Here is a 72089-nt window from a genome sequence, read left to right on the forward strand (position 1 = left end):
ATTAAAGAATAAAATTCTATACAATGACAGGGACTTGAAATCATAGGTTCAGAGATGTAGAGCTGACTTAACTTGTCTTCTAGACAAAACCCCTCATTTCATACAGGGAAACTGAGTAACAGAGATGAAGTTAATTGCCCACTAGCCCATAAGTGGTTAAATGACAGGTATGAGATTTAATCTCAAGTCTTCTGAAAGAAGTTAAGCACTCTTTGTATGACATCATATTACCTCTATTTATCACTGGGGTTTTTCCTGTCCTACATTAATAAGATCTATTTCTGGGTAACTTTATGAAAATTGAAGCATTAATTATCTGTTAATCCATCTTCCTTTACACAAAAAGCTAAGAGAGTAGAGAAGTCTTGTCCCTACAGTGTACAGCACAACACGAGTGTTCTATCTTCAAGATTTGTTGATGATTGTGAAATTTAAACTTTCAATGTACTTTTCTGAAAACAATAGGCTGGAAATCCACCCAAATAATTTTTTTCAAATTCTAGGAATGTTCTCAAACTAGAGATTTATTTACTGATAAAGTCTTCTAGAGATCATTTTGATTTGCAAAGATTATGTTCTCCAAAATGAAAGGGACCATGGTACAGCTGAAAGATTCCACCACTTCAATTTTGAAGACTCAGGCTTAAATGCCAACTCTACCATTTACTACCAATAATCATGGAACTACCAGGGGCTTCACTTGCCTTATCTGTAAAATGAAGGCAGTTAAACTTGACCATTATTAAGGTCCCTTTCCAGCTATAAATCTTTAATTTCCTGATTGTTCCACCCTCAAACCCATGATGCCATGTCTAATAGTAAAATAATTTCCTTACCTATATTTGAACATAACCTGAACAGTTAGTGTAAGCACATTTGCTATAAGATGATCCATTATGTGCTTGGATTCAGGAAAATGTGGATGCAAAACTTAACTTTCATGAGATATTTCTGGATATGGGACTATGAGCAAGTCATTTAGTGATTTATACTTTAGAGTTCTAATCTTTAAATTAAGGATGATGCATTTGATTGCCTGGAGTGTCCCTTCTAGCAGAAATCTATGATTTTATCATCTCAATATTGACTGTGCTGTTGTTTGGTTGTGAACAATTTTTCATGACACCATTTGGGGTTTCCTTGGCAAAGATATTGGAGTGGTTTGCCACTTCCTTCTCCAGCTCACTCTACAGATGAGGAAACTGAGGCAAATGGTGTTAAATTATTTGCTCAGGGTCAAGCAGCTAATAAGTATTTGGGAGTGGATTTGAACTCAGGAAGACAAATCTTCCTGACTCCAAGACTAGATTTCTATCCAGTGCACCAACTAGTTGCTGCCTCAATACTGATACCTTTAAACAATATTGCTACCCAACTGAACAGAAATTTCCCGACCAGATTTGCATCCACTAAAAAGGTGCAGCTTGCTACCTAATGCTGGCATTTTTCCTGCTGAGCAGGCAACTCTGTTTGCTACTGAACATCTTGATTGCTGTTCCTACTAATCTCCCTAATACCCTTTACATTTATTCATGACACAAATCAAATCAGGCTCTGATCTTCATTGTTGCTCTTTATTCACAAGATTTCTTCCCCCTTCTGCTGTGTGTATTTATGTTTTGTTGTGTTGTTCTCCTTGTTGGGAATTTATCTGGGGTTTGGCATTTACAGCTGATTCAGCAAACATTTCATATTCTGCAATGCACTGTAAACATTTTTTCCCCTTTTGACAGATCCATTATGACAAGTGTTATAAACTCTTCACTGAAGGCTGTATCTCATCTATTGAGCTACATTTTATATCACTTTTATTATGCACAGAAAATCCCTCCTGTAATGATGCACCTGCCTGGGTCCATGCCCTGACAATCTGTGATTTCTGCTTTTCCTAACAGTCATGGTCTTGATTTTATTGCATCAGTTTGTTCTTACTTATTCTCTGTATAAACTACATAGTGCTAAGGGTAGCCAAGTTGTGCTGAACCTGATTTTTGAGCTTCGATTGCTTTCAATCTAAGTCTTTACAAGAGTAGAATGAGCCAAGGTTCTTGAAAGTAGTAACTCCAGCATGGAATGGAGAGAAATTGCAATTTGATCTCGTCAGGCTTCATAGTGAATCTAAGCTATATTATTGCCTATTTGATCTTTGACAAAGCACGTAATATCTTTGGGATTTAGCACTTCATTTGTAAAGTGATAGAGTTTGGACTCAAGGGCCTTTAAGGTCACATTAAGAACTATAACAATAGTCTTTGGAGTCTATTTTCTCATCTCTAGGACTTAGTATTTGGAAGATCTCAGGGAAGTTATTTAACTTCTGTGATGGTATCTCCCATCTGTAAAATGGGACTGGGCTGAAGTAGATGAAGTTTAAAGTCATTTATAGCTTCAATTCTGTAATCTTGCTTACTCTTTGCTACTTGAGCAGAGATTCCATAAGACCAAACTGATAAGAAAAAAATAAGATTGGTAATAGTGTGGTAAAAAGTTAAAGAATCTGAGTTCATATCCTAAATTCTGCAATTTACCACTTGAATTACTTTAAGGAAGGCATTCACATTTGTGAATGTTTTTCTCTTTTTCTGGAAAAAATTAATGGAATTAAATTAAATGGTCTCAGAGGTCCCCAGAGCCAATAACTGAAACACTTATCAGTGTGTTTATTCTTTCCAATGTTATAGTTCACAACCTATCCATGGCTGCCCATATTACAACCTCTTATCCATATCTGAGTGAGAATTGATCTACATTTAACTTACTAGGGATCATAAAATTCCCAGAAACCAATGGGGCTGTACATCAATTACATATGCACTATATCACATTTTATATGCTTGCATTTTCCTAATGCCATCCTTTATATCATATCTACTTCAAAATTCCTTACTTCTAATATGCTATAGCCTGCTCATAGATCCTATCCTCATCCTCATTGCCTCTTGTTGATACTCAATACAAAAAGTCCAGCCTAACCAATAAATATTTATGTTAATGGGCTTAGACACCTTCTTAATATTCCCCTCCACATTATATAATATTATATATATACATACATACACACAAACATACACACACACACACACACACACACACACATATATATATATAGCAAATGAGGAATTGGATCTCCAGGAAGAAGAAATACCCTCAATACTACGTGGGGTAAAAATAGAAAAAGTTCTAGATTTTGGATCAAAAGAACTGGATTTGAATCCAGGTATGCCACTTACTTGCCATCTGATTGAATAAATTGTTTAACCTCTCCAGATATCAGTTTATTTTTATGTAAAATAAGGTACTTCAGCAAATGACATTTAGGTACCTTCTAATTCTAAATCTATGATCTATTTTCCTATTATTTTTATGCACTCATTTACAACTCTTTTTACTTTTTTAAAATATACATGTATGTTATATATACATATATCATTTATATGCCATAATATACACAATATATATATATATATAACAGCAATAGCATGATACATATGATTTGCTATAATAATGTAATAAATTATAATAAATACACATCCAAGAAAAATAAGCTTTCACTATGTCCAAAAATCTATACCTCATTCTTTTTTCCCCGTTCTATTCCGCTCCACCCCTTTCCCCAAGAAAGCAGTTGATATGATATGTAGATTGTTACATATATTATTATATAATACATAGTTTCTTGATCATCATGATGTGAAACATAGATATTGCTCACATTAGAAAAAAATTAAGGAGGAAATAAAATGAAGAATGGTATGTTTTAATCTGCATTCCTTCTATGGAGATGGTTATACTTTTTCATCATGAGTCCTTTGTAGTTGTTCAGGATCCTTTCCTTGTTGATAACAGCTGATCATCATACATTATTTTGTTAGTATGTTTAACATTCTCCTAGTTGTGATTGCTTTATATAAGTCTTTCCAGGTTTTTCTGTGATCATAAACATTTTCATTTCTAATGGCAAATTAATATTCTTCACAATCATATCCCACAATTTTTTCAGCCATTCCAAATCGATAGACATGTATTCAGTTTCTAGGTCTTTGCCACCAAAAAAAGAACAGTTAAAAATATTTTGGACCATATACTATTTTTTTCCTTTTTCCTTGATCACCTTAGGAAATAAAGCTAATAGTGATATTGCTGGATCAAAAGATATACACATTTTTATAACTCTTTGAGTATAATTACATATTATTCTCCAAAATAGTTGGATCAGTTCACAGTTCCACCAATAATGTGTTTAGTGTCCCTATTTATCCACATCAGCTCCATTATTTGTCATTTTGCCCTTTTATCATTTTAGCCAGATAGATGTGAGATATCCCAGAATTATTTTGATCTTACTTTCTCTAGTGAAAAATGGAGATTTTGAGAGGGTCACCTCCTGGGGAAGAGAGCTGGAATGGTGGAGGGATGTTCCATTTTTTTGTAGTTGTTGTTGTTGGAAATGATAATTATAAATGTATTGGCAGATAATATAGTGAAAATTATGTTAAAAAATAAAAGATTTCTTTCCTTCTCATCTAATGCCCAATCCTTTTTTTTTGTTTGTTTTTTTTATAAACATTTATTAATAATCATTTTTAACATGGTTACATGATTCATGCTCCTACTTTCCCCTTCACCCCCCGCTCTCCCCCCACCCATGGCCGACGCACATTTCCACTGGTTTTGTCATGTGTCCTTGATCAAGACCTTTTTCCAAATTGTTGGTGGTTGCATTAGTGTGGTAGTTTCGAGTCCACATCCCCAATCATGTCCACCCCGACCCATGCGTTCAAGCAGTTGCTTTTCTTATATGTTTCCTCTCCTGCAGTTCTTCCTCTGAATGTAGGTAGCGTTCTTTACCATAAATCCCTCAGAGCTGTCCTGGGTCATTACATTGTTGCTGGTACAGAAGCCCATTACATTCGATTTTACCACAGTATGTCAGTCTCTGTGTACAATGTTCTTCTGGCTCTGCTCCTTTCGCTCTGCATCAGTTCCGGGAGGTCTCTCCAGTTTGCCTGGAACTCCTCCAGTTTATTATTCCTTTTAGCACAATAGTATTCCATCACCAGCATATACCACAGTTTGTTCAGCCATTCCCCAATTGAAGGGCATCCCCTCCTTTTCCAGGTTTTTGCCACCACAAAAAGGCCAGCTATAAATATTTTCATACAAGTCTGTTTATCTATGATCTCTTTGGGGTACAGACCCAACAATGGTATGGCTGGATCAAAGGGCAGGCATTCTTTTATAGCCCGTTGAGCATGATTCCAAATTGCCAGCCAGAATGGTTGGATCAGTTCACAATTCCACCAGCAATACATTAATGTTCCAATTTGGCCACATCCCCTCCAACATCCATTACTCTCCCCTTCTTTCATTTTAGCCAATCTGCTAGGTGTGAGGTGATACCTCAGAGTTGTTTTGATTTGCATTTCTCTAATTATTAGAGATTTGGAACACTTTCTCATGTACTTATTGATACTTTTGATTTTTTTACCTGAAAATTGCCTATTCATGTCTCTTGCCCATTTATCAATTGGGGAATGGCTTGATTTTTTTATACAATTGCTTTAACTCCTTGTATATTTGAGTAATTAGACCCCTGTCAAAGTTTTTCGTTATAAAGATTTTTTCCCAATTTGTTGTTTCCCTCCTGATTTTGACTACATTGTTTTTGTTTGTACAAAAGCTTTTTAGTTTAATATAATCAAAACCATTTAATTTACATTTTGTAATTTTCTCTAACTCTTGCTTGGTTTTAAAATCTTTCCTTTCCCAGAGATCTGACAAGTATACTATTATGTGTTCACTTAACTTATTTATAGTTTTCCTTAATGTTCCATTTTTGGGGGGCCACAGAAATGGAAGAATGTATGAGCGTGTGATCACAGATGTTGAGGGAAGTTCCATATTGAGACCAAATCTTTGACATGGTTTTGTTGTCCAAAAAATAGGAAATACATTTACAAAGAGTATGAAGAGTGCCATGCCAGTGGGAGCTATGATCAATTTCACCTTCTACAGTGCACTGGTATAAACATAATCTGGGCATAGCAGAGGCAGATTGACACTTCATAAGCCAAGGTAGAATAAGAATGTCTGTGCAAGAGTCAGGGGAGCAAGCCAAAGAGGAGCAGCACTGTCATGGCAATGGGCAGAACCAGGTAGATGACTTCTTAATACTCAGAGAATATCTTTATTCATTTGAGGACAGATCAACCTATCTCAAAATATTTTGGTAATAGCTACACCCTGGGTCCATACTTCTCCTAAGAACTTTAAACATTATTAGAAGTTGGATATTTATTATTGATGTGTAGAATGCAAACTTTTCTTTATTTTTAACCTTTGTACTTTGGTGTATTGTCTCATAGGTGGAAGATTGGTAAGGGTGGGAAATGGGGGTCAAGTGACTTGCCCAGGGTCACACAGCTGGGAAGTGGCTGAGGCCGGGTTTGAACCTAGGACCTCCTGTCTCTAGGCCTGACTCTCACTCCACTGAGCTACCCAGCTGCCCCCAAATGCAAACTTTTTGAGGGCAGAGACTATTCCACTTTGTATTCCCAGAAATTATTGTCCCCCAATAGGCATTTTTCAAAATAAAAAATGTTTAATGACTGACTGCATTAAGACTAAAAAACAGAAGTCTTGGGAAGTGTGCTAGCTGGGGAGGGGGAAAAAAGGGCTATCTGTATTGGGTATCTTGGTATTATTTGAGATTCAATTTGTTCTAGATGGCAGTAAGGAGAACTTGGAGCAATGACTGAAAGTTACAGAAACATTTGGGCTCAACATATGGGAAAAAAATCTTCCTACCTACTAGAGTCATCAAAAAGTTGAATTGGCCTATCTTGTTAAGTAGTGAGTTCCACATCCCTGGAGGCTTCAAGGAAAGAATGGATAATCATTTGTTAAGGATGTTTTCAAAAGGATTCATATTCAAGTACAGGTTGAACTGGGTACCATTTGAGGTCCTTTATAAAATTCAGAGATTCTATGTAATAATACATGATGGAATGAGATCCTTGTGCTCTTTGCCCCTGCTGAAGGAAACCATGGAGGACAGCTGGCTAGCTCCCATTCAGCTCCCTTCAATATGTATCTGCAAAACCAAACAGCTTTTACCCTTGTCGATCTGCTTGGCAGACCTCTACAAATTCCCAAGCTGCAAATAAAATGCTGGAGGCTTCACAGCAATCAGATTAAAAAATTCACACTTCATGGAGACCAGCTCAGCAGGAGCAGACAGACTTGTGAAAGCTTCCTGAAGGAGGCTGCTGTTGTCGGGAAGCCCATGATGGAGGGGCTGGAGCATTGGTATTATGCTAGGAAACCCTTTTTCCTTCAGGCTGAGAGGTGCCTTGGACACAATAAATAATAATGATAATAATATTATACTGTCTTATCAAAACATGCTTTACCCACACATTAGTATGAGTTATACTTAAACAGCAGGGGAGGGTGGGCATAAACTCATTGACATCAACCAGGGCTTTATGAAACAGAATTAATATTGCAATGGGATCTTTTCCTAATGGGCTCTGATGCGGTAAAAGGTTGTTTATGCTACAGTGTAAGTTGTCTTCTGTTCCAATTATTCATAACATGCTTCCCAGCTGTTCTCATGATACATCTTGTTAGGAGATTCATCTCTCTGGGACAAAAAAAAATAGATTTGGCAATTGGCGATTCTTACTGATTTTTTTCTTTTTTTAAAATGAGAATGAAGTAAAAAAAAAAGAAAAGAAAAAGGTTACCCAGCAATGAACAGTTGGAAGCTCTGATACTGAAGAATCAAAGTTTCACCTCCTAAATATCAAACTCTGCTTTTTGGGTTCAAGGCCAGTGTGCCATCAGCAAATCATTTTTCCTATCTAAACCTCAGTTAGTCTTTGGTAAAATGGACTGGAAGTCAGCAGATACGTGAGATCATTCAATGTCCAAATCCCCACCCCCACATGAGGAAACACAGATCAAGAGAGGTAAAGCAACTGTGCTGAGACTACACAGGTGATAAGTCACAGAGGGAAGTAGCATTTGAATCTAAGTCTCTGAAGGATTTGAATCTAAGTCTTTGAACCCTGAACCTATAGCTGCCTCAGTCATATGTATACTCCTGATTCTTCAGGAAAGGCAAAAAGGATACTGGGAGACATTATAGGATAGAAAATGGCATAAGGAAAGGATGAAGAAGTTTAGTTGTGGAAGAATTCTTAGAGATCACATAGTCCAAATGCCTCATTTATAGATGAGGAAATTGGCCCAGAAAGGGAAAGTGATATGCCCAAGGTTAGAAGAGTCAGGATTCAAACTCAGTTCTATTACTTTAAATTCAAAACTCTTCCCATTACACCATGTGTATAGCACATTGTGGAGGTAGATTATTGACTACTTTGATTGGAGTGAAGAGTTGAGTGATGAGTAATGAGATGGTGATGTAATGAGATGAGATTGGAAAAGTTGAGTAATACTTGACTGTGTTGGGGTATGAGGCCCAGAGGAAGAAGCTCACACTTTTCATGCCCTGACAACTCCTTTAGCTCTTGCATTTAAAATTCCTACATAGGAGAGGAAGCATGGAACACTGGAGATACTAGATTTGGAATCAGAGGACCCAAGTTCAAATACCAGCACTCTCCCTCACAACCTGTGTGACTTAAGGTAAAACTCTTAACCTCACTTACTCTCATCTATAAAAAGGAGAACTCTGGCCTCTAATTAGAGTTCCTTCCAACATTTTATCTGTGATTCTCTAATCTTTTCTCTAAAAATTGTATACAGCCTAATGTTCTATGAAAAAACAATCAATATGAGCATAAAAGCAAGAGGAAGGAAGGCTTAGGCATGAAAGAAACACAAAGCCCATGGAAGTTCAGTAAGGTCATAACTTGCCCATGATAACACATGACTATGAGACCTTGGGCACATCAATTTTATCTCTCAAGGCCTCAGTTTCCACATCTGTAAAGGAGATATTTGGATTTTAAAATAAATATAATATTTATAATAAATGTAATAGTTTCCATGAACAACTGGGACATTCATTTTTGAGGGCAGTAGATTGTCAAGGAGAGTGGAATGATCTTGGAGTAAGGAGAGAATTGGATCCGAATTCTGCCTATGGCACATATTGTGTTGATTCTGGGCAGATGACCACCTCTCTGAACCTCATTTTACTCATCTCTAGTAAGTATTATAGACAGAATGCAAACTCAAGTCTTCCAGATTTCAAGTTCTACACTTTATTATTGTTGTTCAGTCATTTCATTGTGTCTTGTTCTTTGTGACTCCATTTGGTCACTATGTATATCTCCACACTATGTATAATGTGTCTATTTTTTCCTCAATCTTGTCATAAATATTTCTGTTCTTTAAAATGGCTTTCCTATTCTAGCCCCTAAATATCCAAGGTTATTTCTTGTTTGTCTGTTTTTGTTTATGCTTTTCCCATGAAAACCTTCCTTCTTCCTAATGCCCTTCCCATTTCTCCCCATCCTTTGAGGCCCAGTTCAAGTCTCACTATCTACAGGAAGGAATAATGCACTTTCCCTGACAATTCTATCCCTCTTCTACAGTTTAATTGTCTATGTCTGATCCCAGTGTCTAGTTTCTCATTGTGTGCAGGTGTGTTTTGTAGGTGTAGCTAAATGTCTTAATCCTAGTTGTAGAAAGCTAGCTAGTCTGCAAAACTTATGGAGGGACAGGCAGTGTTTTGATCCTTCATTCTGCACAAGGAAACAGGACAGCTTTGGAGTTTGTTATTTTGCCGCATAATTTGACCAGTATATGAAAATTTATGTCAAACATTCCCTTGAGAGCTTCCGATAATTCAGGAGTAAACATCTTTCATTGAGTTCTGCTTTTCCCCAGTGACTGTGGCTAATGGCTTAGTCAAGGTAGGGCAAAAAGATGGCAGGAGTGTCTGTCTGGATGGGACCTGCTCTGTTGACCTTAGCCTTACCATGTCTGAATCTTAAAGCCCTAGATTTGAAGGCAGAGGACATGAGCCTAAATCTCAGAACTTCTAATTACTGCCTGTATGACTTTAGGAAAGCAATCATTCCTCCACAGTGGTGGGGGGGGTAGGGGAGCAGTTTATTACTCTGTCAAATGAAGTATCTGGATTAATAATAGATAAAATTTCCATAGAGCACTAAGGTTTGTAAAATGATTTACATATATTATCTCATTTGACCCTCACACTCATGTTGTGAAGTGTGTTATTTTGCATCTCATTTTACAATTTCTAACCATAAGAAAAAATTAAATGACTTAGCCAGGGTGACATAATTAGTAAGTATTTGAGAGTGGATTCAAACTCCTATCTTCCTTACTCCCAACAAACTTTCTAGATGTGACAACTTTCTAGATGTGACTTTACTTATCTGTTCTTGGATCCTACTCTTAAAGACAGTGTGATAAGATTGCAAGAACATTGGTCCTAGATAAATTCTTAACCTATTTTTTTGTGTCACAGATGTCTTTGACAGAATAGGGAAGATTATGAGCCCACTTTCAGATGAATGTTTTTAAACACACAAAATAAAAACACTTAGGATTTCGGAGGAATCCAAATATGGGGGTGAAATTAAGATGTAATTTTCCCATTATCATCAAGCTAAAAGAACTTAAATCTCTTCCCAAGGGCAACTCAAGAAAGTAAATGTCTGAGGCCAGATTTGAAATTGTCTTCCTGACTCTAGGTACATTACTCTTTCATTGTGCCCATCTATTTGTGGACCTGACCTAAGAGTAAGAAAGCCTGGCATTAAACACCTCTTAGATGATCTCTAACATGCTTTCAGTTCTTAAATTCTGGGTTTCTATAATTCTGCTTCTCTGATATCTTCCTCTCCTCTCCCCCTCACCTCTATTAAGCTTAGTATTGTCATGAGTACAGAAAGAGTCATTGATTAAGTTTTAGATGTTTCTTCTTGGAAATCAACAAGTATAAAGTATGCAGAGCTCTAGTGCTATGGAGAATCGCCTCAGTATTCCCCAATCCTAAGAGACTAACAAGGAAGTTTGTAGTAAACAAGCTCCCTTCCATTTTTTGCCTTCTTTATGTGATCATGGCTTCCCCAACTTTCAAAGGAAGCACTCCCACTCACCCACTAAGGAAGAATCTTTTGATTCTTGAAATTGAAATATGTAAGGGTTTAAAAAGAAACCATCCATCCCATTTTGTCTTCCAAAAAGAAATGACACACACCTTTCATCCCTTTCATCATCACTTAATACAAATATCTTCCAAATATCATCCGAGAAGTTTTAAACTCATGAACAGCCAAGCTCATTTTTCACTGGGTTGGGGGTTGTAAAATTTTTCATTCCCCTTCAGCCCTCTGACAAGTCATATAAAGTAAAGACTGAGAGGAAAACAGCCCCAGTGTCAAAGTCTCTCTTTCTCTCTAGAGTACACCTTGTCATGTAGCCAGGTGACAAATTACCCCATTACACCTTCAAAGACTTCTGTGTGGCCAGGACTTGGGGGATGTGATATTTTATTTGCCTGCACAAATATACTGTGAGCAGAGAAAATGCTAGTCATTGGCAGGTCTTGACTATGTGGCTGGTGGGGATGCTGTATTGGTGCAAAGCAGGGATGAAATTAGCCCAGGGAAACCCAGGTTTGGGATAAAACCGATCAATCTTTTAAAGTGCTTATTTTGTGACAGAACGTATACTAAACACTAGAGATGCAAACAAAAAGCAAAGGCAAATCTTGCCCTCAAGAAGCTTATATTCTAAACAGGAAAATAATAAATGACATTTTAATCAAAGGAAGCCTTAATAGAAATATAGAAGTTTACTAAACATGTTATCCCATCTGATCTTGCAGCAATCTATGAAGTTTATGTTTTCCCCCACCCCATTTTATATATGAAGATATTGAAACTAAGTCATTAAACCTGGAATCATGCAACTCCTAAGTATCTGAGACATGATTTAAAAGAAAATATTCCAGATTCCAATGTCATAGCCCTTCCACTGTACCCCCAAGCTATAATAATTTATATCCATACATCAGTACACAAAAGATAATTTTCACACCTAAGACAGTACAGTTAGGTGGCTGACCAGTGATTCTTTCACCTAATTGCCTCTAGAAACCACAACTCTTACTTTTCCTCCCTCTTCCACCAGATTCTTTATCATATCTCTCCCCTAAGGTCTACTGCCCCTCTAATTCTGTAGTGTCCAGGGACTTTAACCATTTAAGGTGCCTGAGATCAATGGAAGATCTGTGTCACCCTTTCATAATAAATTCAGCCATGGACCAAGCACTGTCCTATGATGTTCACCTTTTTCTCTGTGTTCTCTTCAACTGTCCTCTTGAACTTAACATCTACCCTACCATATCTTCTGCTTTCTGCTCCTTGAATTTTTCTGAGTAAATACACTCTCTGAGACTGTTAGCAATGTCTTTCATGTGCTATATGCATAGAGCCCATAGGAGAAATTGACAGAAAGGCACAATGAAAAGTGGAATTGAATGGGATTAAAAGGGCCTGGATTAGAATCCTTTCTCTATCACTATGTCTGTGTGACTTTTGGCAAGTCATTTAATCTCTTAAGGTCTCAGATTCCCCCCATTAAAAAGTAAGGATTTGAACTAACTGACCTTAGAGGTCCCTTCCTTCTCTAAATCTGTGATCTTGAGATGCTTACTCCTCCCTACCACATTTAGCCCCTCTTTCTGCCCCTATCATTTGGCAACTACCTCTTCTCCCCCAAGGGTAACTCCCTCCTTTATGCTCACTTTATTGTTGCTGCCATTTGTCCATTTATCTTAAGGCTCATGGATCATGATACATTTTAAAATGGAAATGAATTAAAATGACTTCAATTCAACTCAGTTATATTCATAAAAAATCCATTTCTTTGTGGCCCAAAATACACTTATAATTGCCTTTAAAGCAAGGGAGTTTTCCCAATTTCTCACAGATTCTATGATGCAGAACCCCCATGCTATTTAAAACCATCTGGTAAGATCAAGGATAACTGGATACAGAAATGTAATGGGTGTTAATTGGTCCCTTTAGCCCTGGTTACAGACAGAGTGGAAAACCATTACCAGTAGGGTTCATCACAAGTGCTTTGCTTGGGATTTCCTAAGAAGCATGAAAAACACCTTCCTTCTGCTCTGGATTAGCCCAGTTTTCAAAGACCAATGACAAAAAAAGAAGATATGAAGATGGAAAGTCATAAGACAGATGGGATGAAGCATAGAAAACTATGGAACTGAAGACAAAGAACCCTTTATCATACGAACAGCTTTATCACAAACCAGCCATTAGCTGAGGCAACAGTGTTTAGCCCAGAGAAAAGTAGAGATGTATTCAGATATTTAAAGAGCTTTCATGTGGAAGAAAGATTAGGCTTATAATATTTGGCCCCAGAGGACAAAACAAAGAGTGATAAGTAGATATCTGAAAAAGGCTAATTTAGACAAGGTTTAAGAAAACGTGTCCTAACAATTGGACATATCTGAAGTTGACATAGTTTTACATAGACCGGCCATGTGTTCCCCTTCACTGGACATCAGTAAGTAATTCTAGATGATCATTTTTTAGTTATATTGTATAGGAGACCCTATTTCAGGAATAGTTTAAGATAGATGACTGCTGCAGTTTATTTCAACTCAGAAATTCAGTATCCTCAGGCAACTTACTATATTCCTCTGCTTTGTTAGTTTTCTCATCTCTAAATTGAGTTTTTTTTTTTAAAGCAGATTACTGTAGGACATTCCCCCAGCAGTGAGTGTGTACATGAATTTGTCAATGAGAAGGACATCTGTGACTGGTCCATTTATTTTTTTTTTAGGCCACAGAGGTACCTTTGCACCATTTGGTCATCTCATGACCTCAACATTTGTAATATGAAACACATAAAAACATATGTGTGTGTGCATGTTTGTATGGATTCCCCACACAATTTGTTAATCAAGAGTTCTTCCACTTTTTAGGTCTGTCCTACTATGTTAAGGGCAGCTATATACTGTAGTAAATAGAATATTAGCCCTTAATTAAGGAAGACTCATTTTCCAAAGTTGAAATCCAGCCTCAGACATTTACCAACTCTGTGACACTGGGCAAATCATTTAACCCATTTGGTCTCATTTATCTCTTCTTTAAAATGAGCTACAGAAGGAAATGGTCAAGGATTATTCATGGTGATCAGGTGGGCTTTATATCAGGAATGAAAGGCTGGTTTAATATTAGGAAAATATCAGCATAATTTACCATATCAACAATCACATTAACACAAATCACATGATTATCTCAATAGATGCAGAAAAAGCCTTTGACAAAATACAACACTTATTCCTATAAAAATACCAGAAAACAAAGAAATGAAAAAGACATTTCCTTAAAATAATAAGCAGTATTTATTTTATTTTATTTTATTTTTTAATAATTTTATTTTTTAGAAAAGTTATCATGGTTACATGATTCATATTCTTACTTCCCCTTCACCCGCCGACTCCCCCCCCCAAGTTTTTTTGGTACTTTGATAGGTATGGCCACACATTTCCACTGGTTTTAACATGTGTCATCAATCAAGATCTATTTCCAAATTGTTGATAGTTGCATTGGTGTGGTCGTTTCGAGTCTCCATCCCCAATCATGTCCACCTCAACCCATGTGTTCAAGCAGTTGTTTTACTTCTGTGTTTTCACTCCTGTAGTTCTTCCTCTGAATGTAGGTAGCATTCTTTTTCATAAATATCTCAGATATGTCCTGGGATATGTCCTCAGATATATCAGTCTCTGTGTATAATGTTCTTCTGGCTCTGCTCCTTTCACTCTGCATCAATTCCTGGAGGTCTCTGCAGTTCACATGGAATTCCTCCAGTTTATTATTCCTTTGAGCACAGTAGTATTCCATCACCAGCATAGAGCACAATTTGTTCAGCCATTCCTCAATTGAAGGACATACTCTCGTTTTCCAGTTTTTTGCCACCACAAAAAGTTCAGGTATAAATATTTTCATACAAGTCTGTTTATCTATGATCTCTTTGGGGTACAAACCCAGCAATGGTATGGCTGGATCAAAGGGCAGGCAATTTTTTATAGCCCTTTGAGCATAGTTCCAAATTGCCATCCAGAATGGTTGGATCAGTTCACAACTCCACCAGCAATGCATAAATGTCCCAATTTTGCTACATCCCCTCTGATATTCATTACTCCCCTGCTATCATCTCTCCCCTGCCATCAATCTGCTAGATGTGAGGTGATACCTCAGAGTTATTTTGATTTGCATTTCTCTGATTATTAGAGATTTAGAACACTTTCTCATGTGCTTATTGATGCTTTTGAATTCTTTATCTGAAAATTGCCTTTTCATGTCTCTTGCCCATTTATCAATTGGGGAATGGCTTGATTTTTTATACACTTGATTTAACTTGTATATTTGAGTAATTAGACCCCTATCAGAATTTTTCGTTATAAAGATTTTTTCTCAGTTTGTCGTTTCCCTTCTGATTTTGGTTGCATTGTTTTTCTTTGTACAAAAGCTTTTTAATTTAATATAACCAAAATCATTCATTTTGCATTTTGTAATTTTCTCTAACTCTTGCTTGGTTTTAAAATCGTTCCTTTCCCAAAGATCTGAGAAGTATACTATTCTGTGTTCACTGAGATTATTTATAGTTTCCCTCTTTATATTCAAGTCACTCACCCATTCTGAATTTATCTTGGTGTAGGGTGTGAGATGTTGATTTAAACCTAATTTCTCCCATATTGTTTTCCAATTTTCCTGACAGTTTTTGTAAAATAGTGGATTTTTATCCTAAAAGTTGGGGTTGTTGGGTTTATCATACACTGTCTTGCTGACATCAGTTACCCCAAGTCTATTCCACTGATCCTTCCTTCTGTCTCTTAGCCAGTATCATATCATTTTGATGACCACGGCTTTATAGTATAGTTTAATATCTGGTACTGCTAGGCCCCCTTCCTTCACATTTTTTTTTCATTATTTCCCTTGATATTCTTGATCTTTTGTTCTTCCAAATGAACTTTGATATAGTTTTTTCTAATTCAGTAAAGAAGTTTTTTTGTACTTTGATAGGTATGGCACTAAATAAGTAAATTAATTTGGGTAGAATGGTCATTTTTATTATGTTAGCTCCTCCTACCCATAAGCAATCAATGTTTTTCCAATTGTTTAGATCTAGTTTTAATTGTTTAGAAAGTGTTTTGTAGTTGTTTTCATATAATTCCTGTATTTGTTTTGGAAAGAGCCCCATGAACTCATGCAGAATGAAAGAAAAACATTGTACACAGTAACAGCAATATTGTAGAACAAGTCAATATGATAGACTTTCCTTCTAACAGCAATAGAATGATCCAGAAAAATTCTGAGGGACTTATGAAAAAGAATGCTGTCCTTCTCTAGAGAAAGAACTGTTGGAGTAAGAATGCAGATGGAACCACATGATTTATAATTTGTTTATTTGGGTATATGTTTTGGGGTTGGGGTTTTATAAGATTATTCACTTACAGAAATGTGTAATATGGAAACATGTTTTGTGTGAAGATTCATGCATAACACAGATTGGATACTTGCCAGCTCCAGGAAGGTAGAGGAAAGAAGGAAGAAAGACACTTTGAATTATATAACTTTGGACTTAACAAAGACTCAACCTTCTTGTGACAAAATAATGAGAGAGGAGTTGAGGTCTCTTAAGTCCAACTTCTCTGAAAATATCCACCAGTGGAGCCTGGAAGGGGAGGTCCTAAGTTTGAGCTGCAGGCAAATCAGAAAGAGGACACAACTCCTTTTATAACTCAAGAGACAGGACTTGCTCATTTCCTTTTTCACTTAGGAAGCTAGTGAGAGTCATTCTATGTTAGCAGAAGTGTGTATCTGATAGAAAACAATGTCATTCCTGGAGAAATGGTTTCATACTCTTATTGGCTAAAAATCCAAATGATACTCTAAGTTGCATTATGATGCAGTATAAAGAATATTCACATTTGGCAAATCTATAAATATTTCACCCGTCAACACATGTATATTCACATATGTGTGGATAATACCAAACCACATAACAATATTCCTGTATAATATGCTTATTTGTGTGTACATAAAGTAACATACATGTTTATGTTCAAATGCATGTAGACCTCATATGTATATTTTGAGATAATCTGTAAATATATGTATGACTGTATTGCTGCTTTAGATGTATATTTGTGTATATCTATATTTTTCATATATATATATATATATATATGTGTGTGTGTGTGTGTGTCTGTGTCTGTGTCTGTGTACTATGATTCATTAAGAAATGGTAATTTTGCCAGTAAGGGAACATCCTGTTGTGACTCCCATTTAATCCATTTACAATTTAGAAGATTGTCTTTAAAGGTTGTCATGAGTAAAAAATTCATCCGTACAGTCATGAGCCTCTTTGAACATAGCTAAGCAGGTCCTAAGACAGTAGATTTAGAGATCAACAGCAGTATATTGCTATCCAAAGCCTTTCTTAATTGGGTAGGACCTTGCAGAGAATAGAGATCCACTAACATAATCAAGGTGTTCTTCATACTAGAATTAAGGTATGAGGGTGGAATTTAAAAACAATACAAGTGTAGGTATATGTGTGCATACATGTTATCATGAGCTTATGCCAGGGCTTTAAAGGACACTAGAAGAAGAAAGTGAGAGGGATAGTTTTGAGAAGACAGAAGAAAAGATACAGAGAGACCAAGAGGAAGAGGAGGGAGAGGAAGAAGAAGATGATGGAGAGGAGGAAGACAAGGAGAAATACACAGCACTTTGATGACATGGGAACTCAGAGGATGTGCCAAAGGAAAGGATTATGAATCTCAGTAGAAAACTATTTAAGAGGCTCAGTTTCCTATGCCCCCCCCAAAGCCTTATCACCACTGTTGATTAAATGGAGACCTATAAATATGGATTAGTGGCTTTGGCAAGGGTTCATTATCATTTCCATGCCATGACAAGAATTTGACAGAGTGTGTTTTATGTCAATTTGGGGCTAGGAAATACTGTGATGCATTTTGCACCAATGACTATACTATAGGAGTGACTTGAAGTGGAAAGACTAGGGATTGGACTTGGGAGAATTAAAAAGTATACTTTGTAAGAGAAGGGAAAGGGGGTGTGTATTCTCTGAGTTGGAAAACTGGGTGGCTAAGTTTTAAAAAATATTGAAACAGAACTCAAGAATATTTCAGTTTGAATCTCAGCATCTCAGCTTCAACCCACATTTGAGAAAGTCCCTGTCCCAAGGCTCATTTTCATCATTTGTACAAAGAGATAATAACAGTAGTCTATAAAAATGTATAAAATTCAACTACTATGAAAATGTGAAATGTCATTAGTTCATGTGACCTATAGATATTGACGTCTTCTCTACACATTTCACAATGCTTAAAGGATGGATGCTTTTGAAAACAAGTCATTGGTCCTTACATGTTCATTGGTCTTTACATATAAAGGATGCATTCTAAGGAACATGATGTAGTGGGTAAAAAGCTAGGTTTGGAGCCAAGAAATTCTAAGCTTCAAATCCCATCACTGACAACAAGAATAATAATAATATAGCACTTTAAAGTTTGTAAAGAACTTTTCCCTATATCTGTTCATTTGATCCAACTTCTGTTTGAGGAACAGCTGTCCTTGGATTCAGTAAGGATGGATTCAAATCTTACTCCTGATATATCCAGGCTGTATGAGTCTAAGAAATGCACATAATCTCTCTATATCCCAGGCAACACTCTAATATAGATTCTTAAGATATATTAATATTATTTTATAATAATAAGCTGAAAAGGAATAAGAATTATTCAGTGTTAGATACCGTGCCAAACATTTTTAAAATGTTATCTCATTTGATCCTTGTGACATATCTATCTTTAAATCTAATATTATTAACCTATTTTACAGATAAAGAAACTGAGGCTCTGGAAAGTGAGCTAAGCTTGAGGTTACATAGCTAGGAAAAAGACAAACTTAGGATTTGAGTCAATGTCCTTAATAAGATGATTAGTTAGAATATCACAATATGTCTATCCTGGGCAACAGGTCCTATAAGTCACAGTTGAGAAAATTAAGAGTATGGGGTCGGTCTTGGCCAGAAGTATTTGATCCACTGGATTGTCTTTTATAGGACAAGAAGATGAAAGTAATGTTTTCCTCTTAAAGAGTAAGTGAGAAAATAACAACCTCTTCCCTTCCCAAATCCCTTATCAAAGCTTCTTTCTATGTTAATAAACACAGGTAACAAGAAAAATAGGTCTGCAATGCCACCTCAATTGGCCATAAATGAGTAAAGATAATTCCCTGAAGGCACATTAACTTTCTATAGACTGAGGCAAGATAGGCCATACTTGTTTACTATACCAGGAGTGTTTCTCAACCTATGTTGCTACTGGAAAGAACTATATGTTTTCAGAATTATTCATCTCCATGTTGAATATTTCCATGTTTATTGCCAAGAAGGAAACAAGTGATTTAATTCAACAATATCAGAAACACTTATTGTGAGTTATAGATTCTAGATACTGTTTTAGATGTCAAGCTACAGATACAATAAGAAAACAGCCCTTAACCTCAAGAACCTTATACTCTATTGGGAGAGAAAGGCATATCGACTCACCAGATAATTCAATACAAAATAAATTCAAAACAAATACCAAATATTTAGGCTTTGAGTAGAAGAGAGAACACAACACAGGCAGGAAAGACTATAGCGAAAGGCCTTATATAGACAATAACAAGTGTGCTGAATCTTTTTTTTAACCCTTACCTTCCATCTTGGAGTCAATACTATGTATTGGCTCCAAGGCAGAAGAGTGGTAAGAGTAGGCAATGGGGGTCAAGTGACTTGCCCAGGGTCACACAGCTGGGAAGTGTCTGAGGTCAGATTTGAACCTAGGACCTCCCGTCTCTAGGCCTGGTTCTCAATCCCCTGAGCTACCCAGTTGCCCCCCACGAGTGTGCTGAGTCTTGAAGGGAACTAGATATTCAAAAAGTTTTTCAAAAAAGGGGAAATGGTAGAGTCAAGCTAGGTTTCTTAATGGATAGAGAGCCAGGCCTGGAGATAGGACCTCCTGGGTTCAAATCTGACATCAGACACTTTTTGCTGAATGATCTTGGGCAAATCATTTAAAGCAAATTATCTGGCCCTTACTACTCATCTTCTTTGGAACCAATACTAGTATGGATTATAAGATAGAAAGTAAGGTTTTAAAAAAAAGACCAAAGTGTAGCTTCCTAATAAATGAGTTACCTATGTCAAGGAATTCCCAAGGCTACAACAAAATATACTGAGTGATAATTGTCTCCATCCTCTGCCAGGATATGAGTTCAAATTCCATCTCAGAAACTTCCTGCCTATGGGAGCCCTGTTCAAATGTCTTACCTTCCTTGAACCTCAGTTATCTCATCTTTAAAATTAGGCAGCTGAACTCCAACTGCTATCAAAGATCTTCTGGGTTTCAAATCTATAATTCTATTAACAACAAAACAGACCAAAAAGATTTGCCTCAAAGTGGTTGTAATAATAAATTTAGGACTTCAAGATACATTATAGCTTGTCTAAACCAAATCTTTCATTTTGCAGAGGAGGAAACTGAGATTCAGGTGAAATGGCTTACCTATAGTCACATAATCAGAGAACCTCAGAGTTAGGATATGGAAGATTTCCTTCCTAGGTCCAAGGTTCTGTCCTCTCCTGGATTGTTTCTTGACTGGCAGATACACCTCACTGGCTTCACTTCTCCATCTTTGTCTTCTACTAAAAGCACTAGCTCTAAACATGAGAGAGGAAGGCCATTTATTTTGCTGTCTGATCAATCCTTGATCACATGATGAAAAATCAATGTGCAGTAGCAACTGGATATTATACATTTAGGAGAGTGAACGTGAAAAATAATAGTGAGAAAAGGTTAATAAATCAAAGTTTGATTGTGGACTAGCGTCCCAAGGTGGTTCGCTTGACTCAGGGACAATAATCTTGAGAATTGGCCTTCCAAGGCAGAATCCATGAAGAAAGTCAACACTTCATCTTAACCTAAGTCATCAGGAATGGGTCAATAGTCAGAACCTTTGTGACCCAGGATGATTAAACGACCAAGGCTGATCAATAGGGCCACTGACTCTTGGCCCTGACCTAGACTGTGTTGGCACACTATGTTGCTTGAAGGCACTGCACAATTTGGATTCCTGTCTACAACTAAATAACAAGCTCCGAATTAGAGCTCTCTTGTGACATTTAGAGGGTGTAGAGGGGATGTTCAATCATCAAAGACAATAACAATTTAGACCCTTAATCTTTCTCACAATTATACGGATTCATAAGGGGAGCATGACAAGCAGTCCAGTTTTTACAATGGGATCTGAGATTCTTGGTCTTAAGCAGGGGTCTTCAATGTATGGCTCTCGAGCCATATCTGGCTCTTTTGAGGGCCAGATATGGCTCTTTCTGCAGGAGCCATAAAGTCCATTTTTTTTCAGGCGGTGTTACAGGAGCACACACTGTGAGCACTGTATGGCTCTCACAAAATTACATTTTAAAAAATGTGGTGTTTATGGCTCTCACGGCCAAAATGGTTGCTGACCCCTGGTCTTAAGTATAAAATCACACTCTATTAAAATGGTCTGTCAAGTCTTTCCCACCTACTAAAGCATTAGAATATGAGGTAATTCAGAGCTGAAAGGGACCCTAGAACTTAACTAATGCAAATGCTTCCTCATCCCCTGCCATCTTCTATTGCAACGACTACTTTAACTCAAGAGCTCATAGCCTTTCCTGTGGAAAACATTCTCCTAATTATGATTTCTGACAAAACTATTCTTTTGCTTCTGCTATATATACATTAAATAGCAGTATACCACAATGGAAAAGAATGGTATTTTTAAGCCTCAGAGGGACTGTGTTCAAATCTTCTCTCTTTCATTTGTTATTGGTATAACATTCAGCAGAGATTTGGGTGAAAAGTGGACATTGTCTTGGGCCTAACTTTTTCCCAACTCTTACTTGCAGCCCCAAGAAACTGTAGCATTGGCAATAGCCACATCCTGATAAAATTGTCTTTGAAGATCAGCTAAGCCAAACTGAGGGTAATCAACAGGCTTAAGTCAGTTGGTCACTTACCCCAAGCATGTGAAGACTTCCATGGTGGAATAGATGGATGAGAACAATTTGTTTCAAAGTCCATAAAGCAGGCACTATGGAGTGCATAGAGTTTGGTCAGTCATCAAAGATACCAAGATTACCCCTTTCCTCTGAGGTGGTCATTCTGAAATTTTTTTTCCGTATTGGACTTAGATGATTCTGGAAGAGAGAGTGAGGCAGACAACTTTGCACAACTCTCCCACTTAAATCCAAGTCATGCACAAGTCACACCTTGTGATGTCATTGGTCTTCAAAAATGGATCATGAGCAAGAACCTTGGGCAAGTCACTAGCCCTCTCTTGATATCAGTTTTTTAATCTGTAAAAGTGCAATTTAGATAATCTTGATGTTATTTTTCAGATGTAAATTTATAAATCTCATGATCCAATTTGATTCTGAAAATATCTATGTCAAGTAGGAAATTCAAGTATTATTAATCCTATTTTAAAAGATGAGTAATATGAGACTTGGAGACATTAAATGCTTTGCTAAAGGTAAGGGACAATTAGAAATTGAATCTCAATCTCCTGACCCCCAATACACAGCACCATGCTAACCCAATGAATTATACTCAAGTTACTTAGCATTGGTTGAGATTGAGAGATTTAGTCCTGAGAAAGGAATTTATCTTGTTAAAGTTTGGTATCCTCATAGGGAAAAAATAAGTACTATGCAAATGATTCCCCTGTCATTCTCCCCATTGCAATTCATAGCTGTTAGGAACCTCAGAGGGTATAACTAGGTGGCCTAATAACATGTAGCAATAAGAAATGGGATGGGGTTGCTCACCTGAGGTATTGCCCCTAAGGAGAAAGAGTATTCCTTTCATTATCATTGTTTGCCCTTTGCTTTCAAAGAAGATCAATGATTTCATGGGGTGATGTTTTGACCTATGGACAAATTGAATTTAAGTGGGGCCAGAGTTGCACAAAGTCATCAGCCTCATTCTCTCTTCCAGAGTCATCCAAGTTCATGGCAAGACAAAAGTCAAGATGAGTAGTAATGGCCCAGGACCCAATGGAAAACCTTGGGGATTTTTGATGTCTTATCATCTTCTATATTACTGCTGGGTAATAGCACCAGCAAAGGTTGGAAAATCACTTGTTGTGTCGGTGTTGACAATTTCCATTCAACTTGAGCATCCTATGGTCCCAAGTACATTGACTTATTTATGGCTCTGAATAACATGACTAAAAAATATCTTAATAAAAGGAGTTGATAATGAAGCAAAGGCATGTCTAAGTCACTTTGGTTTGATACAATTATAATATTTAGTTATAGGCTATGAATTTCATTGAGCATATGAGAGACAGTTCTAAAATAACTCAAGTTCAAAAAAAGAATGGTAACATCTGAGATGATCGACAAGTCTCAGGAGTGTCCCAGAACAGTATTAAGATTTATAAGTGAGGTTTGAGAGCATTTAAATGTTCTCTTCCTTTACAGGTAAGAAATCTGAGGCTAAAAACATAATAATGGTAAGGATGATGATAATATTTATAATAATGTTTTAAAGATGACCATGCCTTTTACAAAATTTTCTTTTAATAATACAACAACCCTAAGAGGTATTTGTTATGATGATCCCCTCTTTACTGAGGAGAAAACACACAGAGAGAGGTTGTAGCAACTTGTTGAGGGTCAGACAGCTGGTAATTACCTGAATTGGTATTTTAAATTAATTCTCCCTAATTCCAAGTTCAGAACTCTATCCAATGTGTCATTTACCTGCCTGGCTGCCTAACACCATATATCTACTAATATGGAAAAAATCAGGATTTGAACCCGGGTCATCTAACTCTGATTTCAATGCTCTTTTTTTGTTTCGCCAGCAGAAAGTACACAATATGTTCAATAAATTGACTATGTGATATAGAAGTCCAGAAAATAATAGGATAACATTTTTGATGAAGAAAGGCAAAACATTCAGTAATGAGAATTATAATTCAAATCTTCTTGGTCCTGGAAAGATTATATCTCAAATGTTTTCAACAAAGGATCTCACATTTGAGAAAAGATACATACCAGAAATTCCAAGGGAAGGCAATCAGGTTGATGATGCATGATCAACAGCACATGATTAATGGTGGAAAATGGAGATATCAAGTTTGAAGAGAGATTTAGGGATAGCTAGGTAGAACAGTGTTTAGAACACCAGACCTAGAGTCAGGAGGACCTCAGACACTTCCTAGCTATGTGACCCTGGGCAAGTCATTAATCCCAATTACCTAGCCTTTACCACTCTTCTGTCATAAAACTGATACTGAAACAGAAAATAATGATTTTAAAAAGAAGAGATTTAGGGGAGTCCCTAAAACTAGGATTCTAAAGGGAAAACTTTAGTAAGTAACTGGGAAATAGAAAATCTCCCATTTCTTAAAGATAAATAGATTTATGGCAAACAATCTCTAAAGCCTTGTTACTGAATAAATGGAATGTGACCTCTTGGCTCAGTTTCCCAGTTACATCTGGAAATACCAACCAAATGTGGTCCTAAAGGCAAGTGATTCTAAGTCTTCTGAGCATTTTGACCCCAACCAGGCTGCAGGTGACTCTTAATAGTTCAATTTCCCCATTAGATTTCCCAAGTGAGTGTATACTTAATTAACAAAGGAGAAAAAAAAATCAATGCCTATATATTATCCCTGGACATGGAAGTGTTAAGTATTTATCAGCCTCTAGAAACTCAATAACACTCCAGTCTACAGCTGCTTTATCTAATTAACACTTTGTTTACTGGCATTTTGAGACTTTGAAATAACCAACAAAGAGAGAGCATTTCTATTTCATAGCAACAAAACAAAAAGTCCAGTCAAACGGATGAGAAGGATTTTCTAAATAATAATGCTTTATATTAGCCCCCTAGAAGCATCATCAGTTCATTGCAAATCATTTTAGGAACAAAAGGAACAAAGTCATTTTATTAATGCATAGGAACATAGGAGCGAAGAAAACAGTGACTAGCTCTGGTTTTGGATGGTTGTATCTCACAGCTAAGACATAGGTATCAATTGATTGTCAGCTCTAGGATTCTAATAGGAGAACTTCAGACTCATCTAGTTCAAGACTTCCATTTTACAGGTGAGAAAAGTGAGACCCAAAGATATAATTTGTCCTAACATACCACCATACAAAAGGAGAATTTCAACCCACATCCTCAGATTGAACTGAGTTCTTTCCAGTTTACAACCTCAACACAGCCTCAGTTGCTGCTCCCCTTTGATTAGAGGGTTAGAAGACAGAACATGAATTCATTATCTTCCAGGTAACTCCATTTTCCATTGAATGACTTCATCTCTCTGGAATATCATGCCCCAATGCCAGTTAGCCCCAGTGCCTAGCTCTTTAAGTTTTCTTTTAAAGGTTGTCTTGTCCCATTAGATTATACATTTTTTGAGGGAAGGGACTTTTTTTTAATTATATACTCATTGTTTAGCAAAAGACTTGGCACATAATAAGTTCTTAAATAGATGCTTATCGTATATATTGAATCATGTTACTTCTCCCATACAATGATGCTTCTCCTACATCATGGTTATGTGGCTAAACAATAAAAGGAAAAAAAAAACATTTCTCTGGATATCAGGAGACTGGAATTTAGCTCTGGCTATGGCTCTGGCTATCTGTGACTTTGGACTGTCAAAAAATGTCTCTGTGCCTAATTTTGTCCCTGAAACAAGGATACTTAGATTAAATGATCATAAAGGCACCATCTAGATATTTGGATATGTTTATTTTTCTCATGCTAGTTTTTATTACGCGAAACATACAGCATTTCAATGGTATCACTATCCCTTAGTCAACCAAGTTTCTGATATCAGAATTATCCTTGATTCATACCTCTCCATCCTGTGGCAAATAAAAATGCAAAAAAAAAATAAAATAAACAGACAAGTTTTCCAGGCAGGATAAATTTATTAACAGTGGCATAAATGACAGTTAATAAAATGGATCAGATTATCTTGCCTTCAGTGGTCAGTGACCCTGAAGAGATTGAAAGACCATATTAAGATCCCCAAAGCAGGGTGCAGGGTCAAAAAAGATAGTAGAAAAGCCTTATCATTATCTAGAACTGGGGAAAGATGGCTGGTATTCAAGTGTGGCTGACACCTCTCTCTGACAATTAAATTGCTTTATTATGCTAATTGCTTTATGGAACTCATCTGCCTCTAATATTATTAACTAGAAAATTAGAACCACCCAGTTGGGATCCATCCCTACCCCTCATCCTTCCCCTTTGAAACCAGATCACCCTAACTTTGGCAAAGAGAGAGAAGACAGTAGAGTTGTCCCCTGGTGAAATGTCTAGCCCAAGCTAATTCTCTGTTTACCTATAAACCAGGCAAAGGATGCTACTTTAAACTGGTTAGTAAGCAAATGGCCCTGGTGGTGCCTTTACTTTGGACTGGGAGAGCTCTCCTTTTGAGGTAGGCTCATAAATGGGGTTTGAAAACTGAGGAATAGAATTTGGTTATAAAATAATATGGGCTACTAAATATGACAACATAATATTAATTTTTCTCAATCCCTTATAGCTATTATTGTTGTTCAGCCATTTTTCATTTGTGTTCCCATTTGGGGGCTTCTTGACAAAGAAATGATACTGGTTTGCCATTATCTTCTCTAGATCATTTTACATGAGGAAACTATGGTAAACAGGGTCAAATGGCTTGCTTAGGATTCCACACATAGTGTCTGAGACCAGATTTGAAATCAGGTCTTCCTGACTCCAGGATCTAATATCTTTTTTTAAAAGTATTTGATATTTTATTTTCCTCAATTATATCTAAAAATAATTTTAAACTTAAAAAAATAAATTCTCAAATTCTCTCCCTCTTTTCCTCCTCTCCCCACTTGCTGAGGTATTAAGACAGCTGATATAGATTTTACCAGGACATATCTAATCAATTTTGAATTCTTATCTATTCTATCATCATGATACCTCTTTTGTCTGTCTTTTTTTTCCATTTCAGCCGCCTTCATCACTTATTATTGTAGATTTTGTCACTTCCTTCTCAGTCTCTGCCCTTCTAATCTCTCTCTTTTCTAATCCATTCAATAATAGCAAAAAAATCTCCCTTAGGGAAAGAATGACAAAATCAATTTCCTTGCTAAAAAAGTGTTCAATGGATCTCTCTGATCTCTGAAGCTCAAAAAATTCACCCTAAAATTTAAAGCCTCCAATTTTCTATCTCCGCTGTCCTTCATAAGTATATGTTCTACACAAATAAGACAACTAGCTATTGTCTGAACCCAACATTTCATCCTGACTTTTTGCAATCAGACAATATCACCCATGTTTAGAAGGCATTTCCTTCTCATCTCAATTCACAAGATTTCTTTGTGAAATATTACTTAATCCCCACCCCTTCCCCAGTTTTTGATGTTCTGCCCTCACTCAAATCATGTTTTATTTATTAATCACACATATTGAATCCACTCATAATATAAAGCATAAGCTCCAGGAGGTAAAGAAGTACTTAATTTTTGGATGCACATGCCCAGTGATTGGAAGGTGTCTTAAACAGAGTAATCACCAAAAAAATACAAGAACCTCTTTGAGTCAACAGATAAGAATATTTATCCCATAAAAGGACTAATACCAACTGGTCCCTTTGATTTTATTTTCTTTTTCATCTCGAATGAATACGATCCATTTCATCCAATTGTGGAATCTTTATTCAGTTACGATTGGATAGCTTATCAGACTTCATTTGAGACATAGCTTACATTCTACCTTCCACAGGAGACATTTCCCAACATTGCCTCTTCTCCCCTATGCAAACAATGAGTTATTTCCCTCTGAAAATACTTTCCATCCACTCTCTACTAACTTATTCATCTAATTATTTCTATATTGTATATCTCCTATTAGAATATGAGATCCTTCAAATCAGGCACCATGTTTCTGCCTTTCCTGGTACCTAAGTACTGACTGCCATCTTTGGCCCTATACACATCAAATGACTAATAAATACTCATTGAGTAAATGGTGGGTACTTTAGAGGTCATAAAATGTAGTCTGCTTTTTTATAATTAAGGAAATTGAAGTCCAGAGTGCTTCAGTTAATTTTCTCAGGTTTTATAAGATAGTAAATAGCAGTCTTAGAATCTTAATTCATACCTTCTTAATCTCTTTTGAGTATTTTATCTTTTATCACACCATAGTTCACTTATCTCAATAAATTTTACCACTATTTTCCATGAGAAGTCTTATGAATCAGAGCTGTATTTGGAGAAATATTTGATATATGCTATCAACACATTGTATATATGGTCAGATATCTTAGTCAAAAATATAGTGGTAAAAGATCAAATCCACTGATCAAGGGTGATGTAGTCTCCTTTCTAGTATAACTCTTTTTGTCCCACAAAGTGGCTGTTACTAGCTCTGGTACCTTAATCTAGTCACTTGTACCTGGGTCTCAATTTCTTCATCATTAAAATGAGGGAGCCATATCGCTTGCTATTCAAAGGGGAGGGGTTAGGGATGGAGAGAATTTAACTCAATTTTTTTAAAAATGAGGTTAAAATCATTTTTATGTGAGAAAAATCTAATATCATAAAAAATAAGGAAGCCAATCTAGAGGATCTTGTAGTATTATTATAGGATCTTGCTGAGTTCCAGCTCTATTATTCTATGTCTTTCTAGATTTTAACTACCATATATCCTCCATGCTGTAATAAGATCCCTTCTAGTTTGGATATTCCATGGTCTGTATTTTAAGAGCCTTTTGAGCTCTGATGGTTTATAATAAAGTTTCTTCTAAATCCAATATGTAGTTCTTTGTTTTAAGATCCCTAACAGTTCAAAATTGTGTGGCCCATGACTATAAGAACAAAAATCTTCCTCTGACTCACCCAGCATGCCCATTCAATGCCTGAGTTCTCCATCAATTAGCTCTTCGTGCCCAGAAGAAGTCCAGAGAAATAGCACATCTGTTTCTCCATTTAGAAGGCCTCCAGGCTGGATGCCTTAAAAAATTAAACTGTATTATTACCATTAGTCATTTGAAGGCTTATTTTAATAGGGAAGCTGTTCATACTTAAAGTGGAAAATTCTTATGTTCAAGATGGTTTCCCCAGGGAAAAACTAATAGGCATGTTTTGCTATCACATTTATTGCAAATGATCCATCCTAAGTGAAGGACATTAATGAAGGTCAAGGAAGCTTTTCAGTAGCTACGTATAATTGAGACATTGAGCATAAGTCCTCATCACTGCTACCTTTCTAGCACCCCATTAATCAGGAAATTGCTCCCTTACCTTCTATGTCAGGGGTACCAAGAGGGATTATGAGAAAAAAAATTCTCTAGGTAATTACTAGGAAGTAAGAAATTAGCCACTTCGATAAGGAATCCATACTTGGAAGAACTCTTGGAGGTTTTAGAGTATAACCTGAAGATTAACAGGAATCTTTTTCTTTAAATATCAGACAAATAGATCCATTAGAATGTAAACTCCTTGAGGATAGGGGCTATTTCATTTTTTTTCTATTTGTATCCCCTAGGTTCTATGAAGAGATGAATAACAAATTAATGAAGTTTCTTCATTGAAAGTCATTCAGCTTCTACATGAGTTTTCTAGTAAGGAAAATGTCACTCCCTCAACAAATAATTTATTTCAGATTAGACAGAGTTCTTATAAAAAAATCTATAGCTTTATATTTAGGAGAGATGTAAAATGGAGATGAGTTTAAATCACTTTTCCAAAGTAACACAGATATTAAGTAGAAGGCTTAAATTCAATTTCTGTCCTTTTCCCACTGTATCACATTTCTTAGAGTGCATGATGAAGTAGAATGATCTTTATATTTAAAGTCAGAGGACTGGTTTAAACTCCAGATTGGTAAAATGAGGGATTGGACTCCAAAACATCTGAGATTTCCTCCAGTTCTAAATTAGTGATTCCAAGTTTGAGTGGGGTCAAAATCATTTCACCCCATTTTAGACTTGATCTCTTAACTAGGTGAGATCATCACTTTTACATTGTGTCTTTAGCTTGGCTTTAGCTTGGCTTTCCAAAAAACTTTTGAAGAGGAATTCCCATGAGTTAGGGAATGAAGGAAAAGGTGATGAGAGGAATGGGCTTCCATTCTAGTCAGCGTTTCTTTCCCTCCATTTTATGGCCAGAGGAAAATCTTGTAAGCTTTGATCCAGAGACCTTACAATCCATCTCAAAGCAACCAGACCATAACTACTTATTGAAAAACTAGTTTATTGAGACACCAGCCTATATCTGAAATTCAGAAAAGTACAGCTGGATTGAGTTTAAGATTGATACACTTCCATCCCTTATCCTTCAGGATAGAGGAGTCTATCCAAGTTAATAAGAGAGAATTGCTACAATCCAAAAAAACAAGTTGGATCATCTACATCCTGAGAAAACAAAATGACATGAGAACCAAAGACTCATCCAGAAATTCTGAACCAAGAGGAATCTACCAAAAGGTCAGAAAGCTAACACTCAGGGAAGGTGAGGTCTTTTGTTGTTCTCAGCCAGAAGCCTGAAAAATCTGGTCTTTTTTTTTTACTGCAGAAGTGTGTATGCTCTGCCCCTAGAGTTTGTGATATGACATGCTCCTTATTGTTTTCTTTTGAATTAATTTATTTAGAATATTTTCCAATGGTTACATTATTCATGTTCTTGCTCTCCCCTCCTTCTATTCCCCCCATATCCAACCAGTAATTTCACTGTTTTTTACATAATGACATGCTTTTTCTTGAGGGAAATGAAGGAAAGGGTAAGAAAACCTGGATCTTTGCCCTGAGGGACTTGTAGTCTTGCTATCTTTACAAAATAGGGGCAGAAATTGGCATGAGAATAAGACAATAATAAAGTAGATGAATGAAGACAAATGTATATAAACACACATATTTATACATGTGAATAGATGTGTTTGCGTATCATATACCTTTATAAAGATATATATGTATATATGTATTATATATACCTGTATAAAGATATACAAATGTGTGGAAGCCATGTATATTTATATATCATAGGTAGATGATAGAACTGACAAGCAAATAGCTAGAGAACTGGCCTTAGAGTCAGGAATACTTGAGTTTGAACTCCTTCTCTGCCTCATAGTGATTATGTGTCCTTGGACAATTCATTTCACTTATATAAAGATTTTTCCTCATCTTGGAGTTTCCATTATCAATGAAATCATAGTTCTATAGTCCTAGTTTCTCTCTGTTTCTCTCTTTCCTTCAAAATGCATTTGTACTCAGGTGGTGGGATCTTCTACTTCCTTTTTTTACACTATAGCTCCCAAAACCCCTTCCTGAGCATTTTCTATGAATAATAAAATGGGACATATGATTAGTGCATAGCAAAGGTATTCACTAAAAGGAAGAAAAATACTTACTATAAAATGTGGGTTGAACTCTTCCACAAATAAGCATACTATTTACAAAAAGAGCGAATATACAGTTAGACTCCAACAGTAGTGAGGCATAAATGTAGGGAGTACCCATGACCCTTGTAAGCACTTCAATACTGAAGGGAGCCAAGACTCTTTCTCCTAGGAGAGTCCTTCCGTACCTCTCGAACACCTGGCACCGTGTCTCTTTGGGGCAGTTCGCTCACCGTTGCTCTCGGTGTCTACTTCTCTCCTTAGCTTGATGTGGTTTGCTCTCTATTGATTCTGTAGATGTTCGAGGTTCCAGTGCTGGAAATCTGCACCCAACCTTGAGTGCCTCTTTGAACTTATGCCTATCCAGAGTGTTTCCCTCTGCTCAGAGCTTAAATAAAGTATCTTCTGCTGGTAGAGTAAGCCTTGTAGCCCCTAATAAATTATTCTCTTGAAATTAGAGAAATGTATGAAATGTATGTCACATGTCTTAAAGTAATTGACAGATGCTAGTTACTAGCTCATTGTTAGTATACTAACACCTTGTTACTTCTATTTACTCGTTTTTTAAAAATATATCATTAAATGTGTGAGGAACAAATCTCCAAACTTGTACACATATTCACTCACATTAACATGAACACACACACAGGCATAATAGAGTCAGAGAAGAGAGAGACAGACAGACAGACAGACAGAGACAGAGAGTCAGAAAGACAGAGAGACAGAAATAGAAACAGAGAGAAAATAGTAACAGAGACAGACAGACAGAAATAGAAACAGGAGAGAAAGAGAGAAATAGAAACAGAGAGTCAGATAGACAGAGAGAAATAGAAACACAGAAAAAGAAATAGAAAGATATACAGAGAAAGAGAGAAAGAGAGAGAGAGAGAAAGAGAGAGACAGAGAGAGAGAGAGACAGAGAGAGAGACAGAGAGAGAGAGACAGAGAGAGAGACAGAGAGAGAGACAGAAAGAGAGAGACAGAGAGAGAGACAGAGAGGGGGGGAGGGAGAGAGAGAGAGAGAGATAAAGAGACACAGAGAAAAATAGAAACAGAGAGAGATGATTAAGTTTCAGGAGAAACTTGTTTTTTTTTTCTTCTGATCTTATACTATAAAATAATTCCCTCTTGATATTTCTACCAGAAATGTTGAAATTTTCTTTATATTGGAGTGGCAGAAAATAGCAGGAAATGCTTTCCCCTTCAGCCTCCTTCCTTCTTCTCCCCATCATTTCCACTTCTTTGCTGAAAACCATGTTCCCTCCATCATCATTCCTTCTCCACTTGGGGCTAATTTCATATAAAGTGTCATTTGTAAATTGATGCCTAATAGATAGTGTGGGAGTAGTAGAAAGACCACTGTATTTGACATTAGAATAACCTAGTTTAAGCCTCAGCCTTCCCTTTTATTCACTTTGTGTCCATAAGTTAATTACTTCTCCTTTTGGGGTATCATTTTCCTTATTTGCAGAATAAGGGGTTGAATTAAATAATCTTTAATGTGACTACCATCATTTGATTACATTGAATTGAATTTAGCTTTTGATAGAGTTATTCTAGGAGAGTGACTTAAAAGAAGGACTAGGACCTGTGCTTGTTAGGGCCTGTTTGCTTTCTTTTTCTGAAAACAAAATAAAATCCTCATTACACACACAATGATGCAAAGTGGAAGCTTTCAAAGCATTTTGATTTAGCTGTGTATTATCCTTAATGCTTAGTATGATATATTGGATCATAGATTTGGAATGAGAATATATATCTTTTAAAGATCATCTCTACCAAGCATCTAATTTTATAAATTGAGAAAATTGAGTCTATATAGACTATTTTTCTCTCCAAGTCACATAGGTAAGTGGTAAGTTACAGTGGCAGGTTTTGAATACAGGTTCTATGACTACGCTTGAGCTCTTTTGATGGGACTACAATTTACTGAGGAAATTGTTCTTGTTGCACAGGTAATTAAGTGACAATGTAGGCATTTCATTCCAATTCCTTTCCTATCATATCCAATGTGCTTTCTCTTACACTCAGGTGCCTCTAAAGCATCCAAATCACTATGTTCTAATATTTTGTAAATTATTCAATATATGTTCCTGTTTTTAACCAGTAAAGAGAATCCTTAATGTGTAGTTCTGAGAGAAAATAAAAATAAGAATAATTTGTGAATATCAGGTAAAGGTTGGTGATGTGTGGGAATTCTGGAATCATCCTTTTTTATTCTTTTGGATATAATAAAAGGGTATTGAAACTAACTTTTCCCTCATTTCTTTTTTTACTTTTAACTCCTAGCATCCAGAATAATTTCAAGAGACTCATGATGAAAAAGGATAAACAAATAGAATCCCAATACATATTAAAGCATCCCATTCTTCTTGTTATTTCCTCCATAAACTTTCCCCTAATGCAAGAAATATGTGTTTCCTGTCATAATATAATGACCATGGAAATATATATTGCATGATATTTGTATGACCTATATCATACTACCTGCCTTTTGGGAAGGGAGGAGGATAAGAAGGAGCAAGAGAACATGGATTACAAAATGAAAGAAAACAAATATTAAAAATTATATCAACATATAATTTGGAAAAAAGAAAAAGAATAATTTTAAAGAAAAAAATTTAAAGAAAGTGCTCAAAGCACCATAGAGATGCTCATTATCACTAAACTTAAGGGGTCGGTTCTAAGAAAGGATATTATACACCTCAAATAGAAATGTGAACTATTTTCCAGTATGTTTCAAGGAAAAGAAAACTATAGGATAAAGAACTCTTTTGTTGTTGCTATTATTATTTTAAGTTCCCAAATGCTATCATTTGATTCATCAGTGACAGCAGGTTGTAATAGAAAGAACACAGTCAAATAAGCTAAGTTTAGATTATATTGTATATAAGTAGATATAAAGGGAGATGCATATATGTGTAGTCATATGTTTATAAAACATATGTATGCATATACATATATGTAGATTCAAGTGAGTATACTATATCCATGTAGGAACATATGTATTGCACTGTGTATACATGATTTCTATGCATACATTTATATATATATATATATATATACATACAAAAATATGTGTGTGTCCACGAGTGTTAGAAATGTATTTTAATTGTGAACCTTTAAAAATATGTTTTGATCATTATATTTTTATGTAATTTGCTTTCTTGGTAATCCTTTGTATTTTAGTTTATCCATTTATAAACTTTATTCTGAGAAATGATGGATAGACTTCATTAGTCTTCCAAAGGGACCCATGATATAAAAAAAGAAAAGAATACAAAATAAAACCTCTAATATAATCCAAAGCCTCTCATCCTGTGGGTGTTCAAATGGAGCCCCACGAAGTTAGATGACTGGCCTTCTTACACCCAGGAGAGGAACTTCAGAGAAGAATCTGAACCCAGATCTTCTGCATATTATGGAGATGCTATTTTTCCAACTGTATTTCAATTAATTACCACCTGACTCTTCTCATAGTTAATCATTTCTATCTTGTAACTTTGAAGAAGTAACAAATTATTTGAGCCATCACTTTCTTCATCTTTCAGTGAGGTGGTTGGACCCTCTAAGGTCCCTTTCAGCTTTAAATCTTGCAGCCCTCTTCTGTTATTTTAGAAGCAATAGAGAGAAAATTCTGTTCTCTCATCTACATAACACTGGCTCTTTTCTTAAAACCCACTGGCCATCTTTCCAGTTAAGTGCATTCAGCACCAGTCAAATGGCTCCTGGGGAATGTGCCTCTTCAGTTAGATGTTAAACCAAATTGTCTTGAACTCCCCAAATGATTTTGTGAACTACTGGAGTGAAGCTTTCCAATTCTGTTCCTTTTGAAGCCACCCCGCCAGCTAGTGGGGAGAGGGTGAATCCATTACCCATGGCCTTGCCTGTAATTATCCTTCTCTAATACCTAGGGCTCTTCTGTTCACCAAATGGTCCAGTGGCTTTCAGGAGAACATCAATAGGACCAAACAGTTTGGCTACCCTAGCTGGTTCAACTCTACAGAATTTAATCAAAACATCGATCTCTTCCATTTAGGACAGCCTGTCTATTACATTGAGATATTGAACTCCTGTCAACTGCCACCTTGCCAAGTTGAGCTACCAGAGCATAAGTGCAGAAAAGCTTTGCAGATGAGAGAGTGACAAATACTACCCCTCTGGGGGCTGACCTGGAACCCATCTAGATGAATTTCATGAGTTATCCCAATTGCCCAGCCCCAACTGACTTGTTTGACTACCTAGAGACTCAGTATCCATAATCCTGAACCCCTTTGAGCATCATATGAGAAAAGCCAATATATTATAGGATTTAACTGGTTCCAAGAATCGTATAAACATAAGCACTCAGATGTAAATCTATGTAATGCTAGCAACATGGAATAATGGATATAACATTGAATTTGGATGTAAGGTACCTGAGTGTATTTGGTTTACACACTTACCAGATCTGATCTTGTAAAGATCTTTCTACATTTTGAAGTCTCATTTTTTTCCACACAAGAAAAAAAGTAATCTATTTAATATCTACCTCTTCAATAGTCTTTAACCTGGCTATAATTCTTGTTCCACAAAGGCAGAATCCCTTATATTTTCTCAGAAAATATAGATTCAAATCCTGCCTCTGTTACATGTTATGTCCATATCCTTAGGCACAAATATTTCTGAGTTTAAGTTTTCTCATCCTTAAAGTGGAAAAGATGATGGATCTCAATAATGTATAACATCTCTTCCATGTCTAAGTGATATGAATAAGTATTGGAAATCAAGAGGCAATTGAATTATTCTTAGTTATTCTATCAACTAACTGGGTGACCTTGGGATAGTTGCTTAAACTGCTCAGGACCATAGTTTCTTTATCTAATAAAAACAACTAACATTTAAAGAGACTTACGTTTTGTGAAGCATTTTATGTGTAATGGAATTTTTATCTCTAACAATCCGTTGATGTAGGTGTTCTTATTATCTCTGTTTTACAGATGAAGAAACTGAGGCAAACAAAGGTTAAGTGACTTGCTCAGGATTACAGAGCTAGTAAGTGTCTGAGACAGTGCCTTCTGATTCCAATATGGTATTCCATCCACTGTGATGCCTAGCTGCTTCTAAATAACCCTAATCTCTTGTGTGTGGCAAATGGAAGAAACCAAGTAAGTGCTTGTTTTTGATCAATTGGTGATAATTAGGAGTAAATTATTTCAAAGATTTCATCATGCTAAAATACTATGATGCACTTTGTTTATTGCTAAAAAGAATGAGAAGACAAATTGTTATGCATTACTTCTATTGATATTACTTTCAAGGAGGGGGAAATAAACTGCCCTTCCCAAGGTCCTGAAGAGCAAAAATAAATTATAAACTAAACATAATGATTAAACGCTTGTCTTGATATGCCTCCACCACTAAGGCATCATCCAATGACCCTACAAACATCACTGTTTTCCAGGTTGCTTTTGAGTAAACAATTCTTATAGCTGCCTTCAGTCTTTAAAGAAGGCATTTTTAACCATAGTTTTGTGTCATGGACCCCATTAGGAGTCTTATGAAGCCTATGGACCCTGCTCAGAAAACATTTTAAAATTTATTAAATACATATAGTTCCAAAGAAAACCACTTATATATAAAGAAAGACATAATATGCATATATACATGCAAATACACAATTATGCTTATCTATCTGCTGGAAGCCAGCCAGCAGCTCCAGGGGGTCTGGAAGGTGTATGGTTTAGGTGAGAAAGAAGAGAGTCAGAGACACAGTGGATTTCCAGAAGCTGTTCTGAGACCTTCCTGTGAATCTTTATTTTTTATACTTTTCTCTCATAGTCGCACAAATGCTGGGAAAATTTACATTTCAAAATCAAAACAGAGAAGAACTCAAGGTTATAATAGTTACATAAGAATTGGCACACAACACATATTTATACAGTATAGATTATATTCGGTCTAAGCATTCTTCAAGGCTACCAAAACTCTACTTTATCTAAGTTTTATTTGCATAACAAGAATCTTCAACATATTTCAAAAGGTAGAGTTAAGTGTAAGAACTCTCGAATTTGGGGGACATGTCTAACATGGGAAAGTAGGGAAGTGTGAGACTATTTTGGTTTATTCATACTGTGTCCTTCAGCTCTAAAAAGAGAGAGAGAGAGAGAGAGAGAGAGAGAGAGAGAGAGAGAGAGAGAGAAAGATTGAAGCAGCTTCTGCTATTTCACTGAGGGTGTAAACTAGTAACTCATTAAATGCTGGTTTATTATAGAGTAATAAGGGGATTTCTATAAGTGGATTTTATATCTATTCTATAAAACTTGGGGCTATCCTAAAATATAGATTGTAATAATTTTAATAATAAAAAGTGTTGATCAGAAGAGAGTCACACAGAGGGGTCTGATTGCGTATCCATCCATCCTGTGGCCTGATTTTCAGACAACAGGGATCAATGTAGGGCTCTGCAATCTTCATTGACTTTGATGGAACCCTGATGTGGAACCCTTACTTCTCTGAGGGGATCCTGGCATCTATCTAAGTTCAAAGACCCCAGGTTAACAACCTTTTTTTCTAAACCCTAGTATAAATAATCTAGACCCCATCTCCTTTGATGCATATGTACCATTTTCTATTCAGTCATATTTCATTCTTTTATTACCTATATATTGAATAAAACATCAGGATTTAATGACTTGAATAACCCACTAAAACTCAGACATATTACGAGATAGGAGGGATTTAAGTTGCAACATCTAGTATGCTACTGAAAATATATATATATAACTAGTGAATGATTAGAGAAGATTGAGTCAAAGTAGCTAGAACAGTGAATTTTAAAAGAACTGTATTCAAATCCAACCTCTGACACACTTATTAGTAAGGTGAACATTTGGCAACCATACATTGTCTCTTTGATTATCATTTTACTCAATTGAATTGGAAAGAGTACTTGTAATACCTACTTTTCAAGGTGTTGCCGTCAAGACTTACAAATAACACATGTAGAACACTGTATTCAATTCCAAAAACAGACGTTAAATGTTTCTAATACATAAGGCATTTTAGTAGGTGCCAGTAATAAAAGAAAATTGAAGCAATCTCTGTAGTCAAAAAGCTTGTATTTTAGAAGAGGAGGGACATAAGGAGGATATAATTGGTGGTGTCAGAGAAAATATGTGACATTTGGAGTCAACGGACATGGATAAAAACAGGGATGGAGTGGTACCTGGAGTCAGAGAAATCAGAAGACCAGGGTTTTCAAGTTGTTCCTCTGACACTTGCTATCATAAATGACATTGGGTTAAATTATTTAGCCTCTCCTTTGGACTCAGTTCTTTCACCTGTAAAATGATGAGATTGGATCATATGATTTCAAAGGCTATGTTAAGTTCTAAACATATGAACTTAAATGCAAATCAAATATAGTCATACAAACTAATTTGAAGAAGGGGAACACAAGGTCAATGGCAAGACTCTGGAAAAGCTTTGAAGTAGAAGAGCATCAAAAGTTGTATTTTGAAACATGTGTGGGATTCTATCATGAATAGAGAGTTTCACATGTTAGTGATTGTCATTGTTATGGAATTTTTAATATAGACATATATCTAAAGATATGTATCATATAAGCACAGATATGGAGTTAGAAAAGACCAGAAAAGTTATTAAACCTAATGACTTCATGTTAAAGAGTAGGAAACTAAGGTATAGAACAATAATAAAACATTTCCTTATCAGAGAGCATAGAATGACTGATGAATAAAATTTGGAGAATGATTCATGTTTTTTGGATTAATATTGATTCATATTGATACAAAGGGAACCAATAAGAGAAGCACTGTTAGAGGAGCAGGAGGGTAACCAAGATACTGAATTGTGATGGGAATCAAGAGAGGAGAATTTGTTTTATTTCCACCAGAATTCTAGCCCATTAATTCCTGGCTTAGACATTTTAGTGATTCTCAAGAGCTGTAGCAATAGTTTTAATGAGGGAAAGAAAGTGGGGTGGGGTTACCTATAAAATATGAGATTGGAGGAAGAAGAGAAGGAGTAAATTATATTTAATACTTTAATTCAAGTCTGAAAGTCGGAAGAAGGAGCAGAGCAATAGACTGCTGTCAGGCACTGAGTGACTGATTGCATTCTAATTCCCTGGAGGGGCAATAGGCAAAGAAAACTGAAGCCAGAGCTGTATCCAAGGGTTGAGTCAACAACATTTATCAAGGAGGAAAAAGGCAGTGATCCTTCTCAAAGAAAGATTTTTCCTGGGACCAAGGGACAACATAAATGGAAATCCACTAAGTATAGGTTTTGCAGGTTGGATTATTTTGTCTTTGTTCCCTATGCATTCCAGTTGTAGAATGTTGACACTTGTTTGAATGGACAAGTCAACAGGCACATAATGCATTGTGTAGTACAGAGAGTGGGGGTCATGACAGTTTTTTTTCAAGCTTTGGCTGAGTTCTGAAATCAGTTAGGAGTTTAGAATCTTGAGGGAGAGAGGGCAGTTGGTTTGGGAATCTCGTGGAGAGAGAGTCAGACCAGCTGAGCTGCTTCCTTGCCTATCTACAGAATTGAAAATTTAGCCTAGTTTTGGAATATTTATTTAAGAATTGTTAGTTTAGATAAACCCTTTGTATCTTCATACCCTACCTTATTTCCTACCTTTCTTCCTTTACCTTAAATGTGGGTGGATTGAATAAGGAGAGTAAATTAGAGAGTAGTTCAAATCTGTGAGGGGTTTAACTATAATTTGACAGTATTTTATCTAAAGAAGTTAGTTAGTCATCATCTTATTCCCTTTAAATTTCAAAGATCACCTTGAGAACTGAGTTAAGGCAGGATCTTGCTCAAACCTCATCTCTGCCTCCCTTGCCCCACCTGAGGTTTCTTTACACAACTGTTAGGGCTTCCTCAATCCACTTTTCCTGACAAATCAACCTTATAAGACAATAAACCCTTTTGTGTTTCAACAGACCACTTAGTTACTTTGTCAGTTAATTAGTAAGAGAGAGAAGAAGAGGGAAAGAACCAACATATACTCTGGGCTTGAAGGGAAGCCGGGGTATCCATCTTGAAGGAAGGTGTAACTTCAAAACAAGTCCCTTCCTGTGAAATTAACTAAAGCCTGTAGTTAATTTCAGTTCAGTCTATGTCCCTCAGTTTGTCTTTAAGTCTAAGTCCGAGTATATAAACCCTGCTGTTCTTTGCCTGCTTAGATTAATTCCTCCTCTCCCTGAAGATCTTTGTTCCCTTTAGTGCTATACTCCCTGACTTCAGCCCATATTATATCCTGAATCTCCCTATTCCAGCCTACCTGCAACCCATATTACTTACCTAGCAAGTCCCTGACAACCTCCCTTCAAAATCCCTTTTTACCACACACCTTTCCTCAAATTATCCCCATTACATCTGGTAGACTCATCCCCAAACACAAGGACCTAACTGGGACTTAAAGGCACACAATGTCAAGTATGTCGCACTAGAAAGGCAAAGGGAGAGGGAGAGGAAGTGGGTAAGGGTGAGACAGAAGGAACTAAGAAACTGCCAGAATGATTGAATGGCTGAAGCAAAATCCATTTGACAGTGATGATAAATTCCCTTTACTACAGCTCAAGCCATGATAGTTAACTGTAACACATCCAGATCGATTGAATTAATTTTCTTAACTAGTCCTAAATCCACTTAAAAGTCAAGTCTTGGACATGCCTGCTTCAGAAATGATGAAAAACGATTTCCAGAGACGGATACCAATATTTATTGGATAGATGCTAAAAATCTCTCCATATTATCAAGCAGGCCAGGGCAGAGGCTCACAGGAGATCTAATCACTTGGTTTCCATCACCTTTTGCTTTTTTAATTTCCTCTCTCATTGGAAAGCCCATCATGTTACGGACAACAGCATTGTCTTTATAGATATACACACATTATGAGGGAGCTACAGGTTTTGTGAGTATTACTGAAATAACAAGAAAAAAGGTGACTCCCTCCAGATCCATGTTTGGAAGTGCCCCAGAAGATGGGGTACTATTAGAGACACTATTTCCATAATGGGAAAAAGATGAAAGTTGGGTCAGGAGGAGGGAATGTGAATTGCCTATTTATTTGAGTATCTTCCAAGGAGAAATTACAATGGCTCAAGTAAAATTAATGCTTTTAAATTCTGTTATCTAGTCACCTTGTTCTAAAAGTTCTATCAGTTAGACAAGGCTTGAGGCCAGAATAAGCAAATCAGATGCCACCAGGAAGACCTACTAGCCTCTTTCCTAAGATATAATATCTTAATAGAGAGGAGGAAAGGAACACCCATCAGTGGCTATAAATCTATTAATAAGGGTGAGGACCAATTCATCTCTCATTTTATTCAGTGGCAACTTAGTGATAAAAGGATAATATCAGTCTATCAGAAAGCATTTACTATGTGTCAGGCATTGTACAAAATGTCATAGATGAAAAAGCAAAAAGAGTTCCTACCTTCAAGGAGCTTGCTTACAGTCTAATGGTAAGGACAACATATGTGTAAAGAAAGTATTTATGAGACAGATATAGAGCAGAAGGAAGGTAAAGATGGCATAGTAAAGAAGTTTAAATGTTACAACCACACTGTATTGGGAAAAAATGGCATAAAACTCTTCTTGCCCTTTTATGCAACAATCTCATTATTTGTATTTGTGTATAATATCCATAGTATCTATACATTCCTTTATATATATGGTATATATGTTAACAGAAGTGTGTATAGGTATGTATAGTGTTTCTTTATAAAATTTTATTTCTGTATATATGTGTGTGTATATATAAATACACACATATGTATATGCACAAGATAAATATAAAGTAATTTGAGTTTATGAAAGGCAAAATTAGCTTGTGGAAATCAGGAAAGGCCTCATAAAAGAAATAACATTTGAGATGAGACCCGAAGGAAATTAGCAACTTTGATATATGACAAAGTATATATGTCATACTTTTTTCTGTCAGTAAAAAAGGGAAGTAAAATGGTTGCCCATTAGTTGGAGAATGACTGAGCAAATTACAGTATATGAATGCATGTAAGGGAATATTGTTGTACTATAAAAAATAATGAATTAAGAAATTCAGAGAAATATAAGAGATTCATATGAAGTAATTCAGAACAATGAAAGCAGAACAAAGAGAACAATATTCACAGTGACCATAATAATTTCAGTGAAAGCAACATGAAGAGACACCACATTTCACATTAAATGCAGAGAGCAGGCTTGGTTCCAGAAGGCTAATATGATAATACAAACTTCTGGCCTCTTGATAGCAAGATAATGCACAGTAAGGGCAAAATGTTTTTATATGGCATCAGGTGGAATAACTGTAGAAGTTTATATTCTTGAATCATTCTTTTTTATTATAAAAGAAGGATGGGGGATGGAGATTGAGAAATGATAGTGATATTTCCAAAAAATCACTAACATTATTCTCAAAATGAATGGAGGAAGCAGAAACTCAACTAGGTTTTTGAAAATCAAATGGTTGTCCACTCTAGATGATGAATCATTTCTCCATGAGAAACTGAAACAACAACAAAATACAAATTCATAGATGTGTTTATATCCATATATGTATATCTACATAGATATGATAATGATGATGGTGATAACATCTAGCACTTTATGCCATTTTCAAGTTAGCAAAGCATTTTTCATGGGTTTTCTGATTTGATCCTTTTAACAATCATGGAAGGTAGAATTTATTATCACCCTCACATTACAGAGTGGGGAGAAAGAGAGAGAGAGAGAGAGAATGAGAGACAGACAGACAGACAGATAGACAGAGAAAGAAAGACAGAGAAAGAGCGATAAAGAGGATGGAGACAGATGCCATTAGGGGTAATCCTCCCAGTCTCACAAGACTATAATTTAGCTGTTATCTTCAGCTCCTCATTCTCATCTACCATAACCAATCTGTTGCCAAGTCCTATTCTTTCTTTCATAATGTTTTCCTATATAGCCCCTGCTCTTCTCTAGCCATGCCACCACACAGACACAGTTTTTAACCCTTCACCCTTAGGCTATTGCATGAGCCTCCTCTGAATGTCTACTTCATAACTGTAGACAGTGGTTCTGAACCAGGACTAGGCATCTTGAGAGAATACAAGCAAAGGGAAATGTATCTCCTCCTTAAGTAATAGAGATTTAGATCTAGGAAGAATCTCAGAAATCATGGAGTCCAATGCTTCCTTTTGCAGATGAGGAAACTAAAACCCATGAAAATAAACTGACTTACCCAAAACTACAGAGATAATGTGATACAACTGGGATTTGAATGGAGATCCTGGAACTCAAAATCCAACATTATTTTGTAATAATTAAAAATAATAGAGACTGATATTAAAAGGAGAAGTAATATTTTAATTAAGGCCATCTTGCTAAAATAAAGAAATGACCACGTACCTGGCTAAGATCTATTTCAAAAACACCACCATCAGCCATTTACCTTCCATACCTTCTCCTACATACGGAAGAGGAAATCCCAAGCCTGACCACCCAATTTAAGCCACGCTCCACCTTGGTACACATCATCATGTCAGAAACTAGAAACCCATTGAATCATGGAAATTATAGTTTCAAAGTCCCCCAAATGTCCACAGGAAGTCTGTCACACATCTAAGTATGCCAAGGCTCAAATGAGCCTCAAATACCTCTCAATGGAACCCCCCAAATTCCAAATAACACAGTTTCCAGTAATGCCAAAAACATCTACTATAAATATAATAAATAATATATCTTATATTATCTCTACCTCTTCCATAACAGAAACTAAAATTTTATCCCAGTTACTTTGGTTCTGATAGATAAAACTTTTTTGGAGTGGAGGGGAGGGAATGAACCTAAACCTTCATACCATATCTCAGCCAGTCTTATTCCACTTAGTGTCTCAACTAGCACTATGCCATCATTCCTTCTCTCCTTTATATGTTTCTTTCTCCATTAGAAAGAAAGATTTTTTTGGGGTGTGGGTATTTTAATTTAAGTTTTTTCTATGTTTATATAATTATCTATCTCTCTTCTTCCCTGCCCCCCTCCCAGAGTTGACAAGCAATTTCATTGGGTTATACATATATTATCACCCATATCCTATTTCCATATTTTTCAGAATGAAAGCTTTTTGAGGGTGGGAACTGTTGATGTCTTATATTTTACCGCAATTCTTGGTATAATTCATGATCCCTGGTATTCACTTAGTATATGCTTATCTATCTATTCATCCATCCATCCATCCATCCATTTTATTGTCAACAAGGTGAAATAGTACATAAAGTGTTGGACTTGGAATTAGGAAGACCTCAGTTTGATTCCTATTTCAGCCATTTACTAGCTATATGACCCTGAACTGGTTATTCAATGTTTCTGTGTCTCAGTTTCCTTATCTTGAATATGAGGGGAACAATAGTATCTACTGAGAGGATCAAACTAGATAGCACATGACAAAAGCTTTGCTAACTTGAAAAAAGTATATAAGTGCTACTATTATCATCATCATTATCATTACTAACATTATATCATCATCATTTTTATTAAATTATATCACTAATTATGAAATTTTCCTATAATTTCCTATTAAGTTTTGGACATTATGCTTTTTATCAATCAAAAAATATTAGTAATGAGATGACTGTCATGTAGAGGAGGCATTACTTTAACAACAAGGGATAGTCTTCATGCTGAAAGTAATTATGAAATCCTGGTGTAGAATAAGATGGGAGGATAGGGATTGGGAGAGGTACTGTTAATGCCCAGGTGATTTCCTTTTTAGATTGGCACTGGAAAGTAGTGAGGAGATCAGAATGGGGAAACCTAGTTGTGTTATTCAGCACCCACCTGAACCACTTTAGCTTTGTTCACAAAATCAGGCTGATGTAGTACCTTTTCCAACTCAGATGAGCAAAATTTTCTGAAGAAGCTCCATTTTCCCATGGGCACAGACAAGGCAACCAACTATATTCTAAGACAGAAGGCAAAATCAACTAGGGTGCCTTTCTCTAAGCAGGACACACTAAAATGATGTAGAGCAGAACACCAGAGAAGAGTGATGAACAGAAGCTGCATTGCCTCCAGGCAGCCTAATATCCAATGCTATTGTAATTGGAAGTGATTTGGCATGGTATTGTATGGGGATAGAGGTGGGGATGGGATTAGTGAATAAAAAACAAACTAAAAAATGATTGTTCATAATATAATAGTACCGATAGCCCAGAGTTTCCATGAGGATAAAATGTGATGATATTTATAAAATGCTATACAAAACTTTAAGTACCATATAGACACTAGCTTGAGTTTCCCAAGGCCCAAAAGAGAGAATGGACCTCCCAACTTTAGACAGATAGTAAGTAGCAGACCGAGCACTTAAACTCAGAATCTTTAACTACCCATCTGGTATTAGTCAGTCTAAAACACACAATATTAGGGAAACACTATGAGATAAAATAAGAAGTTTATCAAGATTTTTCTTCTCTGTCATTCTTCCAGGTTCTAGTTTCCCCAATAGAAGACCCTTTAAATCCATCAACACAAAGACATAAAAGACCACTGTCACATTGTTTTCTAGCAGTTTAGGAATTTCGATTTTAAGAAAAGAATCAGAGAGATCCATATGGAAAGAAAGAAAATGAAGGAAGGAAATAATTATTTATTAAGGTTCATCATGGACCAGGAAGTATGCTATGAGCTTTGCAAACTTTATCTCATTTGATACTCCCCAAAACACTGGGAGGTAGGTGCTATTATTATCCCCATTCATGATTGAGGAAATTGAGGCAGGCAGCAGCTAAATGACTTCCTGAGATCTTTCTGACTACTAGGCCCAGTGCCCCAACCACTGAACTGCCTAGCATCCAAATAGCAGTGATGATACTTGAAGAAAAATAGAAGATGTGTTTGCATACACAAGAGAAGCTCTAATGCCCAGTATGAAATAGCTGGGTGTGTAGGAGGAGAAGAAAATCAAATACACTACCAGGAAATTTCCATCCTATGTCTCTCACTCATCAACTCTGTGACAATGGGAAAGTCACTTAATGTTTCTCCCAGAAGTTATTAGCTCTTCCCTAAAATGATGTAGTTGGATGAAGTAGACTTGAAAGTATCTCCCACTTCTGAATTCCTCCAAAAACTCAATGATAGTGTTTGGGAGACCAGTGTAAAAGGAGAAAGGGATGACCTTAAAACTTGTTATCCTGAGGTTATACAAACCTCTTACCCTTGTTATACTTCACTTTCTATTTTCCCCAGTACATTGATACCACTCCACTCTCTAGTCTCTCCCCATCTACTGACTCATTTGCTGCTGCCTACAAACATGCCTATGTCTCCCCCACCCTTCAAAAACTTTCACTTGATGGAAAGATCCCTGCTAATTATAATTTCTATAACTACTTCCCTTCTCAGCTCAGTTCTCTCTTTTTAAAAAAATTCTACAGAGAGGCATCAAGGTAGCATAGTGGGAAGAATACCACTGGAGTTAGAAAGTCCTGGAGTAAAATAAGGCCTTAGACATTTCCTAACTGTATAACCCTGAACAAGATACTTAACCCCAATTGCCTAGCCTAGCCCTTGCCACTCTTCTGCTTTGTAATCAATATGTAAGTACTAATCCTAAAACAGAAGGTAAGGGATTTCTTAAAAAGCTGCACTTGATGGCTCTGCCTTCTTTCCTTTCCTTCATTTTTAAATCATATACAACCTGGTTTTCAATTTCATCATTCAAATATGACTGCTCTCTCCAAAGTAACCAGTCACTTTCCAATTGTCAAATCTAATGTTCTTTTCTAAGTCTTCATCTTTCTTGACCTTATCAAGGTCATCAACATTGCTGAACACCATCTGCTACTCAACACCCTGTGTTTATTATGACACTGTTCTCTCTTGTTTCTCATCTGACTCACTGTTCCTTAATAGACCTCTTGGCTGGATATTTACCCAGATCTCACTCATTAAATGTAGGTGCCCCCCAAATCTGACCCGAGTCTTATTTTCTTTTCCTGTTCTACTTCCTCACTTGTAATCTCTTCTACTTCCATGGTTTCAACTATGTGAAAATGATTCTCAGTTCTATATATCAAGATCTAACTTCTCTCCTGGGCTCCATTCCCACATTACCAGAAGCCCCTGAGACATCTTAAACTTGGAGGTACTATAGGCATCTCAAACTCAGTGTACCCAACAGAGAATTCTGCATCTTTTGTTTAAAAGCTTACTCTCTTCTCAGCTTTCTTATCATTGTTAAAAGTGACTTGCAATTACTGAGAATGGAAACCTCAGTGACATTCTCAACTCCTCACTTGAACTTATCCCACATGCCCTACTTGTCATCAAAAACATTTCTACCAATATCTTTCCTATGTGTACCCTTCTCTACTCATAGTCACTACCCTTGTAAAGGCAATCATCACTTCTCACATGAACTATTTCAATAGCTTACTAGTTGGTATGTCTGCTTCAAATCTCTCCTCCAGACTGTCTTCCATTACCTACCAAAGCAATTTTTATCCCCCTACTCAATAAATTCCAGTGACTATAACTTCTAGGATCAAATATGAACTCCTTTGGAACTTAAATGCCTTCCCAACATGGCCCCTCTTCCCTTTCCAAATCTAATATACTTTGCCCCCACTTCTAAGCACTCTGTGATCCAGCTATGGTGATTAGCTTGATGCTATATTTCCCATATTCATGTCTTTGTCCTGACTTTCTCCAAGGTTGGAATTCTCTCCCTCCTCATTTCCTCCTCTTAGTCTCACTGGCTTCCTTCAACACCCAATCCAAATATTTCCTTCCAGAGGAAGTCTTTCCTCCCCAATATCCTTAATTGTTAAGGACTTCCCTCTGAGGTGCCTCACACTGTTTGTATCTTGCTTATACAGTACATAGTTTTTTAATGTTATCTATTCCAATAGAATGTGAACTTCTGGAGATGAGGTACCAGTTTTTTGCATCTCATAAAATCCTAGCCCTTAGCACAATATTTGGTACTTTTGAAATGTTTCATAAATGCTTTTTGACAGATTGACTAAGGGAAACATCCCTAATAATTGGAACTATGCAAAAGTAGAATGTACCCCCAGATGGTAGTGGGACCCTCATCACCAGACGTGTTCAAGAGAATGCTGGGCCATTTCATGTAGGGGATGTTGTAAAGAATGTTCTTTCTTCAGAGAGTTGGATTAATGGTTGCTAAGGTCCCTTCCAGCTGTGATAGTCTGTGACATTATATCAAACAGGCTGCCCTTTACTTAGTCTATATATATAACTTTGACCTACCAGTCAGCTTCTATCCATCTCTGAACATCCTGTTCCTGAGGACACAAACCTGCAGAGAAATTAGGAAGGAAAAATCGGTGATCCTCATATTCTCTCCTTATAAACTCAATGAAATATGGAGTCTTTTTCAGACAGTGCCAAAAACTACCATTATTTAATAATCCATAAACTTAGACTCTGCTTTCTGAAGAAGTGACAGTTAATTGGTCAACAAGAATGTACTAAGCTACAAAAATAAATAATAATTATGCCTACTAGTGGATAATAATAATAGCTATAATTTATATTTAAAGTTTTCAAAGAGCTTTATAAATCTTAGCTCATTTTATCATAATCCATGGAGATACTAGGATTATTTCCATTTTATAGATGAGGAAACTGAGATGGAGGTTAAATGACTTGCTCAGGGTCACACAGCTAGTATGTGTCTGAAACTGGATTTGAATTCAGATCTGCCTGACTCCAGATTCAATTTTTCTATCCACATTGTCACAAACTTGGTAAACACTTGGTATTCAAAGTAAGGCAAAAATAGTCCTCTACCCTCAAGAGGTTCATATTCTAATGAAGAAGATAACATATGAATGACAAACATGTAGAAGCATAAGATACTAAGATACAAAGAGAAGACTGAAGGTCAATTTAGATAGGAAGAGTAGCTAGAAAATAAAGACCATGTTGCATTTGACTTGAGTTTTGAAGAATTGCAAGGATTCTTAGCAGCAGTAGTGAGGAAGCAGAGCATTTGAAGTTTGGGGAAGTAGCTGTATAACAGTATAGAGATGGGAAGAATATCATGTTTGAAGATCAGTGAATAAGCCAGGATAGCTGGATTGTTGAGTCTGGTGGAGAGGATTAGAGTATCTGAAGAGTGTGGAGACAATGAGAAGAAGCCAGGCAGTGGAAGAGATTTAAATGCCAAGCAAACAGAACATAGTTGTAGGATGGAGGAAAATATACTCCATCCCAAACAACTGAGAATGGCATGGAGTACCACCAATAGTGGAATATTTAAGGACCTCAGAAACATGTATTTCCAATCTATGCTGAAGGAGTCTGATCATTCCATAGTTATCCCAGACTGGATATGGAAAGAAGAAAACCAAATTGACAGTATCAAAGATGAAAAGGGAGACCTCACCTCTAATGAAGGGGAAATTAAGGCAATCATTAAAAACTATTTTGCCCAATTATATGGCAATAAATATAACAATTTAGGAGATATGGATGAATATTTACAAAAATATAAACTGCCTAGATTAACAGCAGAAGAAATAGAATACCTAAATAATCCCATATCAGAAAAAGAAATTGAACAAGCCATCAAAAAACTCCCTAAGAAAAAATCGCCAGGGCCTGATGGATTCACAAGTGAATTCCATCAGGCATTCAAAGAGCAACTAATCCCAATACTATACAAATTATTTGATATGATAAGCAAAGAAGGAGTCCTACCAAATTCCTTTTATGACACAAATATGGTACTGATTCCAAAGCCAGGGAGACCAAAAACAGAGAAAGAAAACTACAGACCAATCTCCCTAATGAACATAGATGCAAAAATCTTAAATAGAATACTAGCAAAGAGACTCCAGCAAGTAATTAAGAAAATCATTCACCACGATCAGGTGGGATTTATACCAGGAATGCAAGGTTGGTTCAACATTAGGAAAACCATCCACATAATTGACCATATCAACAGTCTAACAAACAAAAATCACATGATTATCTCAATAGATGCTGAAAAAGCCTTTGACAAAATACAGCATCCATTCCTATTGAAAACACTGAAAAGTATAGGAATAGAAGGACCTTTCCTAAAAATAATAAACAGTATATACCTAAAACCATCAACAAACATCATATGCAATGGGGATAAATTAGAAGCCTTCCCAATAAGATCAGGAGTAAAACAAGGATGCCTATTATCACCTCTATTATTCAACATATTACTAGAAATACTAGCAGTTGCAATTAGAGAAGAAAAAGAAATTGAAGGCATCAAAATAGGCAAGGAGGAAACTAAGCTATCACTCTTTGCAGATGATATGATGGTCTACTTAAAAAATCCTAGAGAATCAACTAAGAAGCTTGTAGAAATAATCAACAACTTTAGCAAAGTGGCAGGATACAAAATAAATGCACATAAATCATCAGCATTTCTATACATTTCCAACACACTAGAGCAGCAAGAAGTAGAAAGAGAAACACCATTTAAAATCACCCTAGACAATATAAAATACTTAGGAATCTATCTACCAAAACAAACAAAGCAATTATATGAAAACAACTACAAAACATTTTCCAAACAAATAAAACTGGATTTAAACAGTTGGCAAGCCATTGATTGCTCATGGGTAGGACGAGCTAACAATAAAAATGACAATTCTACCCAAATTAATTTACCTATTTAGCGCCATACCTATCAAGCTACCAAAAAACTTCTTTACAGAATTAGAAAAAACTATAACAAATTTCATTTGGAATAACAAAAGATCAAGAATATCAAGGGAAATAATGAAAAAAATGTGAAGGAAGGGGGCCTAGCAATACCAGATATTAAACTATACTATAAAGCAGCAGTCATCAAAACAATATTGTACTGGCTAAGAGACAGAGAGGAGGATCAGTGGAATAGACTTGGGGTAAATGACACCAGCAAGACAGTGTATGATAAAACCAAAGAGCCCAACTTTTGGGACATGAATCCACTATTTGACAAAAACTGCTGGGAAATTTGGAAAACAATATGGGAGAGATTAGGGCTAAATCAACATCTCACACCCTACACCAAGATAAATTCAGAATGGGTGAATGACTTGAATATAAAGAGGGAAACTATAAATAAGTTAAGTGAACACAGAATAGTATACCTGTCAGATTTCTGGGAAAGGAAAGACTTTACAACCAAGCAAGAGTTAGAGAAAATTAAAAAATATAAAATAAATAATTTTGATTATATAAAACTAAAAATCTTTTGTACAAACCAAAACAATGTAGCCAAGATCAGAAGGGAAACAACAAATTAGGAAAAAATCTTTATAACAAAAAACTCTGAAAAGGGTCTAATTACTCAAATATACAAGGAGTTTAATCAATTATATAAAAAATCAAGCCATTCCCCAATTGAAAAATGAGCAAGAGAAATGAATAGGTAATTTTCTGATAAAGAAATCAAAAGTATCAATAAGCACATGAGAAAGTGCTCTAAATCTCTAATAATTAGAGAAATGCAAATCAAAATAACTCTGAGGTATCACCTCACATCTAGTAGAATGGCTAAAATGAAAGAAGGGAAGAATAATGAATGTTGGAGGGGATGTGGCCAAATTGGGACATTAATGCACTGCTGGTGGAGTTGTAAACTGATCCAACCATTCTGGATGGCAATTTGGAACTATGCTGAAAGGGCTATAAAAGACTGCCTGCCCTTTGATCCAGCCATACCATTGTTGGGTTTGTACCCCCAAAGAGATCATAGATAAACAGACTTGTACGAAAATATTTATAGCTGCACTTTTTGTGGTGGCAACAAACTGGAAAAGGAGGGTATGTCCTTCAATTGGGGAATGGCTGAACAAACTGTGGTATATGCGGGTGATGGAATACTATTGTGCTAAAAGGAATAATAAACTGGAGGAGTTCCAGGTGAACTGGAGAGGCCTCCAGGAAGTGATGCAGAGCAAAAGGAGCAGAGCCAGAAGAACATTGTACACAGAGACTGATATACTGTGGTACAATCTAATGTATTGGGCTTCTGTACCAGCAACAATGCAATGACACAAGACAGCTCTGAGGGATTTATGGAAAAGACGCTACCCACATTCAGAGGAAGGACTGCAGGAGAGGAAACATATAAGAAAAACAACTGCTTGAACGCATGAGTCGGGGTCGACATGATTAAGGGTGTGGATTCGAAACTACCACACCAATGCAACTAACAACAGTTTGGAAATAGGTCTTGATCAAGGACACATGACAAAACCAGTGGAAATGTGCATTGGCCATGGGTGGAGGGAGTGCGGGGGGTGGAGGGGAAAGTAGGAGCATGAATCATGTAACCATGTTAAAAATGATTATTAATAAATGATTAAATTTTTAAAAAAAGTCTTGGGATAGGAAGCTGAAGGGCTAAATTCAAAGATAAATCCTTGGGGGCAGCTGGGTAGCTCAGTGGATTGAGAGTCAGGCCTAGAGACGGGAGGTCCTAGGTTCAAATCTGGCCTCAGACACTTCCCAGCTGTGTGACCCTGGGCAAGTCACTTGACCCCCATTGCCTACCCTTACCACTCTTCCACCTAGGAGCCAATACACAGAAGTTAAGGATTTAAAAACAAAACAAACAAAAAAAAGACCAACAAAAAAAAAAGATAAATCCTTACAAAATCAAAGTCAATATCTTACCTTCTCTTAGAGATTTTCTAACCTATCTCTTAGAGTTTTTTCTTACAACTCAAGGACTGATGTCATATTTCATCCAGGACTTCAGCAATAACACACACACACACACACACACACACACACACACACACACACACACACCTTCCATGATGTTTTTAGTCATTTGGAATTCTAAAGCTAACCCATATTCTTTGGGCTATAAGTCAGTATCTTTCAAAGATAAAGTAAGCGAGGACTCCAGTTTATTTCACCTGTAAAATAGAGACAATATCCCTTCTCCCTCTCCTATAGGTTGATTTGAGAGAGAAAATGAAAAAAATAAAAAAATGTTGGGTTTTGAATTAGACAAGCTGGCTTAAGTTTATGTTACTTTCTGCCCGTGTGACTGGCCAAGTCACTAAACCTCTAAGGGTGTTGGTTCCTTCTTCCTCCATATATTAGACTATATTATATCTAGGATCTCTTCCTGCTCTAAATCCTATCATTTTTTGATGAATATAATAAGCAAAGACCTTGGAACCATAAAGCACAATAATCATAATAATAGATATTCCTCATACCACTATACTTTAAATGTCAGTGAATTATAAAATCACAAGTTCACACTAAATCACTGGGTATTTAAAAAGTCCCACACTCCCAAAGGCCTAATAACCTCTGTGTCAGTCATTCTTCATTCTAGTCCCAACGTGAAAAATAAAACAAAGTAGTCCCTTTCTCAAATCATTGCTGGTAAACACTTCAGTCTAGAAAAAGTTTCCTCATTTTGTCAGCAGGCAACTAGATGATAGTGAATAGAAAACTGAAACTAAAAGTCAGCAAGATTCATCTTCCTGAGTTCAAATCTAGCCTCAGATACTTTGTGACTCTTGGCAAGTCCCTGTTTGCCTCAGCTTCTCATATATAAAATAAGCTGGAGAAGAAAATGGCAAAAGGCACCAGTATCTTAGCCAAGAAAACCCCAAAAAGATTTTGAAGAGTTGCATACAACTGAAAGCACTGAAGAACAAAAAAGAAGGCTGATCACACCCCTGATGTGATTTAACTATAATTAATGTAGATAAAAGATTCTTTGTTCCCTGATATCCTTGTCAGGTGAGATTTATCTCTTTGATTAAATTCAAATCAATTAATTAGTGAAAGGTAGAACCTAGATGTGAACAAGGCTAGATATCTCTATTGACTCAAAGGTATAAACTAGGTCCTAGTGAGTGAAAGCATACCTGGGTTTAGTTAAGGAGACTCAGCCATGTCTTTGAAAACAGAAAGCCCATTTAAAGGCAATCATTTTTATGGTAGCTGTAGCCAAGCTACCGAGAGGAAATACCTTACAGAGAATAGCAGTAAGGGAAGGAAACCCTTTCTCCCAACAGTCACTGGAAAACCTTGTGACAATTGAAAAGGTGGGAAGATTTAGACTTCCAAGTTGAAGTATAACTGGAGTATTAATAGTAGTAATGTACTTGGGACAAAAGTGGCCTAAGAACATCCTAGCCACACACTGAGGAATCAAAGTTTCTAGAAGCATTTCCTCTATTTGGAAGGACAAAGGCAGCTTCAGGTTTCTACTAAGTCACTGACCTTAAGAACTCAGCAAAGAGCTCTAAGCAACTTGGTCAAACTTTATCAAGGTTCCACAGAGGGAGAAAAGAACTTCCATCTAACCAACAATTGATCCCTGAACTTGTCTTATTACCTCTTAAACCATGAGTTCATTTTTCTTTTGATGATATATACTTTTTAGGAATTGTATTTCAGACTTTTGGGCAGGATGTTTTTGTACTAACTAGTCTCACTATAACAAACTAAAAAATGTCCCTTTCTAGAATTTATATATAGATATAGATATAGATAAAGAGAGAGATAGAGAGAGATAGAGATAGAGATTTAAGTCTGTCTATCTGGTCGTTGGACAGATAGTTGGCTCAGTGGCTAGAGTGTCACACCTGAAGTCAGGAAAACACATCTCCCTGAGTTCAAATTTGGCCTCAGACACTGTGGCCATGAGCAAGGTACTTGACCCTGTTCGCCTCAGTTTCTCATCTGTTAAATGAATTAGAGAAAAAGATAGCAAACCACTCCAGTATTTCGGCCAAGAGAACCCCAAAGGGTGCCCCAAGGAGTCAGACACGATTGAAACTTAACAACAAAAGCTGGTAATTACAAGGGAATATACCAAATAATAACTAATAAGCAATGGTATTAGACACCTTCCAATACCTCAGAATCTTGAGATGAGAACCAGCCACTGTTCTCTGGGCACCTCTCAGTGCTAATGGGAGTTAGGGAAGAAGTTGGAGGGATATTACAATGGGAGTGAAGATAAAGATCTCAGAAGCCATCCAGTTTAACCTCCTTTTTCTTACAGATGGAAAAAAATAGATTAAGTCCACAGTGGTTAAAGTCACTTGCTTGGTTTTGTTGGAAAATAAAGTATCCAAAGAAGAGAAATGTAAAACAAACTTGGCAATTTCAATAAGCTAATACATGTTCCATAGGCATAGCCTTTGATAAACTAGGATCATTACTTTGCAATGAATAGACCTGTGGAAGCTAATGAGAATTTGCAACCCAAGCCACCTCAGATAAGGAACTACCTTTCTATATAAGATTATCATCACCTTGCCCTTTGTGACTCATCAGTGCCTCCACTCCTTTCCTCTCACCATCCCTCTAGCCTTATTCTTTGCCTAGCTTCCCAACAAAAATATTTATATGGGCTCCAAATTCAAGATCATTTCCCTCCTTCACACTCTAAAAACAACATCAACATGCTTAATTCTGCCCAAATAACTTCATTCCCATGTGACCAAGAGAACTCAAGTCCCACCTGCCCATCCCAATGAGACTGTGAGATATAGAGCTCATGCATCACTTAGATTTAATAGTGTAAAATCAATCACTCCAAGGAATAATTGTAGCTTTCACCATGATCTTGCCCTCTATGGTACTTCATCCTTGAAGGTTATCGAATTAAGGGCCAAGGAAGATGGGTTATCCCTGGAACTCTGTATAAAACGCAAAGTGACATGAAAGCATCAGAGGAGATGTGTGCGTGCATGTGTGTGTGTGTGTGTGTGTGTGTGTGTGTGTGTGTGAGAGAGAGAGAGAGAGAGAGAGAGAGAGAGAGAGAGAGAGAGAGAGAGAGAGAGAGATATTTTGGGTTGAAATACCACATTAGCTATAGAGCTACAGAAGACTTTAGAAATCACCTCTTCTAATCAGTATTGCATGGGTAAGGACACTAAAGTAAAGAGAAGGAAAATGATTTGTTCAAGATCACACATACAAGTAATGGAGACCTTAATTTAATCCTTCCTTAGACATTTTTTCTAGTTCTGTTCTGTTCTGTTCTTGTCCTTGTTGTTCAGTCATTTTTAGTCATATCTGGTGTTGCTGTGGCAGCTAGGTGACTTAATGGATGGAATCCCAGACCTTGATCCAAGAACGACACAGTTCAAATCAGACTCCAGAAATTTATTAGCTGGGTGACACTGGGTAAGTCACTTAATCCTACTTGCCTCAGTTTCCTCAGCTAGAAGATGAGCTGGAGAAGGAAACGGTAAACCACTCCAGTATCTTTGCTAAGAAAATCCCAAATGGGGAGTGAATATAAACAGAGGCCATAGATAGGTCCTGATATCTAAAAAGCAGCTGAACTTTAGACAAGTTACATTACCTGAAGTGACTGCTTTCAGGGATAAAATCCAATGAATAAGCAAGAGGCAAATGTTATTCTAGAAAGTGTATTGTGTCCACATGATGTTGTAGTAGTTTATGGTATAATTAGATTAAATTCAGCATCACCACTCTCAAGAAAGCCTTTAAGAAAGCATCATAAAATGATGGTTCTAGAGGGGAAGGAGGCTTAGAAATCATCTAGTCCAAATGTTTTATTCTGAAGATGAGAAAATTAAGTTCCAGAGTGTTAAGGGACTTAGTCAAGGTCACAAATATAGTAAATGGCAAGGGTCAAATTTGAACCCCAGCCTTCTTCCCCCAAATCAATTGCTCTTCACAATGTCCTAACCTATTTCCTTCTACATCTGCCCATTATAAGATAAACAGGTCTTCAATGAGACAGATGGCCTCCTTTTGTCAGTACTCTCTTAAACATAGGTGCTGCTTAGGTAATACTTATGGGTATGATCATTGGCCATTATTCAGAATCTTTATTACACACTGTCACACACTGGCAGAACTCCTAACTCATCCTGATTCCTCTATTCAAAATCTCTTAGTGATTTCCCACTACCTACCAAATAGAGTATAGCTTTCTGGCTCTGTCACTCAGTGCCTCTAGTGACCTCTTCATTTCCTGTTCTGATGCAGAAACTTTTTGAAATCTTCCCCAATTTAGAAATCCATCCCCTGTCCAATACTCAATATAAAGTCTTTCTGATCCTTACTTTCCTTAGCTACAAGTGGTCTTTGCCTCCTCATTATTTTCATAGCACGTTTTCCATCTACATCTACAATCTTCCATTTTACATGATAATTATTTCTGAATTTCACAAAGCTAATTAATGAGCATTTAGTTAGAACCTTCAAAATGACTGATACCCAGAAGACATAAAGACAAAAGAAAATCAGTCACTGTCCTGAAGGAAGTCATCATCTTTTGGGGAGATAATGTGTACCTATATAGATATGTGCCAAATCAGTTCAAGTTGACATGGAAAAGTAGAATGCAGGAACCAGGGAGGTGGGCCAGAATCAGGAAAACCTTTTTTGGAAAGATGGTATTTGAAGGAAATTAGAATTCTAAGAGGCTAAGGTGAAATGGAAATGTTTCTTAGCTATGGAGGACAGCTAGTGCAAAAGATGGAGATGAATGATAGAATGTCATATGAAAGAAATAGCAAAGGGGACTATATGACTAGAGAATATGGTGAATAAAAATGGGGAATGAACAAAGGGTAGCTAGGTGGTAGCTATAGGTAAATTACTGGACTTGGAATCAGGAAGATTCACTGTCATGAATTCATATCTGACCTCAGACACTAGCTGTGTGACGCTGGTCAAGTCATTTATCTCTGCCTCGTTTTTCTAACCTATAAAGTGATCTGGAGAAGAAAATGGCAAACCACTCTACTATCTCTGCCAAGAAAATGCCAAATAGGATCTAAAGAGTTCATCAGATCTGACTAAAACAACTGAACAACAGCAAATATATAATAAAGCTGGATACATAAATTGGGGCTAGGTTGTATATATGTCTCATCCTTCCTCCCACATTAAGATTAATTCTCCTTCAGAATTGAGTCAGGTTATGTTCATCTTTTTATCCCCACGATACTAAGTATCTATTAAACATTAATAAAATTGAATTTTATTGAATTGAGTTGAAAGCTAATGTTTTAATATTTTGGTATCTAAATGTGAAAAGAATATGAAAGCACATACAAACTAAATTTATAAAGCTTCAGATAGCTGGAGCTTAGTTTGGATGAACAGATACCATAGCGATATGGTGTCAAAAACAAGGGATCATACATGATGCCATTATCTGATTCTATTATCAATGTAAGGCAAAGTATTCACTAAAACTGATTCTCAGTCTATATAACCAAAGAAGAAAAGCAACAATCAAATAACTCATAGGTGTTCATAATCTCTGTGTATGTTCGATCCATTTAGCAGTCAGGTAAAGTCTTTGGACACCTGCTCAGAAAAGGAAATAAATAGCATTAAGATGCAGTTATACATTGAATTTAAAAGGTTATGTACAAATAAAATTAGTGTAGCCAAGATTAGAAGAAATGCAATGAGCTGGAGGAAAAATTTTATAGAGAGTTTCTCAGAATTTTGACAAATATATAAGAATATGAACTATTCTCAAACTGATAAATGGTCAAAAAATATGAATAGTTTTTGAATGCAAAAATCAGTTGTATACAACTATATGAAAAATGCTCTAAATCTTTACTTATTAGTGAAATGCAAATCAAAATAACTCTGAGATATCTTACACCTCTCTGATTGGATAAAATAATAAAAGGACAAAATAACAAATGTTGGAGAGGATGTGGAAAAATGGGGGCACTATAAAATAATGTGAAAAAATGAGGACAATAATAAATTATTTGTGCAGAAATTCTGCAGTAAGGCTTTGCAGGTTAATATGCACCCTTTTGCACTACATTTGTCAACTGATTCAACCATTTAAAAAAACAATCTGAAATTGTACTCAAAATGTTATGAAACTGTGTAAAATTTTGACTGAGCAATACAACTATTAGGTTTATTTCCTAAAGTGACCAAAGAAAAAGGAAAAGAAAGTATGTGTTCTAAAATACTTATAATAGCTCTTCTACTGGTGGCAAAGAACTGGAAACTGAAGACATGTCTTTCTATTGGAAAATAGTTGAACAAGCTGTGTTATAAGTTTGTAATAGAATACTCTTGTGCTATAAGAAATGACAAACAAGATGATCAACAAAAAATCTGGAAAAGACATATTTAAAGTGATGCAAAGTTGGGGCAGCTGGGTAGCTCAGTGGAGTGAGAGTCAGGCCTAGAGACAGGAGGTCCTAGGTTCAAACCCGGCCTCAGCCACTTCCCAGCTGTGTGACCCTGGGCAAGTCACTTGACTCCCATTGCCCACCCTTACCACTCTTTCACCTATGAGACAATACACCGAAATCAAGGGTTTAAAAAAAAAAAAACTTAAAAAAAACTTAAAATGATGCAAAGTGAAGTGAGCATTGTACAGGAGAACATTGAACACAATAACAACATTAACATATGATGATCAACTATGAATAAATTAACTATTATCAACAAGGCAAGGATCCAGGACAGTTCTGAGGGACTCATGAACAAAAAGGATATCCATCATCATAGAAAGGGCAGGAAGAGTCTGAATGCAGATTTAAGCATGCCATTCTTCACTTGATTTCCCCCATGAATTTTTCTCTAGTGTAAGCAACACGTGTCTTCTTTTACAATATGATAAATGGGGAAGTATGTATTATATAATAATATACGTACCAACTATATCATATTTCCTGCCTTCTTGGCGCAGAGGGAGGAGTAGGAAGAAGGAAAAGAACACAGCGAAATGTCAGAAAATGAATATTTAAAATTCTATAGACATGTAACCTGGAAAAATAAAACTTTCAAATATTTTTAAAAGATAAAATTATCAAAATGTTAAGAATAATCAAAATAAAAATTTGTAAAAAAATTACAAAAAATAACAAAAATGGATTGAAGATAAAAATCTCTGTGTACCTAAGGTCAGGAAATCAAAGTGGCTGGCAATTAGATGGCTCAGTGGATATAGCACCAGGTTGAATTTAGCCTTTGATACTTTCTAGCTCTGTGACTCTGGGCAAATCACTTAATCTCAGTTCTGTAGTCTTTACCTCTCTTCTGTCTTGAAACTATTACTTAGTATCAATTCTAAAAAAGAAAGTAGAGGTTTAAAACAAATGCTAAGTAGAAAACACAGGTCCAGGCAAATTTTAAAGGACCCAGTTAAATAAAGGCAATAGATATAGCAAGGCTAATATGGAAAGCGAGATGGTGATTACTTCTGGACTAAGATTCAAAAGACTTAGGTTTAAATTCCAGCTCTTTTCCTTACTACCTGAGTGATATTGGGAAAAATCAGCTCACTTTTTTAACTATAAAATGAAGTGGAGGTGTATATTATCTTGAGCAAGTCAATTCCCTTCTCTACATATCTGTTTCCTTAACTATCAGATAATGAGATTATCCTACATGATAACCAGGGATGATTTCTAAGACTTAGTTTTTAAAACTAATTTTAAATGTTAGTTATGAATTAAACACATATCAAATAGAATAGATATTTGCATACACAGGGTAAAACTGCAAATTATAATTATAGATAACACTATAGATCTCTATCGTGTACAACCTGTTTTTCAATCTGTTAAAGAGTTTGCTTTATTCATGCCCGGATCACCTATCATGGAGGCTAGTACCCTTCTTCTCCATGTTCTTTTATAAATGGGAGTACCCTTCTTCAAATGTTTGTGTAGCCCAAACAGGCTGCATCTTTAAAAAACTGCCAAAGTGGGACAGTTTCTCTCTTTTCCTGCTGCACAGAGAGTGAAGATCACACACAGTGCTTCCATAGTGTTGGGCAGCACGAAATGAATGAACAGGAAGAAGGGGCACTCTCCCTCCACCTTTTTCCCTGGCCCCAAGAAAATGAGCTGGGAAAATGTGCTTTTATTCTGTTTTGTTTGCTCCTGTCAGCTTCATATGCTGGCAGTGATCTTCACTAAATATGGAAACTAAAGATGGAGCAAACTTTGAAGTCAAGATTTTAGGTTGGATGTGATAGCCATTTAACAAAGCATAGAAGTCCTGAAAATCAAGAGTGCCTAAGACTAGAGCCTGTAAAGCCAGATCAAGCTCTATCTGCCATAGCTTTCCTACTTGTTTAAGACCAACTCTACCAATGAAGTTTATAGCATTGTTAGTTCATTTCAATATGAGGAGAATGAGAATTAATCACAAGTGTAAACAATTATTAGAGCTGGTGGTAAAACCCTGTTGTTGAGAAGATAGATAGCAGAGACTCAAGGGATTCAGTGGATTCTGTATCCATCTGGGTATCTTATCCCTAGATGTAGTAATGGCTCCCAAAAGAGAAAGAGGGGACTTCTGAGCTACAGGAAAAGAAATCATAACCTTAATGGATACAGGATAATGTTTTAGCTCCTTTAAGACTGATGCGGACAATCAATCCATCTCTCTATGTGTCTGAAACATAGTTTAAAAAGAGCACTGACAAAATGGAAAGTGTTCAGCAGAAAGCCACCAAGACAGCAAAGAGCCTATGGTCCTTATTATATGGTCAGTGTTGGAAGAACTAGATGTGTTTAACCTGCAGAATAAAAAATGATAGACACATGATTGCTAGGTTTGAGGATGGGATGAATTGTCTTCTGTAAGAGGGATTGAATTTATAACATATCATGAAAACAGAGCACAAACTAAAGCAGTGGGTAAAGATTACATAGAGATAAATTTTGGTTTATTATCAAGAAAAATCCTCTAGTTGCAAAGAATCCTTTCCCTTTGTCAACCTTTCTTCTCTGAAAGAATCAAAACCATTCTCACTCTTTTGTTTTCCCCCCAAATAAACAGAGAATTAAGTATAGTAACATATTAATTACAATATTAAGATTGCAAAGTCAAAAGGCAGGTAAGTCATGAAGTGTGAAAAATTAGGTTCCTTTTGCATTATTAACTCATATGTTAAGCAAATGTTGGATTTTAATTGGTAGTCAAGCTTCTAAATGCATTCCTTAATTAAATGGGGGACAAGACCCTCCTTTAATGCAAGGTTAAGTGTAAATTTAGAGATGTGGAAGTTGATAAAAATCAAAAGTTAAGCTTCTTTTAACAATATTGGATACATAATGTAGAATAGGAAACAATTACATCATTGTTAAACCCCACATTTATAATGCAGGTAAATATTGCCACAAGAAACTTGATGTCATCATGCCCCATGCCACAGCCACTATCAAACTCTGGAATACTCCTTAGCTCCTAGAGCCTTTTCATAGTGGAACATCTATCCACCATGATTATTCCATTGATGAGTTCCTCCCATGGTCCCATTTTGAGAACCACCCCAAGTGGGTCTGATTTCATTCTTTTCTTGTTTCTGCTTCTGACTTTCAGGACTTCAACACCATTCCCTCATACAAGTACTATGTTATCTATCTCCATTAGAGTTGAAGCTCCTTGATGGAAAGGACTATCCTTCTTTTTGTTTATACTTGTATCCCCAGTCCTTGGCACAGTGCCTGGCACAGAATAAACCCGATGCTTGTTTCCATGCCTTGTCTTATTTTGTTCAACTTTATGATTTCAGTGACTTCCTACCCAGCTAGTAACTGTCTGAGATAACTCAGACTGAGTAACTCAGATTTTCCTCAATCCAGTGTCTTATCTCCTACAAAATCTAACAGAAATGGAAAGTAATGATCACATTAGGAAGTTAAAAAATATTATTGGAGGCCTGAAGGGTAAGGTCTTTAACAAATTAGACTTCCTAAAGTAGGTAATATTTGAACTGAACTTTAAATAATTGACATGAGTTCAATAGGGAGGGCATTGATGTTACCTCATCTGTAAACTGAGGATGATAAGAGAATATTCTTCCCAGGTGATTGAGGTTCAAATGAGATAATATATGCAAAGTGTTATGTTTGTTATTGCTTTTCTTTGTCTATGTAGTTAAATATATTCCAGTTTTATCTGTTGGATCAACTTTAAGCTCTTCCAGGTCATGCAGAATGTTTTATTTCCATTTGTGTCTTATCTACTCTTATGTTTAGTATTCTGTCTATAGTAGTTTGTGCTTATTGGTTATAATTATGTGGATTTAAATTCTCAAATCAGATCTGTGAAATGACTAATGAAACTTGATTTTAGTTTATATTTTCTCAAAAAGCTATTATGATATTCTTAGAGGTAGGAATAAACTTTTCCAACACACAGTCATTGTTGAATAGATTGATTTGAGTGCTTTTTTCTCTCCTAAATTCCTATAAAGACTTTATTTCAGAAGATAACTGATTTGTCTGATGATCTAGACCAGAAGTTTCATCACACTAACTACTGTAATTCTGTAAGATATCTTTAATTTGTTTTTTAGTTTGGGGGGCATTGAAAAGTAGCTAGAAAAATGTGAAAGGACCTATTTGTACAACCATATTTATAGGTGCACTTTTTGTGGTGGCAAAGAATTGGAAATTAAAAGGATGTCCTTCAACTGGGGAATGGCTGAACAAATTATAGTATATGATGGTGATGGAATACTATTGTGCTATATGGAATGATAAAGGATGATTTCAGAAAAAGCTAGAAAGACCTATGTGAACTCATGCAGAGTGAAACAAGCAGAACCAGAAGAGCATTATATACAGTGTAATGGAGGTAATTTGTAAGGAAAGGTCTGTGGGATAAGGGAATTTGAAAGGAAGTTGTCAGAGACTTGCTAAGTGAGTAATCTAGGATACAGGTAGGCTGGGATTAAGGAGATTCAGAATATAATAGGACTGAAGTCAGGAGTATAACACAGAAGGGAAACAGAGATCTTCAGGGAGAGGAGAAATTAAACTAAACAGACAAACATCAGGCTTTACACACTGGGACTTAGACTCAAACACAAGCTGAGGGAAATAGACTAAACTGAAATTAACAAACAGGGTTTAATTAATTTTACAGGAAGGGACTTGTTTTGAAGTTACACCTTCCTTCAAGATGGATACCGGCTTCTCTTCAAGCCCAGAGTATGTTGGTTCTTTCCCTCTTCTTCCCTCTCTTGATAACCAACAGACAAATTATACTAATAGGTCTGTTGAAAACACAAAAGGGTTTATTATCTTTAAAGGATGATTTGTCAGGAAAGTGGATCAAAGGAAAGCCCTAACAGTTGTCTCAGGAACCTCAGGTGGGGGAAGGGAGGCAAAGATGGAGTCTGAGTAAGGACCAGCCTTTAACTCAACTTACAAAATACTATTGATAACTAAAGGGAATAAAAGATGACTGACTAGTTTCTTTATATCTAATACGGTCAAATAGCAATTAACCCTTCACAGATTTTGAACTCCTCTCTAATTACTCTCCTTATTAACTCCACAGACATATAAGATAAGGGAGGGAAAGTAGGAAATAATATTAGGGAAGGAAGATATAAAGGGTTTATCCAAAATAATAATTTCTTAAGTAAATATATCAAAGCTAGGCTAAATTTCAATACTACAACTAGGTAAGGAAGCAGCTCGGCTGATCAGACAACCTCCCTCCATGGAAGACCCTAATCAACTGTCTTTTCCTCAAGATTCCAAACTCCTAACAGCTTTTGGAACTCAGCCAAAGCTTGAAAAAACCATATGACCCCTTCTCTATACTACAGCAGTAACAGCAACACTGTGGGATGATCAAATGTGATAAACTTTGTCACTAAAAGCAAAAATACATTGAGCCAGGACAATTCTGAGGGACTTACAAAAAAGAATGCTATCCACTTTTAGAGGAAAAAAACACTTTTGAAGTAGGAATGAGGATAAAAAATATAATTTTTCCACTTATTTATTTGGGTACATGTTGGGGGTTTTGGTTTTATAAGATTATTCACTTACAAAAGTGAATAATGTGGAAATATGTTTTGTGTGATAATGCATGTATAACACAGTTTGAATTCTTGCTAGCTCTGGGAAGTGGGAAGAAAGATGAGCGAGAGACAATTTGGATCATATAACTTCAGAAAACCTATGTGGAAATCTGTTATTAAAATAATGAAAGGGAAGGGAAGGGAAGGGAAGGGAAGAGAAGGGAAAGGAAGGGAAGGGAAGGGAAAGAAAAAAGAAAAATAGCTAGATCTGAGTTACATGAGCAATGTGTGTCAGAGGCAAAACTTGCACTCAAAGCTTCTTGACTGCACTACCAGCCCATTATCCATTGTGCCACTGGACCTTTCAAGCAAAAGGTTACTATTGATTGAGTAAAGAAAATCCATATTCTGTACTCAGCCCTCTAACCCAGTAAGAAACTGAACATCTTGAGCCCCAAGTTCTTCATGAAACATTTTTTAAAATAATTTTCAATCATGAATTGGGGAGTCAGATTTTTTCTGAAAGCAAATGCAACTTAAAGAAATAATGATATTCTATTAATAGTCACAGAATTGACAGTCCTGTGATTCTGTTTGACAAAGGTAGTGATGTTGAATTTCATTTTCTCCTCTAAGATTAATCTTTTTCTGTTTTAGTCAATCAAGAAATGAACACTTATTTAATACCTACTATGCACCAGACACTATGCTGAGTACTGAGAATACAAAGAAAAGCAGAAGATAAGATAATCCCTTTTCTCAAGGAACTCACAATCTAATGAGGGAGACAACATGCAAACAAGTACATACAAACAAGATACAGAATAAACTCGACATACTCTCAGAGGGAAGGCTCTAAAATGAAGGCAAATAGAGAAATTTTTCTTTTAGAAAGTGAAACTTTAAAAGAAAAAAGATCAAATCCAGGGAAAGTGGAGAAGCTGGGAAAGAGGAATAGAGTTCTAGGCAGGGGGACAAGCCAGTGAAAATGTTCAAAGTTGCAAGTTGCAGTATCATGTATGAGGAAAAGCAAGGACATCAACAGGTTTGAATTACAGAGTAAACAGCCAAGGGGCACCCCTTTGGCAGTTTTGTCAAAGCATTACTAATTATATCACAATCAAATTATATTGAAATAAAGTGAGATATAGATGTTTTTATATATTACACATACTTATGTTAGTTACATTTATTTATACATATTTAATATCCCCACTAAGAATCTCCAAAAAGAACTAGTAAAATATTTACTATCATTTGAGTAATAGTAAAATATTATTAATTCACCAAAGTCTCTAAAATGAATATGCCTGAGACTCAGATTATTTCTTTGGCCCAAATTTTATGCACACACACACACCCCTTTAGAACTGAATCTATCAGTTCCAAGGCAGAAGAGCATTAAGGTCTAGGTATTTGGGGTAAGTGACTTGCCCAGGATCACATATCTAGAAAATACATTGACAGATTTGAACTCATGACCTCCCATCTCCAGGCCTGGCTCTCTATCTAATGAGCTACATAGCTGACCCATATGCATATGTTTGTAAATTATTTTCTCACAATCAAAGCCACCAAGCTTTCTTTTTAAACCTAGGATTTTCTCACTCCAAGACCTAGGATTATATAGGTGAAAGGGTCCTTCCATCCTATCCCATTATTATGCAGATAGGGAAAATAAGACTCAAGAGGGGAAGCATGCTCCCCATGACCACAGACCTCTAAGGGACAGATTGTTGTTGGTGAGTCATTTCTCGGTCACGTCCAACTCTTCATGACCCCATTTATGGTTTTTTTGGCAATGATAGTAGACTAATTCGATCATCTCTTTCTCCAGCTCATTTTATTTATGAAGAAAAGGAAGAAAAGGTGGTTAAATGACTTGCCCAGTGTCACACAGCTAAAAAGTGTCTGAGGCCAGATTTGAACTAAGGAAGATGGAAACCTGGCACTCTCTCCACCATACCACCTGTCAGAGCTGGGATTCAAATCTAGCTCTTCTGACTCCACAGCCATTCCTTTTATTTTTTTTTCTTTCTCACTGTACCACAGCTGTTTTCCCCATCCTCCCCTGGCAAGAAAACTTAATAAATACTGACAGCAATTACATGGAATTAAGATTTTATACCAGCTTCATTCAATCCACTGAATAGGTAATGTGGCTAATAAAGGCCCTGCAATTATAGCAGGACAGGCTGCCTTTAGAATATCTCCTTCCTCAAGTAAAACCCATTACGCACTCCAATCCCTCTAATTGACTGTTTGTAGATCTTCTCCCTTAGAACTGCCTTAATTCTAAGTGTCAGCTCCTGTTATTTAAGGGCTGTGGTGAGAAAAACGTTTGTGCTGAGAAAAGTTGAGCTTAGTCATGGCCAAGTGTTTGGGAATCCCAAAGTTTGGTAATTTAAAGCACAGATCAGCCTGTGGGTCACTTTGTTCTTCCAGTGGGGGAGTCACTCAGCAGGAGCTAGAGGCAGTCTGTAACAATGTCTGTCTCTGATTATTTCAGAAAAGGGCCATTTCACTGTCTGTTCAAGAGACACAGTAGAAGCTCAATCCAATTGAATGATTCTGGGGCAGGTTGAATAACATCCATCTGGAGCTCTCTTGGCAGAAACTTATGTCATGAGTCCTGCCAATAGCTCCCATGTGGGCTTTTTGACATGGCAGGAGTTCCTGGGTGGCAAGTTTATCTGCTTCACTTTCTTCAACTGTAAAAAAAAAAAAAAAAAAAAAAAAAAAAAAAAAAAAAAAAACATAATACGCTTTGTACTATTCATCTTACAAGATTTTTAAAAATTATTATATTCTATGAAGGGAAAACTCTTTGTAAGTTTAAACATAACCTAAACAAAATGTGAGTTATGATCAAATAAACATTAATTTAGGACTTCCTGGTGCCAGACACAAGGCTAGGCACTGTAGATATAAAGAAAACAATTTAAACTGTCCATTTCTTTAATGAGAAATAAATCCTCCCATTCAAAGGAAATAGTATGATTATTTTTATTATTATTTGGATCACTAGAATCATAGTGGCACAGTAAATAGAGAACTGCCCTTGAAGCAAGGAATCCCGATTGTCCTGATTCCAAGCCCAGTACTCTGGGAACTATGGCCTCTAGGTACCTCAAAGATCCTATAGACGTTAGATCTATCAATTTTGTTGTAGTTGGGTTTCCTTCTCAGTTATGGGTTGGGCAAGGTGATCCTTGAGAGCCCTTCCAACATAGTTGTGGGTCTGATATAAAAAACCTTGAGAATTCTGAGAAAGAGACTTGATGAATTACAAAGAAGATCTATATTAAAATCAATGATGTACTGCTCTGTCAGATATAGGAACCAAAGTCACAGCTGAAATCACTTTGGAAGTCATCTAGTCCAACTCCTTCATTTTACTTATGAAGAAAGTAAGGCATAGATATTCTAAACAACTTGGCTCAATTCATCTAAATAATGAGTAAACTTTGAACCCAGTCACTTAAATTTTGGAACCACCACTTTTTGAAGACACTAAGATGACTTCCATTTTTGGCAGGCTACACAGAATCCCCTTTGAATGCTCATTTCTACACTAATGTTCCAAAGCACAGATGCCCAAGTAGGCTTTCTCACCCTGGGGAGCAACCTGCATCTTCCCCAACCTTAACCATTTCAACCAGAAAAAAATATGTGTAAAAGAAAGTCTGGAAGCATGAAGGGGCATTGCGAAGTGGAGAAGCTATGAACATTCTGACGTTCTTCATATATTGTATTCTGAACTTCCTTGCATTCTTCAGTCCTTCCCTCTCATTCTCTTCCTTGCCAGGGTCTCTGCTCCCATCTTGATCAGCCAGGCATTTTGGCAGTAACTCTACTTGAATGTTTATGTTTGCATGGACAACTTGTTTGTCTCATTTTCCTCCAATTACATCTTAAGCTCTTTGAGGGAAGACACCATGTTGAAGCTATAAAGCTTTACTCCAGAGCCTACTTCACTGTTGTCCCCTTCAAGGCAACTGTTGTAAAAAAGATACCGATGGCTGACTGGAGACTGGTTCTTAAGGGTGGCTTTTTTCCTTCCAATGATAGATCCAGTATGAACAGAAATTCTGGTTACCATTAGGAAAGTTCCTGGGCTCTTGTAGGATCAGGGACATAATATTAAAAAACAAACAAAAACAACAACAACAAAAAAACAAGAGTCATCTATGTGCATTCTCTTTTTCATAGGGCCCTGGACAAACACTGGTTATCAACAACTGGATCTATTAATGAGAATAACCACAGAATTGTAGAGAGTAATTACAATTAGAAATGAATAGAAGCAAGGTCCATGCCACAACAATGCCAAAAATCTAAACTAGGCTATAGAAAAAACAGCAGAAAATTTGAAAGACAAACAGACAGAGATACAGAGTCAAAGAGAAATAGACAGGTAGGGACAAAGACAGAAACAATCAGAAAGAGAGAGAGAAAGAAACAGAGATAGACAGAGACAGAGACACACACACACAGAAAGAGAGAGAGGAGTGAAGGAGGAGGAGAATCATGCAGTTGCATCTACAAAGTGAGGGGAGATTACACAAATGGTGAGCCTCAGTGGAAAAACAGTGTGGAAAATGAACATATTGAGGCAGTCCCACTTCAACTAGAGGCTACTTTGAGAAAAGGCACTTTGTACTCAGATTCTTAGCTGAAAAATGATGGGATTGGATTAAAAAGTCTCTAAGGTCCCTTCTAGCTCTAGGTTTTTTATTGCATGATATTATATACCCAGTGACCCAGAGAATTCATAGGATTGAAGGAGCTGAGGCTATTTAGCACAAAGAAGAAAAGGGTATAGGGTTTAACTAAGGGACCTTTGAGAGATCTCACTCAATTTTGGAACTCTTTGACCAACAGGACATAAATGGACACAGACCAATCTGACACAACCTAGTATTAGAGGGTAAATAAAAGCTTGGTTTAGAGATGGAAAGGGAAGAGAATGTTATACCTTATAGTCCGAGAATTATGCTTTGTGCAAAGGCTTGGCAAAAGATCAAAGTTCAATGAGCTATTGGCCTTTAGAAGAGAGTGCAAAAGGTCTTCTATCCTAATGGGCAAGCTCTCCTTGTTTCCTTCCCTAATGAGGGACACCAGGCTGATGTTTACATTAGGGTAAGGTGGGCTGTTAGGGATGAAAGAAGGAAAGAAATAGGGGGATTGCGAGGCAGGAAGATTAATTTGAGTTCCAAATTAGTTTCAGAAATTGGAAGGGAGGGAATAGGAATTAAAGCTACCAGAATATTAGTTCACTTCCTTTCCCAGTCCCCCACTCAACTCTGTCTCTTGTACTGTTCATTTCAGATACACAAGACCACTGCAGGAAATAAGCACAATTCTTCTCTCTCCATAATGAATCACAAAGGCTTTTTAATTTTTTTCCAGGCCTTTTGTCTACCACTGTAATAGTTTCTCACTGGAAATCTTGGATTGAGGGGGATGGGAGCAGATATATGATCACATGTTGTTAATCAAATATGATACAGGGGAAATATTAGAGCATCAATTTTACAAATAAAAAGTATTTCCCTACCTATAAGCATATATTTAGCCTGTGTTCCCTTATTGCTAGAAGGAAATATCCAAAAAAAGGAAAGATTAAGAGGGGACAGAGAAGTGAGGAGAAAAAAGTGATCTAAAGACAAATGAGAGGAGTGAGCAAGACAGAGCAGAGATGAAGTGTGTTTCAGTGCCAAGAGAAGGACCTTGGACTGATGACCACTTAAAAGGTCACTCTCAGTGTTCTTACCTGCCAAAGGGGAAATAGTGTCATCAATAGCAATTATTTATTGAACAACTCAAATGTGTAGACCATTGTGCTGATGGTTAAGACTACATGGAGGCATCTGAGTGACTCAGTGGATTGAGATACAGAAACCTTTGCACTAACCATTCTCCCTCCTGTCTGAATACACGCCCTAGTAAATTGTACTTCACAGTCCCTCTCTCTCCCTTTGGGAGGCAACTCAGAAATCATCTTCAAAAAGAAACTTTTCCTAATTCAGCCTACACACCAGTGCACTGCCTCTCAAACTACCTTATACTGAAATAGTTTACATATATGTTCTATTCATTTTATATTCCATATATATTATATATTACTGTGCATATATTTCTGTATTTTAGTTGCCCAGTAAGATCCAAAGGGAAGAGGATAAACATTTTCTAAGTATCTCCTATGTACCAGACACTGAGTAGAGTGCTTCAGAAATATTATCTCATTTGATCCTTATAACTGTGTACATTAAAAGTTTCCTAGTGTGAAAAGGAGGGGAGACTTATTCTTGGACTACATAGGGGCTACATTATTCCCACTTTGCAGTTGAATGAAACTGAAGAAGACAGAGGTTAATCAATTTGTCAAAGGTCACATAGCAAGGAAGAATCTAAGACTGCATCTGAATTCTTATCTCCCTGATTTTAGGCCCAGCATTCTACTGTTTGTGCTATGCCATCTATCTGCTTCATGTGACAAAAGATTGCTTTATTCTTTGTACTTCTATCCCTAATCATTAGCAATTAGCAGGCTTTTAATAAATATCCATTGATTGATTATAGAAAATAGCATTCAAAGGGGAAGCATTAGATGCAGAGGGGACCAGGAAAGGCCTCCTGAAGATGGTATTTGAGTTGAGTATTTAAAGAAGTCAGAATCACCTCCAACCTTTTGCTCTCTTCATTTCTAATTTAATGCAACAAAGGTCCCAGAGACCCTCTGAGCCACCTAAAGATATCCAGTTCTAGGGATCTGTTAAAAGATCTTATTTTCTCTCA

The sequence above is a fragment of the Gracilinanus agilis genome, chromosome 6 (assembly GCF_016433145.1).
Source record: "Gracilinanus agilis isolate LMUSP501 chromosome 6, AgileGrace, whole genome shotgun sequence".
NCBI classification, from domain to species: domain Eukaryota; kingdom Metazoa; phylum Chordata; class Mammalia; order Didelphimorphia; family Didelphidae; genus Gracilinanus; species Gracilinanus agilis.